Source organism: Lutra lutra, chromosome 10 (genome assembly GCF_902655055.1).
Source record: "Lutra lutra chromosome 10, mLutLut1.2, whole genome shotgun sequence".
NCBI lineage: Eukaryota > Metazoa > Chordata > Mammalia > Carnivora > Mustelidae > Lutra > Lutra lutra.
In genome coordinates this window covers 31,569,923-31,642,011 of record NC_062287.1, presented here as the reverse complement: position 1 = coordinate 31,642,011, position 72,089 = coordinate 31,569,923, and the positions used below count along the sequence as shown (strand labels likewise).

The 72,089-nt window shown below is 37.4% G+C and overlaps 1 long non-coding RNA gene across 1 annotated transcript; it reads right to left on the bottom strand.

Annotated features, from left to right (window-relative positions):
- Positions 1-48,797: 48,797 nt before the first annotated feature.
- On the bottom strand, positions 48,798-54,789 carry LOC125079279 (uncharacterized). The gene is made up of 3 exons (XR_007121082.1): positions 54,706-54,789; positions 54,377-54,604; positions 48,798-48,947 (listed from the first exon to the last, which is right to left on the bottom strand). It is a non-coding gene; the product is annotated as an uncharacterized LOC125079279 (long non-coding RNA).
- Between the last annotated feature and the right edge of the window lie 17,300 nt (positions 54,790-72,089).

The following is a 72,089-nucleotide window of genomic DNA, read 5'->3' as shown; positions in this document are numbered from 1 at the left end:
AATGTCTATACTGCCTAGAGCAATCTATACTTTTAATGCCATTCCGATCAAAATTCCACCAGTATTTTTCAAAGAGCTGGAGCAAATAATCCTAAAATTTGTATGGAATCAGAAGAGACCCCGAATTGCTAAGGAAATGTTGAAAAACAAAAACAAAACTGGGGGCATCATGTTACCCAATTTCAAGCTTTACTACAAAGCCATGATCACCAAGACAGCATGGTACTGGCATAAAAACAGACACATAGACCAGTGGAACAGAGTAGAGAGCCCAGATATGGACCCTGAACTCTATGGTCAATTAATCTTCGACAAAACAGGAAAAAATATACAGTGGAAAAAAGAGAGTCTCTTCAATAAATGGTGCTGGGAAAACTGGACAGCTATATGCAGAAGAATGAAACTCGACCATTCTCTTACACCGTACACAAAGATAAACTCAAAATGGATAAAAGATCTCAACGTGAGACAGCAATCCATCAGAATCCTAGAGGAGAACATAGGCAGTAACATCTTCGATGTCAGCCACAGCAACTTCTTTCAAGATATGTCTCCAAAGGCAAAGGAAACAAAAGCGAAGATGAACTTTTGGGACTTCATCAAGATCAAAAGCTTCTGCACAGCAAAGGAAACAGTCAACAAAACAAAGAGGCAACCCATGGAATGGGAGAAGATATTTGCAAATGACAGTACAGACAAAAGGTTGATATCTAGGATCTATAAAGACCTCCTGAAACTCAACACACACAAAACAAACAATCATATCAAAAAATGGGCAGAAGATATGAACAGACGCTTCTCCAATGAAGACACAAATGGCTATCAGATACATGAATAAATGTTCACCATCACTAGCCATCAAGGAGATTCAAATTAAAACCACATTGAGATACCACCTTACACCACTTAGAATGGCCAAAATTAGCAAGACAGGAAACAACATATGTTGGAGAGGATGTGGAGAAAGGAGAACCCTCTTACACTGTTGGTGGGAATGCAAGTTGGTGTGGCCACTTTGGAGAATAATGTGGAGATTCCTTAAGAAATTAAAAATAGAGCTTCCCTATGCCCCTGCCATTGTACTACTGGGTATTGACCCCATAGATACAGATGTAGTGAAAAGAAGGGCCATCTGTACCCCAATGTTTATAGCAGCAACGGCCAGGGTCGCCAAACTGTGGAAAGAACCAAGATGCCCTTCAACGGACGAATGGATAAGGAAGATGTGGTCCATATACACTGTGGAGTATTATGTATGACTCTATCAGAAAGGATGAATACCCAACTTTTGTAACAACATGGACAGGACTGGAAGAGATTATGCTGAGTGAAATAAGTCAAGCAGAGAGAGTCAATTATCATATGGTTTCACTTATTTGTGGAGCATAACAAATAGCATGGAGGACAAGGGGAGATGGAGAGGAGAAGGGAGTTGAGGGAAATTGGAAGGGGAGGTGAACCATGAGAGACTATGGACTCTGAAAAACAATCTGAGGGTTTTGAAGGGACATGGCATGGGAGGTTGGGGGATCCAGGTGGTGGGTATTGGAGAGGGCATGGATTGCATGGAGCACTGGGTGTGGTGCAAAAATAATGAATACTGTTATGCTGAAAAAATAAAAAAAATTTTTAAAAAATGGAAAATACAGAAAGATACTAAGAAAAAAAATAAAGCACATATAATTTATATATTATACTCTACCTTAATAGAATCTTGCCCCTTTTGGAGGCATCTGATTGAAAATTAAATGAGAATAGGCATTTAAAGTTACAGTTCGGGCGCCTGAGTGGCTCAGTTGGTTAAGTGTCTGCCTTGGGCTCAGGGCGTGATCTCAGGATCTTAGAATGGAGCCCCATCTTGGGATCCTTATTCAGCAGGGAGTCTGTTTCTCCTTTTCCCTTTGTCCCTACCCTCTGCTCCTGCTCTTTCTCTGACACTCAGGATATCTCTCTCTCAAATAAATAAATAAAATATTTAAAAAAAAATAAAGATAAACTAATGGGAAGTCAGTGGTCTGCATACATTCTCATGACTATCCTTGATTGCACAGAACTTTTTTAATGGTCACTACATAACACTTTTATTCTTTTCTTTTCTTTCTTTCTTTCTTTATTTGAGTGAAAGATTGAGTGGGGGTTAGGGGGGAGGGGCAGAGTGAGAGGAAGAAAGAGAGTCTTAAGCAGGCTCCATGCCCAGCACAGGGTACTACCTCACCACCCTGAGATCTGACCTGAGCCAAAAATCAAGAGTCAGACACTCAAACGACTAAGCCACCCAGGCACCCCTACAGAACACTGTTTAAATGGCATTGTGCCGGGGCGCCTGGGTGGCTTAGTGGGTTAAGCCACTGCCTTTGGCTCAGGTCATGATCTCCAGGTCCTGGGATCGAGCCCTGCATCGGGTTCTCTGCTCGGCAGGGAGCCTGCTTCCTCCTCTCTCTCTCTGCCTGCCTCTCTGCCTCCTTGTGGTCTCTGTCTGTCAAATAAATAAAATCTTTTAAAAAAATAAAAAATAAAAAAATAAATAAATGGCATTGTGCCATTGGCATTGTGTGTATATAAACACACATACTGTGTGATTAGAGAATTATGGAATAATCACTATTTGGTTATTTATTTTAGGTAATGTATTAATAAACTAAACAAAGAATTTCAAATGAATGTCTTGCAACATTATCTAAATGACATTTAATTTAATTTAAAAATTAATTTGATCTATTTTTACACTTTTTTAATCCTTTTTTCTTTTAAGCCCTTAAATTCATTATCCTTGGAATAGCGGTCAGATATTCCTAACTAAAGTTATCTCTAAGTATAATGCAGGTAAAATTTTCAACTCATGATACAATAAAAGGAGTATGGTTTGTATGATGCACATCCCAGTTCCCTTTTAAGTATACACAGCAAATATTCAGCATTATTTTGGGGGTCAGAAAGCATCTGCCATTAGATAGAGGCTGACACCTGTGTATAATTATCTAGCATGATTAATGAAAAAGGAGATCAATGTTTCATGCAATTTTATTTTTATGCTCTGGGCTTGATGTGCAAAGGATTTGTACTAGGTAATAAAGGAATATAGGTTCATTCTAATAAGCATGACAAATGAATTTTTTAAAATAAGTCTGACTCATTAGCTAACCTATGTGACCCTTAGTGCCCTGGAAGATTTGGGGGATAATCTTAATGTCTAATTACTAGTTGTGTGATGATATTTAAACAAATTAGCTCCTTTATGAAAGGCACTCATAGAACTATTCATGCTGAGGTATGACAAAACCCAAAATGCTTGCAAAGAAAAGAATCTTGACTTCAAAATCTAAATCATATTAACAGCAATTTTCCATGAGGCTATATTTTTAACATCTACTTTCGGCCTCTGTAGACACTTTGACAAGAATGACATTTTGGCAGACTTAACAAACCAAGGAAAGAATATGTGTTCTAGCTCTGACACGATTGCTACTGAAATAAAAACACAGACAACACCGGATGCTGCGTTCAGCTACAAATTGCATTTTTGAGATGCTGATTCAACTTGATCTCAATGTCCATATTATAACAAGCTGGCCTGGGGCCTCCAGAGAATAGTATGGACATTCAGTATCTTAAAATAGGATGAAGTTCATGTTCTCTTTTAAATAAGTTTCAACACATGACACAGTGTGAAGGAGAAAATTTAAAAAATAAATACAATGTGAAATTCTAAATCATAGAATATGAGCAAATATGAAACAAGTTCTGGAATTTTTTTAAGAATGACTAGTTGGCACTTTCTTAAAATAAGTTCTTCTTTTTTTTTTTCTTTTAAGGAAACTCATTTTTAAAATCTTTTTCAAGTGAAATCATGATGGAAGCAGGGATTCAGTGATCAATAAGATTGTCAACATGTTCCAGATAACACTTGACCAGAGCCATTGTTTTTTAGTTTCATTTTGCAGCAAACATGCCTTGGGCACTTACACTGTGCTAAGTGCTAAAGAAGAAATGTATGAACACAGGCTTCATCTTCAAGGAGTTCAAAAACCGGTCAGGGAGAAGGAAGAGCAAACAAGTATAATGCAGTACAGTCATGCATAAGTGCTATGGGAAAAGAACCAGCTAAGTGCTGTGAGAATCCAAGAATACAAAGGAATTAACAATTAATTCCCAGGCTTAGCATTGAGAATATGAATTCATTCATTCATTTATGAAACTGTGTTAAGTATCAGTGAGCCACTGATTAGGCACTGACTGTGTACAGGTGAATAAAATATAATTCCTGCCTTTAAAGGTCTCACAGCTTCATTTCCATTATATCAATGAATATTTTTGCTTGGGCTTAAAAAATATGAAGAGACAATCAAGAATACAGGTCATGGAGTTTACAATCTGTAAGGATACACTAGCAAGTAAAAGAACAGTCATGATACTATGAGATAATAATAAGAGCTAACACTTGGGGCACACATGGGTGGCTCAGTCAGTTAAGCACCTGACTCGATTTCAGGATCATCTTATTGATCCCTGAGTCAGACTCATGCTGGGCATAGAGCCTGCTTAAGATTCTCTCTTTCCCTCTCTCTTTACCACCTCCTTACACTCTCTCAAAAAAAAAAAAAATAATAATAATAATAATAACAATAACAATAATAATAATAAAACAGCTAACTAACATTTATTTTGTGCTTAAATGAATTAGCCATTTAATATTCAATAATGAGGATCTGAGATAGGCACTATTTAAAGTCTCATTTTAGAAAGCGAAAAACAAGGAGAGAGGACATGTAACCTATTCAAAATCAAATATTTAGGAAGTGGCAAGAGCAAAACTTGAACCCAGGCAATGCGGTTACAGGCCTCTGCTTTAGCCACAATGTCACAGCACTTCTTCAAGTTCTATGGTGGGGAAATACTGGGTGCTATGGTACAGAGAGATATCTAATCTAGAAGTGGGTAGGATGCTAAAGAATACCTGGAAGAGGTAACATCCACACTGAAACTTGTTAATAACAGTGACAAATGCTTTTCAAGAGACAAGAACAGGAAACTAGTACACAGACCCTACTGAATTTGAGCCAAGACTATAAAGGATAAATAGAATTTGGATAGACAGGAAAAAAGAAGAACATTCCAAACTGAGAGAATATTATAGGCAAATGCAGGAAAACTGGCTTGACTAGTTTTTTTTTTTTTTTTTTCCATTTGGTGAAGTTCTTATACTTGCTATCAAATTGCAAAATAACTGAAATTGATTGTCCAATGTAAAAAAATCCTGTGAGGTAAGATATTCCTAAAGAAAATTGAAGCCTATGTAAATGAACTGTTTGATTTTTGAACACCTTAATTAGCCCATCAGTATTCCAAAATTTACTTAGGACTATCAATTGTAACATTTTTCTACTGCAGAAGGCTCTAAACCACAAAAAGTGAACTCAAAACATTTGTTTTCCAGATGTAAACATATAACAATAACTAATGTTTATTAAGCAATCACTGTGTGTCTGGCTTATACTTTATCATTTAATTGTGTGGTTTAAATGATATATGTACTGTCATTTTCCACTTTTTATGAATGAGGAAACTAAAACTTAGAAGGATTAGATAACTTGCCAAAGTCACAGAAATGAAAGAGCTGGAATGGAGACAAGGTCAGATATTAAACCCTGCTCTTAATGATTATGTTATATGTAGCTAAGTTCCACAAATCATTTACCAAAATTTTAAGTTGACATTGATGAATAGAAACTGCCTTATTTATTCTCTTTTTTCTTTTTTTCAATAGTGTAGAGAGGAAAGAGAAGAAGGTTGATTTGAGTCCCAGCACCCCAACTTTTTGCTCTGTGACCTTAAACAGTCATACCACATCTCTGAGCCTCAGTAGCTCAACTTTAAATTGAAGGTATTTGACTACATGATGTTCTGAGGTCCCTGCAAGCCACAAAGATCTATGATTTGGGGATTTTCTTAAAAGTCATAAAAATCACTAGCTATTTCCACATTTTAAAAAATAATTTTAGAAATAGAAAGGATATGCTGAAATCTTAAAGAATTGAAATTTAGTAAGTTTTTTTTTTTGTAAAAACAGGCTAAAAGCATCTGAGAGGTTGACATAATATTTCCAATATGCTGAATTATTTGCTGCATCTATGTGAGGCTGAACATCCACCATATTTTTAACTCATAACTCTGAGGGCTAGTGACACAGTTCATTTTCTCATTTCAAAAAGATTGATTTCATCTCTGATAAAAGGTACACATGAGCTGGAAAAAATAAATGTTTATGGGAACTGGAAGCATCCATTCTCATTCTATTAAAGCATCTACTTATGTTCCACTTAAGCCTTGCTTACTAAATTCAGGGTTGCTCAGTCTTTAGTCTAGGATACCATGTGTTTATGAATAGAAACAAGCTGTCTCTTTCAATCCAAGAGCCAAATGTTCATATTCTTCATTTGTCAATTTGAATTTTAATGCTCATGATCTTAAAGCACTTGGTTGGTGTCCACTCAGGGCTATGCCTCCAACAACTCTCAGTACACAGGAGTCTACAGGCATAGGAACAGCCAAATAAGCCAGAAAAGTGGCTCCCACAAGGTGACTCTTAAGCTCAAGAATCACTTCAAGGTCTACTTGCCACCAGCCTCTTTAATCCTGCTTTCTTTTCAGGATTCTGTTTCACAAACCACAATCCCCCTTTCAGTTGGTTTCATAAACTGAAAATCAGATCAAGCCCTTTCCTGAGATGCAGCTTTTAACTGCTGCTTTGACACCAGGAATTGCAAGCAAGAGCCATCACCTGCTCAATTGTGCCCCAAGTAGGCTTTCAAGAAAGAAGTAGAAAGAAAGCAGATGCAAAATGAAGTATGACGAGAAAAAGAAATCAAGGCCATTTCTTTCAAAATATGTGGAACAAAATGTAATAACCTGACACTTAAGAGCTGCTTTTGCAAACATAAGCTTTTCAGATTAACAGAATTAGAGATTCAGAACAAGTGTTTTTAGCCCATTTTTAAATGAGAATGTTGACACTCAAAGGAGTGGCATAAGGTCCTGTTGTTTTGTGGAGGTTATTTTATTCCTGTGGCTACAGATCAAGGTCTCAGGCAAAGCTTTGAGCAATACAACCAACAGGATTTAAGATCTCCTATCCTGGGGTGCCTGGGTGGCTCAGTGGGTTAGGCCACTGCCTTCGACTCAGGTCATGATCTCAGAGTCCTGGGATCGAGCCCCACATTGGGCTCTCTGCTCAGCGGGGAGCCTGCTTCCTCCTCTCTCTCTGCCTGCCTCTCTGCCTGCTTGTGATCTCTCTGTCAAATAAATAAATAAAATCTTTAAAAAAAAAGAGAGAGATCTCCTATCCTAAATTTCATATCAAAATTGATGCAACTTCATTCTTATATTAAGGGTCATTTAATCTTGCTCACTTAATAAATATCTCTCAGCCACCTACTTCCCCATCCTTAAAGAAAATACAGCCCAAGTCTAGCTTTTGTCTACCTCATTTATACTTGGAAATTAATGAAAGCTCAATGATGATGAATAATTATGCCTCTACTAGCCCAAAAGTTGACTTTGTAAAAATTGGTATAAACACCGTTTTTTAAGACACTTTGTGATACCTGCCATTTTATCATAATAACAATCTAAATGTGATGGCCATAATGTAAATTGTGCCCCCCCCCCGTTTACACATATTGATATATTTAATCCTCAAAATAGTCCAATGATAAAAGCAATTATTATGAATGAGGAAACTAAGGTACACATAGAGCTTAAGTACAGGGACTATGTAGAAGGTGTCACTGACTCCAATTGCTTTGTATTCTATATATACAGTTATTCATTTAAAAAAAAAAACCATTTAAGTGGGTCTGCTCGGTCTTCTGTTTGTAGGGAATAGGTAATGGAAAAAACAGAACTCATCTGTAACTTATCAATATTATATTTTTGTCAACATTCATCACACTGGGAAATTATCTAAACTAAGAAAATCTATTTCAACAAGCTTATATGAGTAGACTATAAGTTAATTTCTTTTAATGATAATTTCAGGTGACACATTTCAAAATAATCAATTTTCACCAAAAATGTTTCCCTTGATATATTATATGAATTCATTCAAGCATTGTGAGAAAGTATTTTTTTAATTTTCATTATTGTTATAAGTTACAGATTGCTCCAATTAAACTTTTTATAATAGTTCTACACCAAAAAACAGATGGCCTCTTAACATAGATGACTCAATACAGAGATAAGTCTTATTTTGTTTAAAAAAATTAGAAAGATTTTGATACATTTTAGGTCTTTTTTAAAAACATATTTTTAAATTTAGAAGGCAAGAGAAGGCAATACGATTTTTGAAGTTTCTGCTCTGAACAGGGCAGTGCTCCCTTAGAACTACTGTAGTGGTACCAGTTAGTTTATAAGATTACAAAGCAATTTCTACAGATATTCCTCAAATTCTAAGCTTTCCTCTTCCCTGTACCTCTGTTTGCTTGGAAAGATTACCACTTTGGGAATCTCTTTCTTACAAAACCCAGTTTCAGAGACAGCACACATGTACCTAAGAACTGATTTTAACTTAAGGTGCTCATAGTATATCATTCATTCTAGGAAATTATAATAGGAAAGAAGAATCTCCTGTATGTATTTACTTAAAAATGTACATAAATATGTTGCAATACTACTCTAAGTATCAAATGGTCAGAAATAGTAAATTTAGAATAATTATCTGACACAATTTTTGCCTTTAAGCAGCTAAAGTATCCTTCTATTTTATAAAAATGGAGGATTTGAGGCAAGATGGTAGAGTAGGAGACTTAAATATCATTGGGTCCCAGGAGTTCAGCTAGTTATCAAACCATTCTGAACACCTACAAACTCAACAGGATAGAAGAAGAAGAGCAGCAATTCTCAGAAGAGAAAATCAACCACTTTCTAGAAGGTAGGATGTGCAGAGAAGTGACTCTGAGGCAATATATGGGAAGATAGACCATGAGGGGAGGGGATTGCTGGCTCCCACCACCAGTAGAACAGTGGAGCACAAAATCAGAACTTTTAAAAAATCTGCTCCACTGAGGGATGTCACTTCAGAGGCAAAGCAGGAGGTGAAGCCCTTGAGGGGACAGTGTGGTCCCAGGATATGTGGAGTCACAGAAAGACCGGGGGTGTCTATATATGGCAGAGCTCCCAGGTGTCTGAGTGGGGAAACCAGCTGCAAAGACAGAGCTGAGGAGGGGGCTTTCAGCTCTGGGTTACCTTAAACCATGTTCCAAGACACAGTTGGGCCACTGCTCTTTGAGCCGGGACCCCACAGGTGGCAGATCCTGGGAGACGCCCTCCTTCCTCCTCTGGGAGGAGCAACATGGGAGTCCACTGCAGGAATCTGCTGGGTTTGGAGATTCTAAATGGGTCCATGCACCAGAGATAGAAATGCCCAATCACAGGAGGAGTGAACTCAGAGTGCAGCCAGAGACTATGGAGACAGGAGTGATTGACTGCTTTTGTCTGAGGGCACAATGAGTAGTGAGGTTGTGAGATATTGGCTCCTCTGGGCTCTGGCCCAGAGATGGGAGGCCACCATCCTCATTCTCCTCCTCCAAAGCTGTATGGAAAGTGTGCAGGGAACAAAAGCTATGGAAAGTGAACCCGAGCAGATTCACATTCCAAACCAGGCCACTTACCCTGGCCCCTAGCAAGGGCAGTGCAATTCCACCTCTGGCAAAGACATTTGAGAATCAATACAATAGGTTCTTCCCCCAGAAGATCAACAAGAACATCCAGTCAAGGCCAAGCTCACTGATCAATGAGAACTGAAAAACTTCCGAGCTACAGTAATACAGCTCAGAATTCATGGTTTGTTTCTTTTTTTTTTTCCCATTAAATTTTTTTTAATTTTATTTTTTTCTTATTCTATTTTTTAAATTTTTCCTTTTTCTTACTTTAACACTTTTTAAAATATTTTATCTTATCAATACCTTTTTAAAAAATCTTTTTTTTTAAATTTTCATTGTTATAGTCATATTCTATACCTTCATTGTATTTGACCTTATTTTTTGACATATAAGTTTTTCTTTATTTAAAATTTTGGGATACAGTTTCTTCTATTAGATCAAAATACACCTTAGTTTTGGTTTGTTCTAGTCTCTAGCCCAATCACATTCTTTTCTCTTTCTTTTTTCAACCAACTTCTTATTTTATCAACTCGTTTATTAGAATATCTTTTAATTTCCATCTTTATAGTCATCTTCCATCCCTTCATCATGTTAACCCTTATTTTTGTATATATATGAGTTTTCCTTTTTTTACAATTTTGAGTGATAGTTTCTTCTAACAACAAAATCAAGTGTGTGGTGATGTTCTAATCACTAGTCTAATATATTTTTTTTTCTTTTTTTTCCTCCCTTTTTCTCCCCCCAGTTTTGAGTCTCTTTGGATTTGGTTAGCATATATTTTTCTGGGGTCACTGTTACCCTTTTAGTATTTTGTTCTATCATTCATCTATCTCTCTTTGGATAAAATGACAAAGTGGGAAAAACTCACTGTAAAAAAACAACAACAACAAAAAAAAAAAAACACGAGGCAGTATTGATGGCTAGGGACCTAATCAATATGGACATTAGTAATTTGTCAGAACTAGAGCTCAGAATGATTATCAATGCACTAGCTGGATTCAAAAAAAAAAAAAAAAAAAAAAAACAAGGAAGATACTAGAGAAGTCCTTTCTGGAGAAATAAAAGAAATAAAATCTAAAGAAGTTGAAAGCAAAAAAGCTATTAATGAGGTACAATAAAAAATAGAGGCTCTTACTTCTAGGATAAATGAGGCAGAAGATAGAATTAGTGATGTAGAAGACCAAATGATGGAGAATAAAGAAGCTGAGAAAAAGAGAGAGCAACAGCTAAGGGACCATGAGGGGAGAATTCAAGAGATTAGTGATACCATAAGATGAAACAATATTAGAATAATTGGGATGCTAGAAGAAGAAGAAAGAGAGGGGCAGAAGTTATATTGGAACAAATTATAACAGAGAATTTCCCTGATTTGGCAAAGGGAACAAGCATCAAAATCCAGGAGGCCTAGATAAACACTCTCAAAATCAATAAAAGTAGGTCCACACCCCATCATCTAATAGTAAAACTTACACGTCTCAGTGACAAAGAGAAAATCCTGGAAGCAGCTTGGGACAAAAGGTCTGTAACACACAATGGTAGAAATATTAGATTGGCAGCAACATATCCACAGAGACCTGGAAGGCCAGAAATACTGGCATGATATATTCAGAGCACTAAATGAGAAAAATACACAGCCAGGAATACAATAATCAGCTAAGCTGTCATTGAAAATAGAAAGAGAGATAAAAAGCTTCCAGGACAAAAAAAAAAAAAAAATTTCCTAACACCAAACACCAAACCAGCCCTCCTATAGGAAATACTGAAAGGGGTACTCTAAGCAGAGAGAGAGCCTAAAAGTAACAGACCAGAGAGGAACAACGACAATATACAGTAATAGTCACCTTATAGGCAATACAATGGCACTAAATTCAAATCTTTCAACAGTGACCCTGAATATAAATGGGCTAAGTGCCCCAATCAGAAGACACAGGGTGTCAGAATGGATTAAAAAAACAAAAACAAAAACAAGACCCATCAATATGCTGTCTACAAGAAACACATTATAGACTCAAAGACACCTCCAAATATAAAGTGAGGGGGTGGAAAACAATTTAACATGATAATGGACATCAAAAGAAATCTGGGGTAGCAGTGCTTCTATCTGATAAATTAGATTTTAAGCCAAAGACTATAATAAGAAATGAGGAAGGACACTATATCATACTTAAAGGGTCTGTCCAACAAAACATCTATCTATGCCCCTAACCTGGGAGCAGCCAGTTATATAAACCAGTTAAAAACAAAATCGAAGAAACACATCAACAATGATACAATAATAGTAGGGGAATTTAACACCTCTCTGACTGAAATGGGTAAATCATCTAAGCAAAAGATCAACAAGGAAATAAAGGCTTTAAATAACACATTGGACCTAATGGACATCACAGATATATTCAGAACATTCCATCCCAAAGCAACAGAATACACATTCTTCTCTAATGCACATGGAACATTCTCCAGAATAAATCACACCCTTGGTCACAAATCAGGTCTCAACCAGTACCAAAAGATTGGGATCATTCCCTGCATATTTTCAGACCACAATGCTTTGAAACTAGAACTCACCCACAAGAAGAAAGTTGGAAAGAACTCAAATACATGGAGGCTAAAGAACATACTACTAAAAAATGAATGGCTCAACCAGGACATTAAAGAAGAACTCTAAAAATTCATGGAAACAAATAATAATGAAAACATAACTGTTCAAAATCTTTGGGACACAGCAAAGGCAGTCCTGAGAGGAAAGTATATAGTGATACAAGCCTTTCTCAAGACACAAGAAAGGTGTGAAGTACACAACCTAACCCTACACTTAAAGGAGCTGGAGGAAGAACAGCAAAGAAAGTCTAAACCCAGCAGGAGAAGAGAAATGATAAAAATCAGAACAGAAATCAATAAGATAGAAACCAAAACACAGTAGAACAGATCAATGAAACTAGGACCTGGTTCTTTCAAAGAATTAATAAGAATGATAAACCCCTGGCCAGATTTATCAAAAAGAAAAGAGAAAGGGCCCAAATTAATAAAACCATGAATGAAAGAGGAGAGATCATAACCAACACCAAAGAAATACAACTATAAGAACATATTATGAGTAACTATATGCCAGCAAATTTGACAATCTAGAAGAAATGAATGCATTCCTAGAGACACGTAAACTATCAAAATTGAACCAGGAAGAAATAGAAAACCTGAACAGACCCAAAGAAATAGAAAACCTCCCAGACCCTAACCAGTAAGGAGATCGAAGTAGTCATCAAAAATCTCCCAACAAACAAGAGCCCAGGCCAGATGGCTTCCCAGGGGAATTCTACCAAACACTTAAAGAAGAATTAATACCTATTCTCCTGAAACTGTTCCAAAAAATAGAAATGGAAGGAAATGTCCAAACTCATTTTATGAGGCCAGCATTACCTTAATCCCAAAACCATACAAAGACCCCATCCAAAAGAATTACAGACCAATATCCTTGATGAACACAGATGTAAAAATTCTCACCAAAATACTAGCCAGTAAGATCCAACAGTACATTAAAATGATTATTCACCATGACCACGTGGGATTTATTCCTAGGTTGCAATGTTGGTTCAATATCCACAAATCAATCAATGTGATACAATACATTAATAAAAGAAAGAACAAGAACCATGTGATACTCTCAATAGATGGTGAAAAAGCATTTGACAAAGTACAACATCCTTTCTTGATCAGAAATCTTCACAGTTTTGAGATAGAGGGTATAAACCTCAATATCATCAAAGCCATGTATGAATAATCCACAGCAAATATCATCCTCAATGGGGAAAAACTGAGAGCTTTTCCCCTAAGGTCAGGAACATGGCAGGGATGTCTACTATCACCACTGCTATGCAACACAGTACTAGAAGTCCCAGCTTCAGCAAACAGACAACAAAAAGAAATAAAAGGCATTTGAGTCGGCAACAAAGAAGTCAAACTCTCACTCTTTGCAGATGTTATGATACCTAATGTGGAAAACCCAAAATATTCCACTCCAAAATTGCTAGAACTCCTACAGGAATTCAGGAAAGTATCAGGATATAAAATCAATGCACAGAAATCAGTTGCATTTCTATACACCAACAGCAAGTCAGAAGAAAGAGAAATTAAGGAGTCGATCCCATTTACAATTGCACCCAAAACTGTACCATAATAAACCTAACAACAGAAGCAAAGAATCTGTACTCAGAAAACTATAAAGTTCTCATTAAATAAATTGAGAAAGACAAAAAGAAATGGAAAAACATTCCATGCTCATGGATTGGAAGACAAATATTTTGAAAATTTCTGTGCTACCTAAACCAATCTACAAATTTAATGCAATCCTTATCAAAATAACATCTTTTTTTTTCAAAGAAATAGAACAAATAATCCTAAAATTTATATGGAACCAGAAAAGACCCCAAATAGCCAGAGGAATGTTGAAGAAGAAAACCAAAGTTGGCGGCATCACAATTCCAGACTTCAAGCTCTATTATAAAGCTGTTATCATCAAGACAGTATGGTACTGGCACAAAAACAGACACATAGATCAGTGGAACAGAATAGAGAGCCCAGAATCAATCAACTAATCTTTGACAAAGCAGGAAAGAATGTCCAATGGAAAAAAGACAGTCTCTTCAACAAATGGTGTTGGGAAAATCAGACAGCCACGTGGAGAAGAATGAAACTGTGCCATTTCCTTACATCGCACACAAAAAGAAACTTAATATGTATGAAAGACTTCAATGTGACACAGGAATCTCTCAAAAATCCCTGAGAATACAGGCGGCAACCTCTTCAACCTAGCTGTTCTTTATGATCATACCCATTTCAAGTTCTTTTAAAGTGCTCTCTTATTGATTTATATATCACCAAGGAGTGGCTAATAAAAGTACAAGACTAGTCTGAACTAAAATGTTCAGCACCAAGAAATACAGACCTATGTATCTCATAAGGTGTAAGCTTTTTAAAATGTTGACACTTGTATTTTCCTCCCAGCTCTGAGATTGTCTGATCAAGACAGAAAAGGGAGGAGAGGGAACAGTGTAGAACACTAGGGGAAATAAATGGTAGGCACTTATGGTACCCCTGCAAGAATTATGCTTATACTGGTAAATCACAATTTGAATAGCACTTTTTAAACTGGAAAGTGCTTTCATTTTTATTATCTTGTTTTGTGCCTCACAAGTATGTAAAGCAGGCATATTATTCTTCCCATTATAGAGATGAAAAAAAAAAAATGGGGGAGATTCGATGACATATGCTTCTAGTGGAAAAGTCAGAATTTGAGCTGCACTCATCTGAGTCCAGGTTTTTTTCCATGACACCTGCTGCTCCCCTGATCCCTTATAGCCCCTTTTATGAACAAATTGCCATTTTGGTAAATGGTAAAAACTTGGTAGCAACTTTAATTACACTTGGCACTCTAATAAATGACCCAGGCACTTAATTGGGATGCTTGCCAAGGAATAGAGTTAGTGCAGTGCATTTCCAATGGCTCTGAACAGCAGATGAATTGCACATCAATTTATTTAAATAGCGAGACTGCGAACCTATTCATGGCCATTATCAGGTGCGGATTGATGCCTGCTAGCACAGATTTCCCACTGTGAAGCCCTTTAGTCACTCCATGCGGCTTCCCCACTCCATTATGCCTGTTAAATGAATCAATCTTACCTTAATATCATTCTTAAATATTTAATGCCAAGTTACAATGCCGCCTTTTAAAATCAGTTGGTAAAATAAAAGCAAAGATTGTTCAGCAGGATGCACCCCACCTCCTCAGCTTCCACTGGTCCACATGATTACTTACTGGGGTCAGCTGTTTGCCCTGGGGGTGGGCCAATTAAAAGGATTTATTTGCTTGTGTAACAATCTAAGCAGCAGCAAAAGGAACTGTGGTTACAAAAATAAAAAAGTAATTTAAGGCTTACTTTTCTGGCTGAATCTATATTTGTTGTAATGCAGAGCTTGACCCAGAAAATCACTTCCAACACTTTCTCAATGTGTGCTCCTTTGTGGGTATTATACAGGATCCTGTATGGGAGAAAGAGAGACCTCCCTTTCTGAAAAAACTTTCAGCCCTGCTTCTGAGCGATGGTAGATATTCAAATGATTAAATTGCTGGACTTCTAGACAACCCATACACTCAAGGCAAATAATCCAAATCAGCTCTGTTGTTTCTAAGAATTGATCTGTGATTCCAGATGGGGATACGGAACTCTGTGTTATCTTTCCCTCTTTCTGCTTTAAATCTAGCATTATTGAAATGTGCTTTTCAAAGTCTTTTGCCCCTGCTCCTGAGATGGACAGAGAAATGTTCTAGTTCACAACCTTGCCTGTCTTTCAAATTTCTCATTGTTTTCCTCTCACTCTATTTCTTTTGTTTACGTATTAATGTTCATGTAGAAGGACACCTAGGTATAAAATACAATTTTGTTTTTTTCAGATATTAGATTTGCCAAAGATCTCATGTATTTGGTTGCAGTACACAGCTTCCTTTCTCAAACTTTTTTCCTACATTTTGTATTAACTAAGACATTCAGAAATAATCAAGCATCATTTGGTTAAGAAAAATATAAAAATTCAGTTCTATCTTCCAAGAACAAAAATGTTATTGAAATAAAATTCTCCAAAGATTAAAATCCAGACCCTTTACCCTAAATAGTAAATTGGATACCCTTAAAATCTACATATATTGAGACTTAATGACGCTGATGAAGTTCTAGAACCTAGGTGAGGTTCGGTGGGCTGAGGTCTGGAGCCGACGACCAAGAAAGAATTCTTGAGACATCTTTGGTGCAAAATGGTGGTTTATTAAAGCACGGGGACAGGACCCATGGGCAGGAAGAGCTGCTACCCCGGGTTGTGAGAGATGGCAGGTTTTGTACCTTGCGGTTGGGGGAAGGTGAGGGGAAGGGAGGTTTCAAGGAAGCTTTCATATGCTAAAGAGGACGTACAAGGTGCCCGGGATACCGGAGGCCTTACTCCTTGATCAATGTTGTCTTTTGGCAAGCCATTCACATTTCTGCTATCAAGCGTCTTTGTTAGTGAGATTTGGGTTTAGAAGAAATTTAGCTTCATTTAGGGCTTGAGGAACTGAGTTATTTGCCTCTGGAATTGTGCTATTGATAAGGTAACTTCTTTGTTTATAGGTCTCTAGGAACATTTGTAAACTAAGGGAGACTCTGTCTCGAAGGATTGTGATCTCTGCAAGTTAACTATTTGTTTCTTGTTTATGGCAGTCAGGGTTCCTGAGGAATGTCACACACATTACCGAGGGGAGCAGATGGAGAGGGGTGCAAGGTGCCAGCTTTTGCTTTGTCTTCAGCCAGCCTCCTGCTCCCTCATCAATGCTACATATGAGGGATGTAACAAGGGAAGAAAAGATATTATAAAATATTTGGCAAAGAGAAACAGTAAATCTGACTTTTAGTCCTGGTTCTGTTGGCAACTATCTACCATATTCTAAAGAATTCTTAAACACCTGTAAACAAGGGGTTAAACTAGGCCATTGAAATTCCAAGTGTGGTCAGCCTGGATCCTGCTAGAAATACCAAGGAGTCTTGGGCTTATCCAAACCTATTGTATTAGAATCAGCATATTAACATGATCCAAAGTGATTCACATAGCTAAATTAACTAAATCAGGAGGTCATTAGACCAATGTGACTCTAATGCTGTGGTGACCTCAAAGTTTCTAAATCAAATGCCTAAGAACAACCAATCAAAAACAGCCATCTAAGCTTTAAGCAAAAACAATCAGTGATTTTCTTCTTTGCTTCCACCTTTTCTCTATAAAAGTCCTTCAGGCTCCATCAGCAGAACTCCTAACCACTTCCAGTTGGCACTGCCTGATTAGCATTGATTTAGGCTAAAAAAAAACTTAAAATTTTTAATATGCTTTGTTTATCTTTTAACAACATGCATGGAAAGTCAGAGAAGCACTGGACTCCAAAGCTCTATTCTAAATTTAAAATTAATTTCTGGGTTTTTTTCTCATTTTTAAATCATTATCTTAAACATTGTTGATGTTTCCAAAACCAATAGCTTGTATCTTTGGAAGCTTAACCATGAATTGCCAAAATATGATTCCAATGAGCCTGTTTGGAGCTGTGTAGGGAAGTGCTTGTCTGGAGCTATTCAGATTCATGAAAGTTCCCATGAGAATACTGGTTCATTACAGCTTCCTGATTCAACAGAGCTGTCTTAGATTTGGAGACACGAAGGTAGCCCGAGGGTCACTGTCTGTGTCACCTGCTGACTTGTACAAAACAATGTCCCTATGCAGGTTCAGTCCAGAGAGTGTTCTGGGAGCCAGAATAAGGGAGTTCCCTTCTGCTGTCCTTACTGCTTTTCAGCCCCACAAGGAAACTGGGCTTCTCCTGACACTAAAGAAGACTCGGACAGAATCATTCTTCAACTGCAGAAGTTCAAGGTATCATTTCAAATACCTTCCAATAAATCAGGATGGCAGAACTCAAGGGAAAAAGAGAATGGAATCAAAAATACATACACACACATAGAGATTGCAGATTTATTATCCAGAGGTATGACCAAGGAAACAAAATAGGGAGAATGCAGTCAAATCTAAAATTCAAGATAAATTTACTTTGATTGACATGATATGAAGGTCAACCTGACTTTCCAGAAATTGACATGTAGTTGTAAAAGAAAGTTGTAATTTTTTTTAATTTATTAAAGAATGATGATTTAAAAGTGAAATCTGTTCCTTAAAAATTATTTTTTTATATTCTTTCCTACCAGCTTCAAGTTTAAGAATGCATCCAAAAAGAATGGGTTGAAAAGCCATAGCAGGATAATTTCAACTTGTTTTTGTTCCCTTTTTAGGCAGACTTTGTTCCATTGCTTATTCAGACACTGTACAAGTAGTTTTCTTCTGCTGTTTTGATAGAATCCAATGTTTCTCACTTTTCAGAATTTGCCAATGCAAAGAATGCTCTTTGTCTTTGCCATCTTTTTTATTCAAATGCTGTGGCTTTATTATGATTCTGCTTAAGTGTGGTCTCTTAAATTTCACTGAGATCCATTTTCTGTACCTTTAGATTGGAAGTATCTGAGAAGTATCTGTATCAGAGTGTGGTTCTTCTTTCTGGGTGAAAAGGAAAATAATTAATTTTTTCCCTTCATTCTCAGCTGGCACAGAGCTCTTATAAAATAGTGCTCACAGACACAGACCAGCAGCCTGCACTGAGGTGATTTCCACTGCCCAGAGATCTGTGTTTTTGTTTTACAAAGAGATGGAAGTACTTTCTGAAACACAACCTTAAATTGGTATCCAACATATGACAAACAAAAAAATTATTGTTAGTCATATTGTGAATATTTTTAGTAGCTTTTAGGAATGAGAATATCTCAAAGTTGGTGAGTTCTATTTGCAGGTTTTCTGACTGAATTCACCCTGAAAGATAATAATAATACATTTTTATAGCTATGAAAATTGAAACTCACTAATTTGGCAATTATGGAAGTTTAGGACCTTAGATGTCTCCTAATCCAATTATCTGTTTTTACAAATATGGAAATAAGTCCATAATAAGGCAATTTAGACCAAGTCCCACAGTTTTTCATCTGTTTTGTTTGGTACATTGCCTTCTCTAGTTTCTGAACAAATATTATAGCTGTTTTCTCTAACTCTGGAATTTACTTACAGATAAAGTTTTGAAAACTTTTTGTTTGTGAATTGTGGTGAGCAAGCTTGAAATGCATCGGCTTCCCCCTCAGCCCCACAGTTGTGATCCCTACTTCCTAGTAAGCATGGCCTTGTATAATTCTCTCCTTTTGAGTAAGAGCAGGACCTGTGACTTGTTTCTAACCAATGGAATGTGGCAAAATAGCAGAATATCATTTTGTAACTTCATTACATAAGACTGTAATTTCTGTTCTGCTACAAGACATTCTTTATTGATTTTCCCATGCCAGCTTTGATGAAATCAGTATAGAGAAGGGGAAAAAAATTCCTTCCACCCTCTTAGGTTTTCTAGCTGGAATCCTATAAACTACACTGCCAGAAGACAGATTAACAAAAGAAAAACATACACAAGTTTATTAACATGTGTATTGTGTATACATAGGGGAGCACTCAGTGATAAGTAACTCAAAAGTGTGGCCAGAATTTGGTCTTATACAGCATTTTGACAAAAGAATAATATATTTGTAGAGAAATGACAAGACAGAGGCAGAGAAATTTGAGCTTCTAGAAGTGTCAAAATATGGGAAGGCTGATACATGGGGGAACTAATAGAAAATCAGGGCTATTTAGTAGTATGTATTATAAAGGTTCTTATGGTGTCATCTTTGGTTTGATAAAGGTCTACAGTTCTTTCTGGTGATTTCCTTCTAACATTCCTGGTAGATAGGAGGACAACTTTATAAATTTATGGCCTTCTTTTAGGCAAATATGAGGAGGATGGAAAACTTTTCTTGCATCTCCTTCTTCACAATTGCCTTCAGCTCAGAAAACACATATGCTAAAATGGCATGGGATGGGCAGGGAATGTGTGCATACTTTGCCACCCTTCATTAGCCATTAGGTGGAAAGAACAATGTGACAAGGAACTAAGGGCAACCTCCAACCAACATCAGGAAAGGAGATGATGAGTTCCTCAGTCTGACAGTTCACAAGGAACTGAATTCTGCTAACAAACCCATGAGCTTAGAATGAGATCCTTCTCATTCGAGTCTCAGGTGAGCCCCTTGGTTAAGATTTTGACTGTAGCTTCATGAAAGACCTCAAAGCCAAGGATCCAGGTAAACCATGTGTAGGTTCCTGGCCTGCAGAATGTGTATACTGATAGTGATGTGGAGTCTTGAGTGAACTGTCAAGAAAGAATTCTTGAGACATTTTCGGTGCAAAAAGTTTCTTTTATTATAATAAGCACAGGGTCAGGACCTATGGGGAGAAAGAGTCTTTTGCTAAATGAAGCTGGTGATTATATGCTTAATGTTCAAGGAGGAGGGACATGGAGGGAGTATTAGATCATAAATGTTTTCTTTGAATTTCTACTCATAAAACAAGATTTCTCTGGTGCTTTATCATTCAGCTCAATATTAACTATCAGTGAGATGTACAGGAAGTCATGAGACCCTTTAAGAACGTAGGAATCAGCATGTATATAATCTTTATTGAAACTATGCAGCCTATAGGTCAGCCTTCTGGGCTAGAGGTGACATTTTTCTGTTCTATCCTTTACCATATAACAAATGTGTTTTAAACTAGTGAATTTGTGATAATGTGATAACAATAAGTGACCAATAATCATAGGGTGATTAGTTTTTATGTAGTTAAATAATCTTTTCAGGAAGAACAGCACCATATAGCATTTTTAAGTCAAAACATATGTTAGAATAATTAGACTTAAGATCGTGGATGCTTCACTCTTTGAAGAACTCTGTTATAATACAAGGCCCTTAAGGGCTAACCTCTATATTATACTTCTTTAATCCTCAAGTTCTTAGCAATGTTTCCTCAGAATATGTCAGCCACTAAAGGAATATCTTCTTGACAAATTAATTTATTTTCAAATGGAGTAATGTGAACTTACTACTGAATCCTCTAGGATTACTTATTGTAAGGCAGATTACAGTAAATAAAAAGAAACACATATAATATAGTAAAGAAAAATTGGAGACATTCTGAATATCCATCAATGAGTTAGAAAAGGAGCTACATTATTATACATCCATACCATGGAATACTGTATCATCATTTCAAAGAATGAGGGAGCTTTTTATCTATCAACAAGATATATTATTGAATCTGGAGAAAAAGACACAGAATATTTTATATAAATTATCTAATTTTTTAAAGCAACATTTCACATATATGTATATGCACATAAAATGAGTAAGAAGATACACACCAAACTGCTGACAGTGTTAGTAGGGTGAACAGTGGGTGGAGGGAATTACCATTTAATTGTATAAAGTTAAAAATACTCAACTTTTTAATGTACGTATATTATCATTATAATTTTTTAAAATCTGCAAAAACTAAATTTAAAAAGTCCCAAACTTTGTCCTCTTCTGGGCTGCTTTCTTTCAGTCCTTCCAGACTACAGACTTGGAAATAATTGACTGTTTTCCCCTACTTTGGATGGAATTTCTCAGAAAGAAGTGAAAAGGAACCATTCTGTGGGGCAGGAGATATAAAATGAAAAATGTTACAAGCTATTACAAGATATTCTTGGTTATAGTTGTGTACCACATTTTACTAATGGAAAATTATTTTTAGAAAATGTTCGGAAACTGAGAAATAGGCAAGTAGTTGAAATAAGTGGTTTATAATAGCTATTTTAATATGGTATGATTGATTACATATATGCTTTCTGGTTTAAACACTTAAAGCCCTTATTTAAAAGTTACATGCTATTGGCTTGACCCAGTGGAAGTCCTCTAGCAACAAAGCAAGAGCTGATTGTAAAGTGGCTGAAATCTTACCATTTTTCCAAAAAAAAAAAAAATGCATACAATTCTCTTGATTGAAGATTAACCAATTTGACTTACTATTATAATGAATGTATTTCAGTGGGTCTTATGCAGTGATCTATAAGTTATCACATTTTTCACATAAAACTTTGAATAAAAATCCTAGGGTTGGGGGCGCCTGGGTGGTTCAGTCAGTTAAGCATTTGCCTTCCATTCAGGTCATGATACCAGGGTCCTGGGATCAAGCCCCTGAATCAGACTGTCTGCTAGGCAGGGAGGCTGCTTCTCCTTCTCCCTCTGCCTGCTTCCTCTGCCTGCTTGTGCTCTCCCTCTGTCAAATAAATAAATAAAAACTTAAAACAAACAAACAAAAAAACAGTGTTGGGCTAGAAGACCTAAAAGTTTTCATCTGTGACACTCTGCTTTCTTGATTCCACAATTCTGTCTATATGGCATTTTTTTTAATAATATAGATCATGATTCCCCTTAGGTGTTCCTGCACTTTTAGCATACACAACCTTCAGCTTCTAAGTTACCATTGCTACAAGTCTCCAGTCTATAGTACAGTCAACTAACATCCTAAGACATTTAGATTTGTCATGTGACTAAATAAGAGGGAATAAAGATTGGGGATTATCATGTTAAAAAAAATTATTGAGGGGCACCTGGGTGGCTCAGTGGGTTAAAGCCTCTGCCTTCGGCTCAGGTCATGATCCCAGGGTCCTGGGATCAAGCCCTGTGTCGGGCTCTCTGATTGTCAGGGAGCCTGCTTCCTCCTCTCTCTCTCTCTGCCTGCCTCTCTGCCTACCTGTGATCTCTGTCTGTCAAATAAATAAATAAAATCTTTTAAAAAAAAAATTATTGACTCCTCTGTATGTAAATCACTTTCTTGATAACCATAGTATAAAACAGCATCTTTTAGGCAATTGTTTGTTCAAATACCATCATAAATGAACCAACTTAACCATATACACGAAGACTTCATGAAATATAAAATCTCCAAGATTTACTTTTAAAAGTAAGCACAGTGGGGTTCCTGGGTGGCTTAGTCAATTAAGCGGCCACGTTTGGCTCAGGTCATGGTCCCAGAGTCCTGGGGTTGAGTCCCACATCGGGGTCCCTGTTCAGTGGACAGCCTACTTCTCCCTGTCCCTCTGTGTGCTACTCTGTCTACTTGTGCTGTCTCTCTGTCAAATAAATAAATAAAATATTAAAATAATAAAAATAAAAGTAAACACAGTGGAGGGGTGCTTAGGTGGCTCAAGTTATGATCTCAGGGTCCTGGGATCAAGCTCTGCATCAAGCTATCTGCTGAGGGAACAAATCTGAGAATAGTATTTTCATTGGCACAAACTGGGTACAGATGAGTTGATGTTAAAAAATGAGACTTCAGGGACGCCTGGGTGGCTCAGTTGGTTAAGCAGCTGCCTTCGGCTCAGGTCATGATTCCAGCGTCCTGGGATCGAGTTCCGCATCGGGCTCCTTGCTCAGCAGGAGCCTGCTTCTCCCTCTGCCTCTGCCTGCCATTCTGTCTGCCTGTGCTTGCTCTCTCTCTCTCCCTCTCTCTCTGACAAATAAATAAAATCTTAAAAAAAAAAATGAGACTTCATACATGTATTTTAAAGTAGTTGCCACTGGAAAGGGGAGTTATTTTTAAGATATCCAGCTAGAATTTTGTAATTAAAAATAAGTATTTCCTACGATATTTATTTCTTAAACAAAGCATTTAAATATGGGAAAAAGAACAAAATCTAAGCTAACATAATTGTTGAGTTAAGTTAAAATACTAGAAAAAGCACTCTTAAATTTTAGACACAATGATTTTATTGAAAAATGTTACATCTTTGTATTTAATCATGAGTAAACCTTTCTTTTGTTTACTTTCATAAGTAAAAATTCTATAATGGCCTTCAGTAATCTCCGCCTCATTCATGCCCCTGTTTATCCTCTCCTCTTGACTATGAGTGGCAACTGTGACTTGTTTCATGAACCTCCCTTCATGATTTTGTTACATAAGATTCTAACTTCTATCTAGTTAAAGGAAAACTAGCAAAACGTGAAAATGTATATATCAGTCACATATGCCTTACATGCAGGAAATCATCAGATATTGTGGTAATATAAAGAAATCTGTGGAAATGTTTACATTATCATTATTATTCTGTTTTGCAATGTAACTTAAATTACTAAATAAAATGAAAACAAGTTAACTAAGGTTTTAAGTATTATCAGGATAACATTATGCCAATATCTACAAAAGAGCATTATTGAAATACATTCTGGTGTTAATGTAAAAAATTAAAATAGAAACAGAGTTTTAAGCTCACAGACATGATGAAATATAACCCATTTGGGGGATTTTATATAAAGAATCCTTAAAATCAGTTTTATGAGTCTATAGGAATAGAGAAAAATAATTTCTTATTAGAGAGTCTCATTTTTGTGTAATTCCCTGAGAAAACACCATCTGCCAATGCCTGTCCTTGAAGATGATATCACAGCCCCAGGAATAAATTAGCTTCATCTGGTATTTTTTTCAGTGGACTTTGGCACAAGTTGTAATAACTTTTTCAACTATAAGTTATCTTTATTTTAAAGTTAAATGTCAAACCTCTGAATTGTGAGATACTTAGGTTTAAACTGTAATGAGCAACTGATACTTCTGAATGGAACTGAAAGTGACCTGGAGATTGCCTGGTGACCTGGCATCCTAAGAATTTATGAGCCTGCTTTCTGGAGGATATTTGAGTTTTTTTAGTTCAACCTACTGTTGCTATTCTATAACCAAGCACTGAACCAGGAGAAATGAACTTTGCATATATAAACTTCTGACTTTTAGTTAATTGGGAATAAGAAGCCCTTAAGTGTTGCAATAAGAGAATTTTAGAACTGAAGACGTCTTTGAAGAATAAACTGAGAAACTTAATTGTTGCAACACATGTGATTCATTTCATCTTAGAGAAAAATATGACCAGAGAAGTTAAGTGATCTGTTCAAAGTTGCAAAGTTTAGTATGTCAGAAAGCTACAGTTCCAGTTTAAATCTGTCTGACTCTAAAAAATTCTCTACCTCTGACACCATTTTGCTTTTCATAAAAATCATCAGAAGCAAGAATATGGCTAACAGGAATCCAAGAAGAGAGTTCTTCAGAAAAGAGACTAAATAAAAAGATCATGTATCAAAATTTAACTCATCAGTGATGGAACCAGCGGGGGGAAGGTGGTTCAAAGAACATTTGCAGAACAGAATTTTATACAGTCAGTCAGTAAAGGAGTGAGGAAACAAACCTGATAAATTAGATTTTTGAAAACTGGTTGATGTCCTAGAGGGCAATAAAACCATAGTTTCTGGTTGTGTTTTTGGTTTTTGTTTTGTTTTGTTTTGTTTTGTTTTTTCCTACCTGAAAGAATGGATTACATTTCTACTGGTAAAAATCATTTGCAATCTATCAGTCTTCTAACTAGACAGAGTTCAGGCTCTAATTAATTGCAAATAGTAAACCAAAGGTATATTTCTCTAGAAACTAAAGTAATTTTTCAGTAATACTGCTAGATATTCTAGAAAAGTAATAAAATGTCATATAGTCAACCTTTTGCCTTATTTCCAAGTTTTGATAACTTTTCTTAGCAGGCTTCTTTGCCTAGAGACCAAAGACTGCTGAAGAGGGAAGAAGGACAGTATGGCATATCCATGGACCATAAAAAAAATAGCTAACTAGAAACAAAAGTAATTCTTCAGTAATACTGTTAGAAAACATTCTAGAATAGTAATGAAATGTCATATAGTCAACCTTTTGCCTTATTTCCAAGTTTGTTAACTTTTCTTAGCAGGCTTCTTTGCCTAGGGACCAAAGACTATTGAAGAGGGAAGAAGGACAGTATGGCATATCCATGGACCATAAAAAATAGCCTGGGGCCTAAACCCAGGGAAAAGTATAAGTACTTGGAGATAGTTTTAAATGATGTCAACCCAATGTCTTTTTTTGTCTTTTTTTTTTAAGATTTTATTTATTTATTTGACAGACAGAGATCACAAGTAGGCAGAGAGGCAGGCAGAGAGGGAGAGAGGGGGAAGCAGGCTCCCCTCCAAATAGAGGACCTGATGCAGGGCTCAATCCTAGGACCCTGAGATCATGACCTGAGCTGAAAGCAGAGGCTTTAACCCACTGAGCCACCCAGGCACCCCTACCCAATGTTCTCAAGCCAGAAAATGCTTGGTTCAGTATCCCTTTCCTAGCATGGCAAAAAAAGAATGAGGCAAAGGGCCTGAATCAATCAATCAAACAAGTTACTAGCTTTTATTCAGAAAGAATACATCTGATCTGATTATGCCAACCTGCACACTACACAACTAACACCCTAAGGAAAACAGTTAATTCAATAAAAGCAGTTCTACAGAAGCCAGTTTAACAATGGTCCAGGAAACTATTCTATGATGCAATGATAATATATAGAAGGATTTTAAGTTTGTACATATACATATAGCATATCCTTCACTCTTCAGAATTGTTGGTAGTTATCTGACAACTATAATGTTATACTCCTTAACCAGCACTTGAGGTAGAATTATTTTTTATGCCAATTAAATATAGAACAAAGTATACTAATAATTAACTGTGTTGGGGGTGAAGTTGACCTTATAAAAGCTAAGGAGCTAAATAAGGATATGAACATAAGAAGAGAAGACCATGCTATTGCCTCCCAGAGATGATTCATGGAAGCAACCTCATATAAGGCCATAAATCTACTCTAAAAGTAATTTTGCACACAACAGGAGACAGTCATTTGGACTTTAGCACCTGATAAAATGGAGTTCTGGGCACCCCAACACTATTTTCAGGAACAATTAGTCTTTTTACTCAATTTCCATCTTGCTTCTTGCATTAAAATCTGTTCTTGCACTTAACAATCTACTCTGAGCTTTTCTCTTTACTTCTGATTCCTTAATGAGGCTCTTAAATCTACTAGCAGATTTTACCTACATTGTTTAATGTCATAAAGCTTAAAGGAATGGAAAGCCATCATTTCCTCTTACCTCTGCCAAGACAAGGTTAGAACTTTTCAAATGGAACATAAACTGTAAAGTAAATGAAAATCCACAAAACCATACCAAAGAATGTTTATAAAGCATAGTCAATTTCTGATATGGTTTTAATTAATTTAAGCTACAAATAATATTGCTTATGGGAATTAAAGTTCCCATTCCCTTTTTTCAGGTTTATCAGGATATCCCTGCCTTAAAAAATAAAATAGATCAGCTTTTCTCCATCTTTATTGTTCTCCCTTCCCCACTCCTTTTCCTACATCCTTTCCCTTTTCCCCGGCATGGGGTATCAAGAGGCTCCAGTTCAAGTCTCTTGTCTCCATTTCATAGTTAATTGGTCCAAAGTCACTAGATTCATTACTCTTTATTAATGTCTTGGAGGAAAAGCAGAAGTAAATGCAAACTCCACAGACATGTAACTGCTATTCTAAAACCAGTATAACCAGTATAATTCTCTATATAGTACCAATGTAATTGGGCCCAGTAATGGTAATTTGATGTAGGAAAGGTGCTAGGGTTTGAACCCAATGGCCAAGAAAGAATTTTTGAGATGAATTTGGTACAAAAAGGTGATTTTATTAAAGCACAGGGACAGGATACTTGGGCAGAAAGAGCTGCACTGGGATCATGAGGATTGGCTGATTATATACTTTCAAGCCTGGAGGGAGTTAAGGAAAGCATAGGTTTCTAAGGAATTTTGGAAGCAAGGTTTCCAGGACCTTGAGGAGGCTAGTTATTGTTGAGAAAAGGTCATTTATTACTGTCTAATAAAACCTTAGTCATTAATTTCTCCAAAGAAGACAAACAAATCGCCAACAGACACATGAAAAAATGCTCAACATTACTCAGCATCAGGGAAATACAAATCAAAACCCCAGTGAAATATCACCTCACACTGATCAAAATGGCTAAAATTAACAAGTCGGGAAATGACAGATGTTGGTGAGAATGCCAAAAAAGGAGAACCCTCTTACACTGTTGGTGGAAATACAGTATAGCCACTCTGGAAAACAGTATGGAGGTTCCTCAAAAAGTTGAAAATAGAGCTAGGCTATGACCCAGTAATTACACTACAAGGTATCTACCCCAAAGATACAAATGTAGTGATCAAAGGGGTACCTGCACCCCAATGATTATAGCAGATAAATAAATGTAGATACTCCAAAGATACAAATGTAGTGATCAAAGGGGTACTTGTACCCCAGTGTTTAAAGCAATGTTATTATATTACATATAATAAAATACTACTTAGTCATCAAAAAAAAAAAAAATTAAGTCTTGCCGTTTGCAACAATGTGGATGGAGCTAGAGGGTATTATGCTAGCAAAATAAGTCAATCAGAGAAAGACAATTATCATATGATCTCACTCACATGTGGAATTTAAGAAACAAAACAGAAGATCATAAAGGAACGGAGGGAAAAATAAAACAAGACAAAATCAGAGAGGGAGAAAACCTTAAGAGATTCTTAATCTCAGGAAACAAACTGAGGGTTGCTGGAAGGGAGGGGGGGGAGGGATGGGGTAACTGAGTGATGCACATTAAGGAGGGCATGTGATATAATCAGCACTGGGTATTATATAAAACTGATAAATCACTGAACTCTACCTCAGAAATTAATAATACATTATGTGTTAACTAATTGGATTTAAATTAAAAAATGTTTAAAATGTTTAAAAAAGAAAACTTCAGTCATGAGCTCCTTCAAATGTATATCAGTGGGTAATATGCTTGGGGATGATTACTAACACGTATCTTGGGGAGTAGAGATAAAGGAAGTTTCCAAAGTAACTTTTTATGTTGAAGTAGGCTTACAGGGTCCTGGGGATTGAGGTAAGATTGCCTTTTGGCCTTAGCAAAGTATCAACATTGAGGCAGCTGTGTTCCTAGAAGAATGTCACTCTGCCTATTTCAAGGATTTGTCAATGGGCTATAAGAAGTGAGGAAATTTAATAATTTTTTTTACCTTTGTTTCCCACATCAATTGACAGTCAGAAGTCTATTTAATGACCCTTACTTAATGACCCTTACTTCCCTATGAATTAGTTGTCCTCTATGACTACTGTTATGCCCCAATAATGGGTCCGTGATTAAAGGAGAGAGACTGATATAAAGCAAAGGTCAAGCAAAGCTTTATTTCACACCAAGCATCAAGAATCTAACTGAATGTTCGGGGCTGCACCTCTTACAAGAGAGGGCAACGCTTCTCTGTTTCACAGACTAGCTTTTATTTTTTTATTTTTTTTTTAAGATTTTTTTTTTAATTTATTTATTTGACAGAGAGAGATCACAAGTAGACGGAGAAGCAGGCAGAGAGAGAGAGAGAGGGAAGCAGGCCTCCTGCTGAGCAGAGAGCCCGATATGGGACTCGATCCCAGGACCCTGAGATCATGACCTGAGCCAAAGGCAGCGGCTTAACCCACTGAGCCACCCAGGCGCCCCACAGACTAGCTTTTAAGGGCAAAGGCCATGTGGTTGGGCCTGGCCATGCACAGGTGACCAATGAGATTTTAACACACACAGGAAACTCCACAGTAATGCCAGGTGACCAATTGAATTACAATTTACCCTAGTAGACATTTGAACCAGCCTATTACACCTTGATTAGGATTGGCGCCACAAAGGCTCCCAAAGGGTGGGGCCCATACTCCTTGGTAACCAGGGAGACAGTATGCATCCCCCCACTGATTGGATGTCTCCACCTGGCCTGACCCACCCTTATATCTGGGCTTTGTTACCTGGGGCTGGTTTCTGGGACTTGTTTTTAAGTGAATCCCCTGGGGGAAGGGGAGCAGGGACAGTTTAAGGGTTAAACAACAAGGTTTTTGTTTAACCCCAATGAAAGCCTCTTGATAAAATATAAAAATATAAAATAGGTCCTTACAACTACTAGAAAACATGAACATCCATTTCTTAAAGTGTACAATATAATGGCAGAGAAGTTTGAAAAATTGAGATCACTGATCGAGACCCATTCATGTCCTAGTGAACTCTGAACATTTATTGGCAATAAATAGAGTAGCAAGCTTAAAATTTGATAGAATAGGACACAGACCAACCATAGGCACTCATATAAAACTTGAACTTGAGGGGAGAATAATGGACTAATTTAGGCTCATAGCCCATCCATGAAATGTAAAAGAATCCACATATGGTTTTTTCCCCCCTGGAAATTTTTTTGTGTATCTTAGGAGCAAATGGACTCACCCTAAAGACTTAATGCAACAAATTTCATCTGCCTATAAATATTAGTTTAATTCAAAACGGTCTCCCTGTTTCTTTAACAAAATTAAGTGAGTAATATCAGAAGTCATCTAAGAAAAGCTGATATGTTTACAAGATCTTCCTTTTGAAGTGGGAATTTTTAGCTAATTTTTAGTGAACTTTTAAATTTTAATAAAATGTACATTATTTTAAAGGAAATGGCCTCCTGCTGTATTCATACTTAATTTAGAATATTTGCAAAATACAAAAAGATTAAAAAAATATTTTTTGAGGAAACGATTCTCAATCTTGTCTTCTTGCTATATTGCCCAATGCCCTGCTTCTTCGCTGGCATTTCATCCAATAAATCTTATTCCACATTGGAGGTTTTCCCAGCTGGAGAATCCTCAGAGAGTTTCTAATCTAAAGTTACTGTTGTTTGGTTCTTCTAACACCAAAGTCCTAGATAGTACACTCTTCCCAAAACTCTTACCTTTTTATTGTTTGTTTGAAATATTTCCAGTTCTGAATAACATTTACTAAATTAATGAAATTACTAAGTCCTCAATTTGTAGTATCTTTTCCTGTGGCAGAAAGATCTAATTCTCTTTTTAATGGCATTCTACTTCTCTGGAAGTTTCTCTTTTTTGTTCATGCAGTTTCAAATGAAGTTTTTTGCTTTTGTTTTAATTTCAACTTGCCCCATGGTGAGCAACACCATTTACTAGATCTGAGTGTCTTCTTGTTTTTTCTCATCTTTCCCATAATTCTTATGTATACTGCTTAAGGTTTTCTTGGTTTCAAACACCAAAAAGAGACTCCCTAACTTAAATAGATGGAAGATTTTATTGAAAGGATTGTGGGGTATTTCACAGAATTGAAGAAATAATTAAACAATCAAAACAATAAGTCAAGGAATCAGGGCAACTGGAGGTATTGCAGCAGCTGGAGTTTATGGACCTTCTCTCAGTTATCATGTTTCAGACCAAAGAGAAAAACAAGTCAGTGTGCAATTGATATAGATATAGATATAGATATATAGATATATATTGATAAGAGGAAAAATCAAGCTAAAAACTGGAATATACAATGATCCTAGTTTTTGAAAAATAAATAAGGGATAGTATTACCTTAAATGGACAGCATATAGAATAATGATTTCCTTCATTATATTTCTTTATTCTCTAAATAATATGTATTTTTTCCATAATCTTAGAAACTTGAAAGCAAAACATCTCTCCATTGTGGAATTATGAATAAATGACCTACTGAACACATTGTTCATCATTACCATCCATAAGTGTTTGTTAACTTTTGGCTGGTGACCCAACATTCTCCTAGAAATAGAGAGCAAATACATCTGCCATCTGCTCCTCTGTGAGGCACTCGCTCTCCACAGCTTTTGTGTTGTCTGGAATTTGAATAAATTTCACTACCCCGGGAAAAGCCCAGTCTCTTTTCTCTACCCCTCTTTCCAGCTGCAGAAAGAATGCAGTCTTTCAGCATTCTATTTCCTGTCCATTGTTTGCTGCTCTTTCTATACAGTTTTCATGAGAACTCAGTTTTAAAGGACCCCATTTCCTCTCTAACAGCATTTTGTTGGATCTTCAGTGGGTGTTATTGCCTTCCATAGGACAGGAAAGGAGACTAGGAGTGCCTTAACAGGAAAACAAAATCTTATAGTGGGTAATGTTCCCCCAGAATGGCATAAAAGAGAAACAGCACTCAGTTTTGAGAGCAAGTTAAATTATGCAGGGATACAATATTATCAGTCCATTTATGAGACAAAGCATGAAATGAACAGAATATACAAGATGATTCCATTTATGAAAATATATTTATATTATTATTTTTAATTTGAGTCACCATAAATATTTTTGTTATTTTTGCTGATCAGTATTTCCTGGTTTGTTCATATTTTTTTTTCTTAAGTAAACCTGTTATTTGTGTTATTATAAACATTAAAAAGGTAAAATGATGACTGCAGATGAATTATATACTGGCAGGAAGAGACCACATACACATAAACACCCTGCTGTATTTTCCCAAGTTACCAGCCAAGAATTCAGAAAGAGTGGAAGTGAAATAATTGCATAGAACAGGAACAGATGCAGCCAACCTTGCTTCTGGCTTTTCCTTATTCCCAGGTTCCCTATAGGGTATGCAGCTGCCCTGCAATACTTGCTGGCCAGATAGACTCCTAACAGAACTGGGGAAAAAATAAAAAGTTAAATTCTTGCTGTGCCACTGTAACACTAGATATGATTCTGATCATCAGTTTGACCCTAAGGTGTGGTTAAGAAATCCAGTTCCTCCAGTAATACTGAAATTGAGTCTGACAGTTCCCTACAATTCATTATGATCATATATATATATATATATATATATATATATATATGTCTGTGTGTGTGTGTGTGTGTATATATAAAATACCCTAACATATCTAACTCATATCTTAACTAATATTATAAAACTACCATTTTTCTAGTGAGTCTAAGTGTTGTGTTAATCTTGGAGTATGTACACAACTCTACGCTAGGTAAAATAGGGGTGGGTTGATGATTTTGCCATGCACCCCTCCAAAAATCTATTCTTTCTTCATCTTTGGGGGACATTAGGGTCTGAGTAATCCCCACTACCTGCAGGGAAAGACCAAGATTCTCTTTATCTACCAAACACCTACCTCTTTTTTCCAGTGTTCTGTTCCCTTTAGTATTCTACCAATTTAGAGGCTCCAGTTGGGCTTTATAACATCAGCATAACTCTGGAAGACAGAGCAGTCTTTTCTTTACTATATATACAGCTGATCTGCTTTATGACAAATAACAATAAGTGAATGATAGTGATTTGTTGGGAGCAAGAAGTGCATATATAGTCTGCTTGTCCAATTCTAAAAAGAAAAAACAAAAGGTCTTGAAAAGAAAAGACTAATTAATGAGGGAAAGGGGATAAACATCACAGCAGTAACAGTGTACCTCAAAAGTGATGCCATCAACTTTCCACTTTCTGCTTACAGCTTCTCATTTTGGAAAAATCTAACAGTCAACAGTATGATCTGTCATATGTAAATATCCATGTTTTTGTGTAACAATATAGTGAGTAATTATTACCCTTTTGCCTATCTGTGTTTTCCATTTTTTCTTAAATAAACTCATATTCCTTCTGCAATTTTGAATATCCAGAAGGTAAAATCATACCTTCAAAAGTGAACTTGATCTCAACCCTGTTATTAACTAACACTGGTTATTGCTAAATAACTTTATTAAATATGTATCTATCTTTACAGTGCTTCACAGTGCTTAGAAACTATGGTCTACTTCAGAAAATGCATAGTACCATCAGTACCAGGAGCTGTGAGAACTGGAGCTAAAAATGAACAAACGAATGAAACCTTTGCCATCTGCCCATATAAAATATCTTGCTGTCCTGATTTTTTTTAATTCCTATGGCTTTAGTAACCTGTTCCCCTGTTATTTTTCTTTCCTAATGTAGCAAGGTCTACTCCACACCTCCTTTTCAAGTATGCAGTCCTCTTTGAAGTTTTTCAACAGTTCCTTGTAATTTTCAAGTTTCCACATGTCTATTTAGGTGATCCCATTCTTTCTCTAACTATGCAGAATCGAGGCTCTTTATTGGATTCTGAAGGCACATGGAATGGGAGTGACTGACCAGAGGCATGAAGGGGAAGTGTGCCTACTTATTCTATCCAGAAAATGTCTTAATTCAATTAGCTGAGGTTGAAACTGACAGTTAAGTAGAGATATCACCAAATTAATAGTGTACGTCCTCAAAACTATGCTTCTAAAAACATATCCACAGGTTAGAAATATGGGAAAAATCAGTACACCAATAGTAAGAATTTATCATCCAATTTTTATAAAGATACTTTCATACTTCTTTAAGCAAAGAGACATATGAATGAATTTATTATCATTTTGATTACTGACATTTTTAAAATTATTCTCAGATGAACAAGTACTGTGGATAGCTTTAGATATTTTTTATGGTGAAATATAACCTCTGAAACAGAGCATATTGCATCTGGTTAAAATTGTAATCACAAATAAATTTTCTGTAGAGCAGGTCACCACCAATAATCATCCATTAACCACGGGTTGCTGAGAAGACCTGGCTACCTTCTTGTTATGGCAGTAAGGCCTGGGAATTCCACACCATATCCCACACACTCTAGACTCCCCTTTCCTTAGCTTTCAAATTTACCAGGCTTCAAGTAACCTCTACCACCATAGTGAAACCCCAGACTTCCTTTTACTCTCTCTTTTCACCCTCTAACAAGACCAGACTCTCTTTTCCAGGTTTCCTATTTCCTCTTGAGTTTCCCTTAATATGTCCAGACAGGTCTATTCTTATTTTTAAATATCAGCATGTCCCTTTAGGTAAGACTAAGTCCTATCTGCCTCATCTAAGGCATGCACTATTTGACCCTAGGGTAAAATAAATGGAAGTGCCTGCTTTGAACTAGAAAGAGAATTGCTCCCCTATTTTTGCTTCCAGGGGAAAAAAGGGGGGCATAATATGATTAAATTTGGCTACAACAGAACATAAAGAAAAAAATAGTACTATATTAGTAGATAATTCTAACCAAATATCTCTGAAATATATTCACAGTTCATTGATTAGAGAGAAAAGCAGAACACAAACTATATTATATGATTTCATGTTTTGTAAAAAGAAATACATTTTTACAATGCTATCTAATTTTTGTGGAAAAACCAGTTTATGTAGAAATATATTAATTTCTTTTTCATGCTCATCTCTGTTTCCTAACTTACTCAAACCAGCTTCTGTTATGTTATAATTTTAATATATTAAAGGAAAGAATATCACATTTATCACAATAGCAGCATTTTAGGTTGCCATATGTGGGAAGAGGCCACATACTCCTTTATGCTTACTATATGCTCACTTTTATTTAGCCAATGACACAAACTTAACAAAACCACGCAGAGCTGAGGAAAATGCAATAATTCTTGGTTTGGCTTTTTTCTCATGGTACTTTTGGTCACTCTGATTAGTGTGTAGAAAATAGTCAAAATCCTATTATCAAAAAGGTAAGAGGTAATATGTGTTGGCAAGGATGTGGAGAACAGAGAAACTTGTATGTGACTGGTGGGAATGCAAATTAGCATAGGCATGATGGAACACAATATGGAGGTTCCCCAAAAAATAAAAATAGAACTACAGGGGAGGAGTCAAATGGCGGAGAAACAGCAGGCTGAGATGACATCAGGTAGCAGGAGATCAGCTAGATAGCTTACCTAACCATTGAGAACACCCACAAATCCAATGGGAGATTGAAGAGAAGAAGAACAGCAATTCTAGAAACAAAAAATCGACCACTTTCTGAAAGGTAGGACCTGTGGAAAAGTGAATCCAAAGTGATGGGAAGATAGACCGTGGGGGGGGGGGCTGCTCCCAGCAAGCAGCGGAACAATGGAGCACAAAATCAGGACTTTTAAAATCTGCTCCATGGAGGGACATAGCTCCAGAGGCTAAGCCGGGGGGTAAGCCCAAGCGGGGTCAGAGTAACCCCAGGTCCCGCGGGGTCTCAGAAGGACAGGGGGTGTCTGAGTGTCGCAGAGCTCGCAGGTATTAGAGCAATGAAGCCGGCTACAGCGACAAAGCCAAGGAGTGAGCTCTCAGCTCGGGGTTACCTTGAACTGGTCGCAGGCTGGGTGAGCTCGGAGCGCGACCAGAGGCCACAGAGACTGAAGCGACCGGGTGTTTTTCTCCAAGTGCGAGCGATTGAGCGCTTTCCTCCAAGCGTGACCAGAGGCCAGGGAGACAGGGGCGGTTGGGCGTTTTTCTCTGAGGGCGCAGTGAGGAGCGGGACCCCGAACTCTCAGCTCCTCCAGGCCAAAGATTGGGAGGCTGCCATCTTCATTCCCATCCTCCAGAACTCTACAGAAAGCGCTCAGGGAAAAAAAGCTCCCAAAAGCAAACCCGAGTGGATTCCTCAGCCCGGCCCCTGGTAAGGGCAGTGCAATTCTGCCTGGGGCAAAGACACTTGAGAATCACTACACGAGGCCCCTCCTCCACAAGATCAACAAGAAACCCAGCCAAGACCAACTTCAATCACCAGGGGAACAGCGAAATTCCAGAAGAGGAGAAAGCAAATCTTATCTGGACAAAATGACAAGGCGGAAAAACTCACCACAAAAAAAAAGAACAAGAGGCAGTACCAAAGGCTGGGAACCTAATCAATACACACATTGGTAATATGACAGATCTAGAGTTCAGAATGACGATTCTAAAGGTTCTAGCCGGGCTTGAAAAAGGCATAGAAGATATTAGAGAAACCCTCTCCAGAGAGATAAAAACCCTTTCTGGAGAAATAAAAGAACTAAAATCTAACCAAGTTGAAATCAAAAAAGCTATTAATGAGGTGCAATCAAAAATAGAAGCTCTTACTGCTAGGATAAATGAGGGAGAAGAAAGAATTAGTGACATAGAAGACCAAATGACAGAGAACAAAGAAGCTGAGAGAAAAAGAGACAAACAAATACTGGACCATGAGGAGAGAATTTGAGAGATAAGTGACACCATAAGATGACACAACATTAGAATAATTGGGATTCCAGAAGAAGAAGAAAGAGAGGGGGAGCAGAAGGTATATTGGAGAGAATTATTGTAGAGAATTTCCCTCATATGGCAAAGGAAACAAACATCAAAATCAGGAGATACTAAGAATGCCCCTCAAAATCAATAAAAATAGGTCCACATCTCGTCACCTGATAGTAAAATTTAAAAGTCTAAGCGACAAAGAGAAAATCCTGAAAGCAACCCGGGAAAAGAAGTCTGTAACATACAAGGGTAAAAACATTAGATTGGCAGCAGACCTATCCACAGCGACCTGGCAGGCCAGAAAGAACTGGCATGATATAATCAGAGCACTAAATGAGAAAAACATGCAGCCAAGAATACTATATCCAGCTAGGCTATCACTGAAAATAGAAGGAGAGATAAAAAGCTTCCAGGACAAACCAAAAGTGAAAGAATTTGCAAACACCAAACCAGCTCTACAGGAAATATTGAAAGGAGTCCTCTAAGCAAAGAGAGACCCTCAAAGTAGTAGATCAGAAAGAAACAGAGACAATATACAGTAACAGTCACCTTACAAGCAATACAATGTCACTAAGTTCATATCTCTCAATAGTTACCCTGAATGTTAATGGGCTAAATGCCCCAATCAAAAGACACAGGGTATCAGAATGGATAAAAAAACAAAACCCATCTATATGTTGCCTACAAGAAACTCATTTTAAACCTGAAGACACCTCCAGATTTAAAGTGAGGGGGTACCATGCTAATGGACATCAGAAGAAAGCTGGGGTGGCAATCCTTATATCAGATCGATTAGATTTTAAGCCAAAGACTATAATAAGAGATGAGGAAGGACACTATATCATACTCAAAGGGTCTGTCCGACAAGAAGACCTAACAATTTTAAATATCTATGCCCCTAACATGGCAGCAGCCAACTATATAAACCAATTAATAACAAAATCAAAGAAATATATCAACAATAATACAATAATAATAGGGGACTTTAACACTCCCCTCACGGAAATGGACAGATCATCCAAGCAAAAGATCAACAAGGAAATAAAGGTCTGAAATGACACACTGGACCAGATGGACATCATAGATATATTCAAAACATTCCATCCCAAAGCAACAGAATATACATTCTTCTCTAGTGCACATGGAATATTCTCCAGAATAGACCACATCCTGGGTCATAAATCAGGCCTCAACTGGTATCAAAAGATTGGGATCATTCCCTGCATATTTTCAGACCACAATACTCTGAAGCTAGAACTCAATCACAAGAGGAAATTTGGAAAGAACCCAAATACATGGAGACTAAACAGCATCCTTCTAAAAAATGAATAAGTCAACCAGGAAATTAAAGAAGAATTGAAAATATTCATGGAAACAAATGATAATGAAAACACAACAATTCAAAATCTGTGGGACACAACAAAGGCAGTCTTGAGAGGAAAATATATAGTGGTACAAGCCTTTCTCAAGAAACAAGAAAGGTCTCAAATACACAACCTAACCCTACACCTCAAGGAGCTGGAGAAAGACCTACAAAGAAAGCCTAAACTCAACAGGAGAAGAGAAAAATAAAGATCAGAGCAAAATTCAATGAAATAGAAACTAAAAAAAAAAAAAAAACAAAAAACAATAGAACAAATCAACGAAACTAGGAGCTGGTTCTTTGAAAGAATTAATAAGATTGACAAACCCCTGGCCAGACTTATCAAAAAGAAAAGAGAAAGGACCCAAATAAATAAAATCATGAATGAAAGAGGAGAGATCACAACCAACACCAACGAAATACAAACAATTATAAGAACATACTATGAACAATTCTACACCAACAAATTAGACAATCTGGAAGAAATGGATACATTTCTAGAGACATATAAACTACCACAACTGAACCAGGAAGAAATAGAAAACCTGAATAGACCCATAACCAGTAAAGAGATTTAAACAGTCATCAAAAATCTCCAAACAAACAAAAGTCCAGGACCAGACGGCTTCCCAGGGGAGTTCTACCAAACATTTAAAGAAGAATTCCTATTCTCCTGAAACTGTTCCAAAAAATAGAAATGGAAGGAAAACTTCCAAACTCATTTTATGAGGCCAGAATCACCTTGATCCCAAAACCAGACAAGGATCCCATCAAAAAAGAGAATTACAGACTAATATCCTTGATGAACACAGATGCGAAAATTCTCACCAAAATACTGGCCAATAGGATACAACAGTACATTAAAAGGATTATTCACCACGACCAAGTGGGATTTATTCCAGGGCTTCAAGGTTGGTTCAACATCTGCAAATCAATCAATGTGATATAATACATTAATAAAAGAAAGAACAAGAACCATATGATACTCTCAATAGATGCTGAAAAAGCATTTGACCAAGTGCAGCATCGCTTCCTGATTAAAACTCTTCAAAGTGTAGGGATAGAGGGCACATACCTCAATATTATCAAAGCCATCTATGAAAAACCCACTGCAAATATCATTTTCAATGGAGAAAAACTGAAAGCTTTTCCGTTAAGGTCAGGAACATGGCAAGGATGTCCATGTTGTACTATGTTGAGCACCACTGCTGTTCAACATAGTACTAGAAGTCCTAGCCTCAGCAATCAGACAACAAAAAGAAATTAAAGGCATCCAAATCAGCAAAGAAGAAGTCAAACTATCACTCTTCGCAGATGATATGATACTATATGTGGAAAACGCAAAACTCCACTCCAAAAATGCTAGAACTTGTACAGGCATTCAGTAAAGTGTCAGGATATAAAGTCAATGCACAGAAATCAGTTGCATTTCTTTACACTAACAACAAGACAGAAGAAAGAGAAATTAAGGAGTCAGTCCCATTTACAATTGCACCCAAAACCATAAGATACCTAGGAATAAACCTAATTAAAGAGGTAAAGAATCTATACTCAAAAAACTGTAAAGTACTCATGAAAGAAATTGAGGAAGACACAAAGAAATGGAAAAATGTTCCATGCTCCTGGATTGGAAGAACAAATATTGTGAAAATGTCTATTCTACCTAAAGCAATCTACACATTTAATACAATCCCTATCAAGATCCCATCCATTTTTTTTTCAAAGAAATAGAACAAACAATCCTAAAATTTATATGGAACCAGAAAAGACCTCGAATAGCCAAAGGAATACTGAAAAAGAAAGCCAAAGTTGGTGGCATCACAATTCCAGACTTCAAGCTCTATTACAAAGCTGTCATCATGAAGACAGTATGGTACTGGCACAAAAACAGACACATAGATCAATGGAACAGAATAGAAAGCCCAGAAATAGACCCTCAACTCTATAGTCAACTAATCTTCAACAAAGCAGGAAGGAATGTCCAATGGAAAAAAGACAGCCTCTTCAACAAATGGTGTTGGGAAAATTGGACAGCCACATGCAGAAAAATGAAAATAGACTCAAAATGGATGAAGGACCTCAATGTAAGAAAGGAATCCATCAAAATCCTTGAGGAGAACACAGGCAGCAACCTCTTTGACCTCAACCACAGCAACTTCTTCCTAGGAACATCGCCAAAGACAACAGAAGCAAGGGCAAAAATGAACTATTGGGATTTCAAGATCAAAAGCTTTTGCACAGCAAAAGAAACAGTTAACAAAACCAAAAGACAACAGACAGAATGGGAGAAGATATTTGCAAACGACATATCAGATAAAGGGCTAGTGTCCAAAATCTATAAAGAGTTTAGCAAACTCAACACCCAAAGAACAAATAATCCAATCGTGAAATGGGCAGAGGTCATGAACAGACATTTCTGCAAAGAAGACATCCAGATGGCCAACAGACACATGTAAAAATGCTCCACATCACTCGGCATCAGGGAAATACAAATCAAAACCACAATGTGATACCACCTCACACCAGTCAGAATGACTAAAATTAACAAGTCAAGAAATGACAGATGCTGGCAAGGATGCGGAGAGAGGGGAACCCTCCTACACTGTTGGTGGGAATGCAAGCTGGTGCAACCACTCTGGAAAACAGTGTGGAGGTTCCTCAAAAAACTGAAAAGAGAGCTACCCAAGATACAAACATAGTGATCCGAAGGGGAACGTGCACCCAAATGTTTATAGCAGCAATGTCCACAATAGCCAAACTATGGAAAGAATCTAGATGTCCATCAACAGATGAATGGATAAAGAAGAGGTGGTATATATACACAATGGAATACTATGCAAAAGAAATGAAATCTTGCCATTTGCAACGACATGGATGGAACTAGAGGGTATTATGCTTAGCGAAATAAGTCAATTGGAGAAAGACAACTATCATATGATCTCCCTGATATGAGGAAGTGGAGATGCAATGTGGGGGGGTTGGGGAGTAGGAAAAGAAAAAATGAAAGAAGATGGGATTGGGAGGGAGACAAACCATAAAAGACTCAATCTCAAAAAACAGACTGAGGGTTGCTGGGGGGAGGGGGGATGGGCGAGGGTGGTGGGGATATGGACATTGGGGGAGGATATGTGCTATGATGAGTGCTGTGAAATGTGTAAACCTGGTGATTCACAGAGCTGTACCCCTGGGGAAAAAAATACATTATATATTTATTATAAATAAATAAATAACAAAAAAAATAGAACTACAATATGATTCAAAGGATCATATACATGTGTACATAGCCAGAGGAAAAAATATTCAGTATCTTGAATGAAAAAAATCAGTATATCTGTACTTCTATGCTCACTTCATTATTCACAGTAGCAAAATATGGAAACAATCTAAAAGTCTGTCAGTGTATGGAAAGATAAAGAAAAGATTATACACACACACACACACACACACACACTTTGGATTATTATCAGCCCCTCAAAAGAAGGAAATCTTGTAATTTATGACAACATGGATGAAATTGGTGGGCATTATCCTAAATGAAATAAGACAGACAGAAAGACAAATATTATATAGTATCTCTGGTATGTGGAATCTAAAAAAGAAGAAGAAGAGGCAGAAATAAAATTCATAGAAACAAAAAATAGAATGGTGATTGCCAAAGGCTGTGGGTAGAGGTGGAGAGGATAGGGAAAACTTGATGAAAGAATATAAAACTTCATTTATAAGACAAATAAATTCTGAGTATCCAATGTATAACATAGTTCATAATATTTTGTTGTATACTTGAAATATGCTCAGAGAGCAGATCTTAAACATTTTTAAACCAAAAAAAGGCGGTAACTATGTGAACTGATAGACGTTAACTAACTTGACTGATGTAATCATTTCACAATGTATACATACATCACATATCATTACATTGTTCATTTTCAAAATATACACTTTGATTTGCCAACTATACCTCAGTAAAGCTGGGAGTTGTAGATAAAACAACCAAATTTTTGGTATACCATTGTCCATTCACACAGATATTTAAATCATCATTTACACTCAGAACTAATAACCCCATGTTCTATTAGTAGACCTTATTTTTAGAGCAGTCTTGGATTTACAGAAAAATTGAAAACAAAGTTCTCAAATCTTTGCATTATTGTTTAAAGAAATATTCAAAAACATCAGATTCTCCCAGAGAATTGAAAAATTTATGTTTACATAAAAATGTATGCACAAAGATCCATAACACCATGATTTGTTATAGCCAAAAAGTGGAAGCTACCCAAATGTCCATCAATTAATGAACTGAGAAACAAAATGTAGTGTATCCATATAATGGCATATTATTCAGTCATAAAAAGGAATAAAATCCTGATATGTTCTACAACAAGGATGAGTCTTGAAAACATTATGCTAAGTGAAAGCAGCCAGACACAGAAGACCCTGAATTTTATGATTCCATTTATATGGAATGCCCAGGAAAGGTAAATCCATGGAGGCAGAAATGAAATCAGATGGGAAGAGAACGGAATGGAGAGCACCAGCTCTTGGGTATTTCTGGATCGATGAAAATGTTCTGAAATTAGACAGTGATGATGACTGCATGACCCATGAACCCACTGAAAACCATGGAAATGCACACTAAAAATAAATCAGATTTTTGGCTTATTGAAGCAAAATCTGATCAATGAGGTCACATCCTCACAGGGTTTAAAGGGAGAAAACAAAGTCCCTGGTCAGAGGTAACTGAGGAATATCTCTGCCTCCCACACTGCAGTGCTTGTTGCAGTCTAGGTTTCCCCCAGGCATCCTGGCTCTGATTTCATTAACTTACACCAGCATGGTTCTGATTTTGAGCTTAGTGTTAGGACCACAGTCACAAATTTGTTGAAATCCCAATAATGTCTTTGAATGAATATCACTGATAGGAGGAGCTGTCTCTTTCCCTCTCCTAGTATCTCTCTCTACATGAGGATAGTGCAAACTTCAGGCCTCCCTCTCTGCCTGTACTAGGAGGCAAGGGGAAGATGGGAAGGGGGAAAGGGGAGATGGTAGGGCAGGGAACAGATGATGTCTGTGACACATTCTCCATGATGCTTCATGCTCTTGCTGAAACCCAGCTCTCCCTTGAGGTTCTGCTATCCTTTTATGCACTTTTAGCTGGATTTTTAAACTTAACTTCCCTCTTCAGGTGAATACATTTCTTTTCTATGTCACATACAGAAGTGACACTGTTTGCTGGATCCCAGAGGCATAATAAATGGTAATGATTTGTCAGGAATAGGAAGGGAACTACCAATTTTAGTTTAAAAAAATATGTAGTAGATTAATCTTGGTTAGAGAGGAGCATAAGAAATAGGCATTACATTAATAGATCACTTAAAATCATGCCACAAAAAAGATGTTCACAGTTTGTCACAAAGGAAAAAAACAAGACACTAACAATATGTACAGTGTGATCCCATTTCTGTACAAATAGATACCTATCTTGCTATCTCTAATTAGTGCCATAGTGAATAATCTTCTTTTTAAAGAAGATTTATCTGCTTTCTACTCTTTTCTAAGCTGCACATATATGTCTTATGTAATTCTTAAAATTCAAAAGCAAAATGGCACCAACATTATTTTGCAGACATTTATGATGTTACAAATAAATGACTCTAATCTCATCATCATAGACAATAATTTATTAACCTCAGAGGGGGTATATAATCCTTCCTATTACTTGAAGATAGTAGGGAGATAGATACCAGAGACAGAGAGGGAAGGATATGCTAAAAGTCACGCAAAGTGGCCTCTGCCCTCCAGGAGCTCATGCTCTGAGAAACAGATGCTATTCTTCAGAGACAGGGCTAATGTCTTATCAGACTCTGTTGTTTGCCATTTGATTAAATCATTCTTTTGATTAAGCAAAAAATATTGAATGGCCACTTCTGAGGACATTGTCTCTGTTTTCAAGAAGCCCAAAGGACTATTTGCTTTTTCTCCTACTTTTCATGATAAAGCAAGACTTGTTTTATTTTTCTGGGTCTTCATGTGCCAGTCTCATCTTGCTTATTTATTTACATAATGCCATTAGATTCTGATAAACTGTCAGATCTGGACATGTTTTTTAGAAGTAAGTGATCTTGGTAGAGGATGAGGACCCAAAGGAAAAGAAACCTTATAGATGCATATCTTAAATACTCTCAGCTCATACTCCACACTCAGTTCCATCTGTAGGGACAAGTGAGAGTATAATTGCATTAATAAGTTAACATTTCTTATTCATATCTTCTGCCTGCTCACATGAGATCCCTGAAGTTACCCTGGCTACTTCTGCAAGCCCTCAAAGACAGGGCTAGTCTCATATTTGTTCAGGAATAAGTCAGCTTATGTTCTCCCTGTCTAGCTTTCTCCAGTACCCATAAGATACTTGAGGTACCTCAGTACTGCATGTATCCTGCTGTGCTCTGAGAAACCTCAGGCTGCTAAAAGTATGTTGTTTGGGTCAATTTTATGTAAATTTAATTTTTAAAATTACCCTGAGGAAGATTTAATTTTAGAGGAAATTCATAGTGTCTCTTCTATAAACCAAAAAGTTTTTTGTATTAAATTTACTAATTTCCTCAAGCTGAATTGTATAGAGGTTTTCTTATCTTCAGCAATGAAATAGCAGAAGGCTAAATACAGAGAGCTATGTAAAACTGTACATGATAATAGTGTGGAAGTGCACATGGCATAGGGGATGAAGAATAAATAAGTGATTTGAGTGATGGTCTTTGGATGTGTCCCTTTAGAATATAATCCATATCTCTCAAGAAGCAGCTTTAGTGTGTACATTTAGTGTTTATGAATGTTATGTACTTGCAGGAGAAAGCAGTGAAATCCAAAAATGCAAGGGTCCATTATGCCTTTCTCTCCATTCTATTCTTTCATAACATAAAAACATAATCCCAAAATGGCATTTTTCCACACAGATTTATCTCACAGACATCCAGTAACTTACACATATACACTCAATCCCCAATATAAATTGTTTTCTCACTGTGGTATTTCATTTCTTGTTCCTCTAGAAAACAGTACAGATTTTTCTCTGGAAAATAAAATGCACTTCCAACCTGAATGTATAAATCTTCAAGAGCATACAATCTCTTGGACATAAAAATAAAATTCAAGGAAATTAAAGGACTTTCTAGGCTGTATTGTTCATAGAATAATATACCACACAAGTTTTTCAATATTCTAGACACTAAAAAGCAACTCTAAAACTGATGTGAATTTGGATGTAAACTAGTTACATATGCATGTGCCTATCAATTATCAAAAATAACCAGAAGTTATATTTCGATCATACCACATATGAAAGTGTTGGTGCAAGACCTTCATACTATGAATACAAAACATTCAAGACTGGTCAAGAATCAGTTTTACATACCTTAGCTATCTACTTACCTCCATCCTATAAAAGGAATTGTGAGCATTTGGCCAAGAAGTAGAGATGACAAAACATTTTGTGAGAACCTTCACTATCCAGGGGAAGGGTGTTGTACTCCTTTTCCTGCAGCCCAGTGAAGATGAAGAATGACTTCTGGAACTAAATGTCTCCTAGAGTTTGGTAGACATGGTGTATTGATAGCCTACTCATGACAGAGTGAGATGCTGATTGGATTTACCTATAGCAGTGCAGTCTCTGGAAGCCTTTTAGGAATAAATAAACTCCCATTTACAATGGGTCAAAGTTGAAGATTTCCTAAGGACCATGTGAGAGAGTGAGAGAACACAGTTATAATTTCTTTATGATTGCATCTGACAAACTCTGCTATTTTAGCATGCTAGCTGGTAGATATATATACATATATATATATATATCCCTCCAATTACAGGTCTTTTCTGAGACCCCCTTCCTTTGGAATCTATCACAAATAATTAAGACTTCAATTTTCCTCTAATCCCTGGTTGACAAGCTCTCTGAGACTGAATTCAATATGCCATTGGATTGAAAGCCATTACCTCCACTCCCTCTCTCCCCCCACTCTTGCTACTTTTAACCAATCCATCAGAAGAATGGGCATTCCCCAACACTTCCAAAATCACATTTTTCTCTAAATATTTCTACAATTCAAACGGAATCCAATTCTTTCTCATCTCCTTACACTGCAATGGTTGGCCATCTCCTGCTCTAGAATTGGCCTAGAGAAGAGCTATGGCACAATGCATTTGCTCTGTTTAGTGAATCTCTCTCGAAGTTTCTAAGCAAGAACAATTTCTATTAGATACTTTTCAAGCCTGTTGCTCAGAGATGAAAGGTGTTTCCTCAACCATTTGAGTTTTCCAGACTTTAAGACATCTTTTCAATGAAACACTTTTCTTTTTCTAATATTTTTTCCCTCCTATAATAAGAAATGAGTCCCCTATGGTGTTCATTTTCTATGAATGTTCCTTTGCCTTTTTCTCAGTTTTAGGTGGTTTTTGTTTTTCATGTCTACTCGACTCATTAAGTAATCCCATTCTTTTTCTACCAAATATGAATTAACCATTTGCTGGATAGAAGTGTCCTCTTCTCTTCCCCATTGTTAGTTAAGACTTATTTGCTGCAAACTTACATTCCTCTTCATATTTTTGGAGAAAGTAATTATTATATCAGTAAGTTACAGAGTACTCCACTATACTGAAAAAGAATTGAACAAGCAAGACTTGAGTGTCTCTGGGATCTTAGCAGCAGTTAGTTTTATGCCTATTCAAGTTCTCCTCAGCATCCACTAGGTGGGAGAAAATATACACAAAAAATTTCATCACAAAGGTATCTGTACTTGAAGGAGGGAAAAGGGGACAGACAAAATATGCAATAGTAACCTCTCCTGGTTAAAAAATTATTGCAAATGCACACATGAAATATAGTGTGGTCATTTCAAATGGTATTTATAAAAACTCTGTAAAAACGTGGAAATGTTTATGGTAAATAAAGTGAATTACAAAATGTATTGTAATTGTGGACATTCATTTTAAAAACGTGTAAGTTAGAAAACGATGCAAAATAAAGCTATCATTTGTGTTAAAATGGAGGAAGTTCACTTATTCATATTATTTGATTTAAATTTTGGTGCCTGTACCAGTCATTTGGGAGCCTGGTTAAAATGCAGATTCTAATTCAAAAGATCTGAGTAGGGCTTGGGATTCTTTTTTCAAACAAGCTCCCAAGTGTTTTGGAGGCTGCTGACCTGCAAATTACACTTCTGAGTAGCAAAGATTTACTGCAACATAACCCAGGCTGCTTATAGCACAACTCAGAGTCACTATCTGCAGGTAGGACTCTGAACCTCAGAGTGGCCAAAAGGTCAACTTACCTTATTGAAATGATTAACAATATTGTATTATTTATTGTACTTAGTGTCCCCGTTTTAAAGCTGAGAAATAAAACAAAACCAAATATAAAGATATCTAACAAAAAGATATAGTTCTTAACGCCCTTTAAACATCTTCATACTGTCTTTGGATGAATGAGAATGCTGCACTTCATTGTCCCAGGCTGGTCTGGGTCTTTAACAGAACTTAGGTTGGGGCACCCGGGTGGCACAGTCGGTTAAGCAACCAACTTTTGGTTTCAACTCAGGTCATGATCTCAAGATCCCGAGATCCAGCCCCTTTTCATCTGGCTCCATGCTGAGCATGGAGTCCTGGAGTCTGGATGAGACTTTCCCTCCCCTGCAGCCCCTCCCCCCAAAATAAATTAATAAATCTTTAAAAAACAATATAGCACTTGGATTGAAGAAGATAATCCTGGTTCTTCTGGGATTAGGAGTCCTCATCCAAAGATGGTGCCAACAGGGCACTTGATTTCTACTCTTAGTTCATTTAGAAGCAACATTACTTTGGGCAAGCCTTTTCAGCCTTCAGGCATTCAGACCCTTCATTTCTAGAGTATGGCTGATAAGCCAGTAGTAAAAATAGCTGGACCACAACTTCTAAGGTTGACTGTATTAACTGGGCAAGCTGCAGATGTTTGCACGTTGTCCTCTGAGCCTTGGGGCTTTATTGAAGACAGCGATAGCACAGTACATGGCAAGAGTTACAAGGCAAGGTTACATGGCAGGACTAACACAAGAGGACAAAAAGAAATCCCACAGCTTGCCTAACAAATAGCTAAATGATATTTAACTCTGAGCAGCTGCCTGATTTAAGACAAATTTCAGTTACTGTCACCAGCATTCCAAAAAGCAAAGCTAAACCTCTGTTTTCTCTTCAAGCAAATAGTTGAGTTTAGCAAACAAAATCTTCATTAGAGGCCATCATGGAATATCAGTTATTGCAAGTGTTTAAATTTTTATAGATATGCTTGAATTTTATTACATAAAAATTCCACATCTGTGAGCCAAACTAGGTCTTTTATATGCTAAGTCCTGTGATCAAAGCATAAAAACTGATTCTAATTAACATTTCCTCTTGAAATTAATAGTAACTACTATTATTTATTAAGTAATCTCTTCTGTGCTAGATGCTTTATATGCATTGTCTTGATTTACTCTCAAAGCAACCACAGTGAGATATTACTATCTCCATTTTATAAATGAAAAAAACAGTCTCAGGGAGGTTAATTAACTTACCAGAGGTAATACAGGTGGCTGAGCTGGATTTTGAACTATGCTCTGAATGACTTCTTGTCTTTTAAACTCAAACTCACTTAAAAAAAAACCAGAAACGTGAATTTACAAGTCGTTCATCACTCAGAAATCACTCAATATTCACCCTTTAACCATCACACATGCACATTAAATATATAAACTCAATTTATTACCACCCATGAATTTATCACATACTTGGTGAGAAGAGTCATAGTGTAAGTGACATGCTATGTTCTTTTAGAGTATTTATCTAAGAAAGAATAGTCTTGAATACAACTGAAGGTACACACACACACACACACACACATTTTAGATTATCAGTTTTATACTTCCCTTTGGATACATATAATTAAGATTTCAGTATACATCCAAATCCAAACAAATAGGTTTGCTTTCATATATATGTAGTAGAAATTAAATATCTATGAGTTCACCTATCTCCTATGTGTGCTTCATTTCAGGATCAATTGCCTATGTATAGATCTTTTTTTGTTGTTTTTTAATAATAAGGTCACAGACAGATAAATACATTTATGACTGTATTTCATAGGTACCATAGTGACATCTTGTGGGAAAAGCATGTTGAATTGTGTCTGTATGTTTCTAAGTATTTCAAAACTACTTTCTCTATTTACAAACTGGAAACTGTCATCGGACACAGTTTGAGGGTTGACCACTGAAATGTAATTTGGTCCTATTTAATTTTAAGATAGTAGAGTTGGTATCAATTTCCAGTATATTGAAAAATAATAAATACTTCTGAATCATAAGTAGTCTAAATTGATAGAATTGTGATACATGATCCTGATAGCAATATTGCCAAGAACCTTAAATCAGTAGACTTTTAAAATAGTTATTGTCGTTTCTGTTTCTAGAATATGAATGAAACAATTTCTTCTGGGAATGATTTTGAAATAATTTAATTTGAAAACAGATAAATAATATTAGTTTTCCTCCATGATAGAAATTCATATTTTCCCAGGATATCTTTTAAAAGACTCAATCAAGATTATTAGCAGAAGATTGCTTACTGAGTACAAAATAAATAAATAAATATTTATCGAGTGTTCAGTATGTGCAAAGCATTACGAAAACTTTTCTCTCAAAAGACTACTGGTTTGATAAGCTAGAGCGTATTTGTTCATGAAGCTGAAGGTTGATTTTATTCACATGAAGATGAGTTTTCTTATTCTGCTTCTTGGGAAGTAGTATGACATCAGGAAAAACAATGACCTTCTTTTCTTCCTTTCCTTTTCTTTTTTTTTTCTCTTTTTTTTTTTTTTTTTTTACACTCAGCTTGAACTCACAACCCTGAGACCAGGACCTGAACTGAGATCAAAAGTCAGAAGCTTAACGGACTGAGCCACACGGGCGTCCTAGACAATGGCCTTTTAAATCAAACAAAAACTAAGTTTTCTTTTTCTTTTCGATTTCCATCTTTCTATTTTCTTTTCTATTTCTTAAGCCAGATCTTAAGTACACATATATTTGTTTAATTATTCCGTATACTTTATTCATTTAGTATAACTATATTTGTAGGTCTATATTCTTTTACAATTATTTTTTATACTATGAGACATTTTAAAAGGATGTAACATTTAAAAGGAAATACAAAGAAAATATTCTTTTTTCATTATATTTGATCTATATAATAATCAAAACAGATACGATTACTGATTGTGAAAACCACTACTGGATAAAGCCTTATCCCCCACTCCCCGCCCCTTATTTTAGTATTTACTTACTATTTTTCACCACTAGAGGGCATCTGAGGACTGAGCTAAAAATGAAGCAAAGCTGTGTGTAAAAATGAGCCTCTATTAAATAAATAAAAAAACATATATTAAAAAAAAGTGAGCCTCTATTAAAATAAGACTAAATCTTCCATCAAAAAAGCTAATTGCATTTTGTGGTATAGATATTTAAAAATACTTGATGACAGCTTTATAATAAAGTTAGTAAATATGCATAAACTTCCTATTAAAATGTTAAACACTTTCTTTTCTTTTCAATACAATGCAATAGTTAATTCTGTAATTAGAATTAAATTTGCAAATGCCAAGTATAATAATGGCAATTATGCATCAGATTGTATTTTCAACTGCATCTGCCTACACTTTAAAAGTTGGTATGCAATTACAAACAAAACTTTTGAATATCTGGAAAAGAACGCAAAATAGCTAGCAAATCTAGTCTTAAGTATTATAAATCCCCACCATGTAATCATGTTTAGCAGTTGTTACCCAACAACAATGTTTAAGTACCGGCTATGTGTCAGGCATTATCTCTGTATTCACTGTTGAGGAAAGTCTTTTAGCCACTCTAAGCTTCTATTTCTCCTCAATAAACCTGTAGCAATAATAATAATACAGGCTAACAGAAAGAATTGCTGAGAGGACCAAAGATAATGCCTTAATGTATGTGATACAACATTTGGCACATATTATATGTGAACTATCATTACTATTATTACTCTCATGTTTTGATCAATAGACCTGGAATAGATCCCATGAACTCAAGTTGGAGACAATGAAGATGCACAGAGAGTGTATGCTTTCATTGTGTCATAGTAGATAAGATCTGATGATGGAGAATAGGAGGGTCCTTTGTGTCATAGTAGATAAGATCTGATGATGGAGAATAGGAGGGTCCTTTGAGATAAGAGAACTAATGTTTACCCCAAGAACTTGGCTCCAATCCCTTGGCCATGCTAACCAATATATTTTTTCGCTTTTTCTCATTGCTGGATTTCTCTGTGTGTGTCTCTCTTTTTTTCTTTCTTGCTATCAGGGTCTTTGTTACAGAATATCAGGGTAGGGTGAAATAAACAGTTTTCTCTGTTGAACATGTCATTCAAGAATGAAACATGTTCATTTTACGTCTGGTTTGGGTATTTAAAACATGACTCTCTAAGGTAATAGTCTCAATTTCTTAAAATATCTATTTAGTTAGAGGGTTGGAAAGGAAGAGATTCACAAATCATACTGTGTTTTTATTTTCTTAATCTTCTTTTTTATTACATTTGCTCAGAACTGGAAAGGCAACCACAAAACCAAAACCAGATGGAAAAAGTAAGCTAAAGGAAAAGTAAATCCTGATTACTAACAATAATTCAGATCATATTTTATCAATCTGTGATTCAGTAATAATGAACACATATTTGATGAGTATAATATCTCAGACCAAGCTTCTCTCTTCTCATGTCATAGATATTTGTATCATGACAGAGGTTGAAATAATCCAACAAATTGAGGTGGAGAGTTTACAGCTATTTTCCTCCCAGCTTTAAGATTGTCTGCTTTGGTAGATCAGTATAATGTTCCCCCTAACTATGTATAGAGTCACAAAACAGATTTCTTCCTCAAAAGCTCCTAGAGGGAAAAGACCTATAGGAAGGTCTGACCCTCTTTTTTCTTAAACTGACATATCAAGGCTGTATTTGGGAAGCATCAAACAAAACAAACAAACAAAAAAATCTGGAGTGATTTTTGGCCTTCAGATGGTGTGGAGATCAAAGTCGACCTTGTTTTAAATGGGACCCAAGTAAAAAGTGATGGAAGACATTAAAATTATAATATCTTTCTTCTGTCCCCATGGTAAACATCATCCTAGCCCCCATTTTTTCAGATTAAAGACAAAGGGTCCCTGACACTCCTCTTTTGATTAAATAGATTTGTATTTAGCTGACATATTCCAAGTTGATCAAACAACTTCTTTGGTAAAATAAACTGTGCACAAAGAGATTATGAGTTGAGCACAAAAGAGAAGGAAAGCTGGGTCAGGAAGAAAGAAGGGGAGAGTGTTATTTGATGATTTCTTCTATTGTTTATTTTTTTCTCTGTAAATACAATTGTAGCTAAAACTATGTCTCTGTCTTAACGTATAAACTAGATTTTCACAGGCAGTTTTATTTTAGTCATCTACTTCAGGAATTCATTTCTGGCAAGAGTTGAGCACACCAGCTCCAGCTGAGATGTGCTGCAGAAAAAGCAGGCCAGAGCTTTCTATGACAATGACTGACTGAACTGAAACTCAGGGTGGAAATGTCCCACAAATGCAGCACATTTTTGGTTCCTTCTGGGGATACAGGAGAGGGTCAAGGAATGACTGACACTCTGGATAGGAACAATGCAGGCAGTGATTGTTCTGGTCTACTGCTCTGGGAGGCTTGCCTAGCTATACAAAACCATGGAGGGGGCCAAGCTTCAATGGAAAACATTGAGGGCAATAGTCCTCACACTGGCACCTCCATGCTTTACTCTGTATGTATTCTTTTACTCATATCACTCTTTAGAAATTTCTTTGGTTTCTGAGATTATCCAAACTTTTCCTACAATCAGCAGTGTCCAACTTCAGAAATTGAAGAATCGTTTCTTTAGCCAAAGAATCCTTTTTTGAAGTCTTTCTAGTCATATGTATACTATCTAAGAGAAAACAACTGGTAAACTTCAATCTATAATTACCCAGCCGCTGCTCCAGCAGCCTTCACCTCACCTCGGTGCTCTCCTGACAAGCTACTGCCCAAGACTCCTGCTTTCTTCCTTATACATCCTTAATTAAAATGGCATGTCTTTCTTGCAGTGTAACTTATCAAACGTGACTGAATGCTTTCTTTAATGGCAGGTGAAGATTGTAAAAACAGCCCCAGTTGATAAATGACATTTCGTACTTAATGTTCATTTACTAGAGTAGAGGAAATAAATTTGAGAGCCTAAGGATGGGATTCAGGGGAGTGAATAGAGCCAGAAGTCATGAATTTCCAAAAATTATGTCTGTGTGGGTATGTATGTGCATGAGTGTATACAAGCATTTTCCCAAAAGGAAAGCATCTATCTTTCATAGTGTGTAGGGAAAGATTACCATGAAATACCAGATATGTTCTCTGCCCTCTGGAATGTAAGAAAAAGAACCAGAACAGTGATAAGTAGAAAACTGGGCAGAGTCAAGAGGATGGAATTAAGTATTTGGTAGAGCTATTATGTAAATACATAATATCACACTAATACTTAAACCTATTTTTTTTCCTTTTTTTCTCCCCATTATTTTCTCAGTGTTGTCTCAACAGTTAGACAAAAAAATAGGAAAAGCATCTGACAAAAACAAAATTCCATTTTTATATAAAAATATTTTAAAGGTATATAATTAAAAACAGATATTATCCTTATGTTTTATTATATTTATACCTGGCAGCTTTAAAAATTGTTTCATATTGCCATTATGGCTTAACCTATTTCTGAAAAAGATATTTCAAATAGCACTCCCCAGCAAATGAGCACTTCCTCTTCCTCTAAACACCTTAGATACTTGTGGCAAAATGAATGGTATATATAGCAACAAACCTGTAAAAAATTTAAAATCATATAATGTCTCATTATATTTAGGACAGAAACAAATATTTGATTAAAATATTTGATATTTGATCAAAAATTTTTGATATTTGATTAAAACCTAAATTCCCTCAGGAATAAAAGACGAATCCAGACCTACCTTTGTTCTGAGGATGTTTTTCAACTTTCATTTCAAGTGGCAAAGTTGGTTGGTAGCATGATTTTTTGTTTTGAGCCAAAACTGTGATTTTAGTTGGACGAGCCTGGAGGCAAAAAGCTGGACTCAAGAGTTTCACCGGGTTTGCATGTGGCAATATTCCCAGTGCTGTATGGAGCTCTGGCCTGACCCGCTGACTGTGATTCACAAGACTTCTGTCCAGAACACGTCCTTAAAGGTAAACCTGAGATGACACAAAACTACTTCCCAATCAAGCAAATGCAAGTCATATTTTTTTGCCTGGCCTCCTTGACAAAATGTTTGCTTCCTACCTGTAGGTGTCAGAGAAGGAATCCTGGAGAACTTGAAGCATGAGTAACCCACTGAAGAGTGTTGCCTCTAAAGCTGAATTCTCTTCATCTTCCCCATTTCCAGCTGCACATCACAGGGGGCTAAACATTTCCTCATAGTATTTTGTTGAGAATTTCGAGTCCATGGCCAGCCGCCTTTCACTAACTGCAGCTCAGATTTCAATCCCCGGGGACATCAAGCCCTGTTGACTTCATGGATTCCTCCCATTACTGCAACTGTAGAACCCCTATAATTCTACCTAAAATACAACTTCTGGAATCATCTCTTCTCTCCTCTCATTACTCTGTGCTTCCTCACTCCTGAATTTTCTTTCCATTGTCCTTCAGTGCCCCAAGCCTTTCTCTGGTATCTCCAGAATCATTCCATTGTAAATAAAATCTCCAAAACCCTCTTCAACACTACACAAAATGTTGTCTTCTCCCCTGTCATTCTCTAACAACTCTGACACTTAGTTCATTACTAGTCCCACTACCATCTTGGAGATCTCAAGAACTTCACTTCCATCCCTTGTTATGTATGTCCTATGATCTGTTTCTTCAAACATTCTTATAGTGCTCTCACCCTCCAAACCACCTCACTTCTGCACTAAGGTTACTCTGTAAACTTCCAGTCTTAGATCAACCCAACTATCTGTCTTCTGCACTCTAATACCTGCTACATATGTCTGGAAAAAAATCACTCAACTGTTCAGGTTAGAGTCATTATAAAACCAAAGTTCAACCAGTTTCACCAAACTTCAAACTTAACTGCTATTATTAAGCTCCCTTCTCCTAGATTAACTGGACCTCCTATTAGACTAAGAAAAATCAAAATGGTGTGGTTTGTATGCCTTCATCTATTTGTAGCCACATTGCCATATGTTAGTATCAGAACCTCACACTCATCTCTGCCACTACAAGCTCCAAGAAAAGGGTATCCCTTATATTTGAGGCTAACACATTTGACTGTACTCTGATCTTCTCTCCTCCTACCTCCTCAGAAACTGCTCCCTTACTTATCTCCCCTCTCTTCCTGTAACTATAAACACTCTCTATTATGTCAATTCATGAATATATTTTCTCTTTCAGTTCTGTGAGGAAAGCTCTGTAATTTTTATCAGTTCTATATTGTTCTCACTCTAGTTGCAATCTTTTTTCAGTCCTTCAAAATAGAGCTTCTTGAAAGAATAAATGTATACTTATTTTAACATCTCCACATCCTAACTTCCCTCCACTCCTTAACCTGTTGCAAACTACATTCCACCCTGGGAACATCACTGGCACTGTGCTCATTGAGATCATCAATCATCTCCTCCTTGCTAAGTAGAGAGGAGTTGTCATAGTGATCCAATCTCTCCATGCTTTATGACACTGCTAACCACATCCTTTTACTCCCTTGACTCCAGTGATGTTACTCTGCCTTTATTTGATACCCTCTCTCTGGTCAATCTTTTTCAACTTCCTTCAGGGGCTACACTTTTTCTACTCACCCCTTAAATGTTGGTGTTCCCATATCGGAACCTTCTAAACTTTTTCACCTCATAAACTATGTGGATAATAACACAACCATAAAACATACTGGGATAAAGTGGAAATTGTTTGGAAATATATAAATGATATTAATGAAAAAGTAATTGCCTTATCTTCATATTGTGTAATTTATAAGAAAAATAAAATAAAAACAGCTACAAAAAGTGTTAAATACTAAATTTGTTTAAAATTCCAAAATAGTTCATTTTTTAAATTTTGAAATGGATACTCACAGTTTCTTGACAAGACTTTATAGTAAAAAATAAAATGATAAAAATATTTTTAGAAATAGTTTCTTAAATTTGACAATGATTCAAACATTTACAGCAGTTAATAGTTATATTTCTAGAATCTAATAGCTCTTCTTTTTCTTTCATTGGGAAATGTAATGTTGACATTTCTTGTAAAAAAATATGAATTTCTGGAGACAAGATGGTGGGCAACTAGGAGGAGGTGGCTTTCAACCTGTACCCTAAAGTGAGCTGACTACCTACCAAAGAACTCTGATCACCCATGAAATCAGCCTGAGATTAGAATTATACACTTCTGGATCTCTACAGGGGCAGAAGATGCCGGTGAGCAGGTAAAGCAGAGTGGGAACATTGGACTGATATCAGAAGATAAACAAAAGGGGGAGTGAGCCACCAGAAGTGACCCATTGGAAAGTAATACCCCAATACGAGAGTGCCCTGCAACTGGGGACCAGCATTAACTTGGAGTCTGGTTAAAAGCACTCAAAAAGACCAAAGGATTGTAGTGGGAAGTTGTGGGAATCGGGGCGGTTGGGGACAGGGGCTTAAGTCCCCAGACCCAGGACAGCCACCCCTAGTGCTAAGCCAGAGAGAATACAGCAAAGAAACCAGGTCTTGGTCCCTGAGCTGTGAGCAGGCCTGAGAGTGCCTGGGTGCCAGCCCCGTGAGGGGCTGGGAGCCTCACCAGCCAGCAGAACCACAACCTTGTGCATGCTCAATGCGTGTGCTGCACCGTGCTATCACGTCCCACACCTCCCCCTGAGAGAGGTGCCTGTAGGCTCCAGCCAGCAGAACCACAGCCTTGTGCACTCTCCATGCACGTATGCCACGCAACCAGAGTCTGAGTCGTGCCCCACACCCTCCCATGAGAGAGGTGCATTCAGGCTCCAGCCCAGCACTCTTGGACCCAGAAAGTCTGAGCATTCCCAGCCTGGGCCAGTGGGAAATCTCAGTGTGCTATCGCTGCTTGGGACCTCTCTGGTAGTCTGGAGCTGCCCAGACAGCCACTGCTGTCATGGTTTTGGGTACAAGCAGGAGTTCCCTCATCCCCAGGGACCATGACTGGGAACGTGCTCTGCCAGTGGCCAATGGGGGAATTTATGTGCTCTGGAGCACCCAGAGGGGAACAAACTGAGGCTTCTCTCTGAGAGGGAGGTCTGGGTACAGTTTGCTTTGCTCTAAACCTACAAAAACTATCAAAAGCTGTAAAGGCGAGAGACAACAAATGAACATAAAAACATCCAGAGAACAAAGGCCTGAAAAACCGGTTTCCTCAGAGCCCACCCCCTTGATAGGGGTGGGAAGTCTTAACTTAGGGAACACTGACTGAAAACCCACACGGCAGGCCCCTCCCCCAGAAAGCCAACGGTGGCGAGACTGGCAGGGGAGACAAGAGAACAATCACCACTACTTCATAGATACAACTTTTATTTTTAACTTCTTCCCACTATGCTGGTTCATTTTTTTTTATAGATAATTTTTTAACCTATTTACCATCACAGTGAGATGTCCAGTACATCAAATTCCATAATAACCTTTTAACCTGAACTTTTTGATACATATACTTGTGTTTTTCTTTTCCTTTTCTTTTTTAAATTTTTTTATATTTTATTTTAGTTTAGTTTAGCTTATTCTTTTTTTATTTTTATTTTCTAATATTCATATAGAATTAAACGTCAAGGTAATCCCGTTCCCCAGTGAATGCTACCCCTATAGGTAAATCAATTTTTAATCCCCCTTTATCTTAGGAAAGTTGAGTCCTTTAACAAAGATATCAAGATGCATCCAGGAAGAAGCAAAATAAGCATCCTCACCCACAATGAGAATTTATAACCACTCTCCCATCTTTTTCTTGCACCAGTGTTTCTGTGTATTTGTGTTTGTCCTGGTAGTATATACATCTTATACTTGGTTTTCTTTTTGATGAGGTTCTTTTTTTGTATTGCTTTTATATATATGTATTCTTTTTTCTCTTGTCATCTACTTTTATCAGTATTTTTGTTTGTCTGTTTTTGTTTGTATAAGTCATAAATCTTACCTTGGGGCCCATTTGGGCTGGGCCTTCTCTTTTACTTTATCTTTCTTTTTTTTCCTCTCTCTCTCTCTCTTTTCTCTTTTCTCTCTTTCTTTTTTCTCTCGTTTGGGTGGGGACTCTTGATTGCTCAGAAGCATTCCAGGGTGCACCTTGACTGCACCATGGTAAATACATTCAGCTACATCCATTCAGCCATCTCTCACCGAAATGACTAGGAGAAGGAATTCCCAACAGAAGAAAAATACAGAGTATGGGCCTTCTGCAACAGAGCTAATGGCTATCGACATAGACAATATGTTGGAAAGGGAATTCAGGCTAACAATTCCACAGGCAATAGATAAGTTGGAGAAAGCCATGGATGATAAAATGGAATTGATTAGGGAAGAACTAAAAGCCACCAGGGATGATGTTCACAATGATCTCAATGAGTTCCAATCTAATCTAAATCTCTCAAAGCTAGGGTAACTGAGACAGAAGATAGAATTAGTGATCTGAAGGACAAACAGATAGAGAAAAAGGATCAGGAGGAAGCCTGGAACAAACAGCTTAGAAGCCACAAAAACAGAATTAGGGAAATAAATGATGCCGTGAAACATTCCAACGTCAGAATTATTGGAATCCCTGAGGGGGAGGAGAAAGAAAGAAGACTAGAAGATATAGTGGAACAAATTCTCCATGAAAATTTTCCCAATCTCACGAATGGAACCGGCATTCATGTACTAGATGCAGAACAGTCCCCGCCCTCCAAGATTATAGAATCTAGAAAGTCCTCAAGACACCTGATAGTAAGAATGAGGAATCATAATTGTAGACAGGATCTCTTGAAAGAAGCTAGGACAAAGAAGCCCCTTATGTACAGAGGAAAGCCCATCAGAATAACGTCAGACCTGTCCACAGAAACATGGCAAGTCAGAAAGGGCTGGCAAGATGTATTCAGGGCACTAAATGAGAAGAACATGCAGCCAAGAATACTTTATCCAGCAAGACTGACATTCAAAATGGATGGAGAGATAAAGAGTTTCCAAGACCAGCAAGGTTTAAAAGACTATGCAACCACCAAGCCAACACGGCAGGAAATATTAAGGGGGGGTTCTATAAAAGAGGAAAAATCCTAAGAATATCATTGAACAGAAATATATGGAGACAATCTACAGAAAGAAAGACTTCAAAGGTAACACGATGACAATAAAAAAGTATCTATCAATAATCACTATCAATGTGAATGACCTAAATGCACCCATAAAATGACACAGGGTTGCAGATTGGATAAAACGACAGGACCCATCCATATGTTGTCTACAAGAGACCCATTTCGAACCTAAGGATACACCCAGACTGAAAGTGAAGGGATGGGGAAGCATCTTTCAAGCCAATGGGCCTCAAAAGAAGGTCGGGGTAGCGATTCTTATATCAGGTAAATTAGATTTTAAACTAAAGACTGTAGTCAGAGATACAGAAGAACACTACATCATTCTTAAAGGGACTATCCACCAAGATGATCTAACAATTGTAAAGATCTATGCCCCCAATATGGGAGCAGCCAATTACATAAGAAACCTGTTAATCAAGATAAAGAGTCATATTGATATGAATACATTAAGAGTAGGAGATCTTAACACGCCTCTCTCAGTAATAGACAGATCATCCAAGCAGAAAATCAATAAAGAAACAAGAGCATTGAATGACACATTGGACCAGATGGACCTCATCGATATATACAGAACATTCCACCCTAAAACAACAGAATACTAATTCTTCTCAAGTACACATGGAACCTTCTCCAGAATATATCACATACTGGGTCACAAATCAGGGCTCAACCAATACCAAAAGATTAGAATATTCCCTGCATATTCTCAGATCACAGTGCTTTGAAACTGGAGCTCAATCACAAGGAAAAGTTTGGAAGGAACTCAAACACGTGGAAGCTAAAGACCACCTTGCTTAAGAATGCTTGGATCAACCAGAAGATAAAAGAAGAACAGAAACAATTCATGGAAACCAATGAGAATGAAGACACTTCAGTCCAAAACCTATGGGATACAGCAAAGGCGGTCCTAAGGGGGAAATACATAGCCATCCAAGCCTCCCTCAAAAAAATTGAAAAATCCAGAATACACCAGCTGTCTCTACACCTTAAAGAACTGGAGAATCAACAACAAATTAAGCCAACTCCACACACGAGAAGGGAAATAATCAAGATTAGAGCAGAGATCAATGATATAGAAACTAGAGATACAGTAGAACACATCAATGAAACTAGAAGCTGGTGTTTTTTTAAAGAATTAATAAGATCGATAAGCCATTGGCCACACTAATCCAAAAGAAAAGAGAGAAGTCTCAAATTAATAAAATTATGAATGAAAAGGGAGAGATCACAACTAACACCAAGGAAATAGAAACAATCATCAGAAATTATTATCAACAGTTATATGCCAATAAGTTAAGCAACCTAGACAAAATGGATGCATTCCTGGAAAACTATAAATTCCCAAAATTGAACCAGGAAGAAATTGACAACCTGAATAGACCTAAATCTAGTAATGAGATTGAAGCAGTGATCAAAAACCTCCCAAAAAACAAGAGCCCAGGACCTGATGGATTCCCTGGGGAATTCTATCAAACTTTCAAAGAAGAAACACCTATTCTCCTGAAGCTGCTTCGAAAAATATAAACAGAAGGAAAACTTCCAGACTCTTTCTATGAAGCCAGCATTACCCTGATCCCCAAACCAGGCAAAGACCCCACCAAAAAGGAGAATTTCAGACCAATATCACTGATGAATAGGGATACTAGTATTCTCAACAAGATCCTAGCAAATAGGATCCAACAGCACTTTAAAAAGATTATCCACCATGACCAGGTGGGATTCATCCCTGGGTTACAAGGTAGGTTCAACATTTGCAAATCAATCAATGTGATAGAACCAATCAATAAGAGAAGAGAGAGGAATCGCATGGTCCTCTCAATTGATGCAGAAAAATCATTTGAAAAAATCCAGCATCCGTTCCTGATTAAAACACTTCAAAGTATAGGGATAGAGGGAACATTCCTGAACTTCATAAAATCTATCTATGAAAAACCCACAGCAAATATCATCCTCAATGGGAAAAAGCTCACAGCCCTCCTGTTGAGATCAGGAACATGACGGGATGCCCACTATCACCACTCTTGTTGAACATAGTATTAGAAGTCCTAGCAACAGCAACAAGACAACAAAGAGAAATAAAAGGTATCCTAATTGGCAATGAAGAAGTCAAACCCTCTCTCTCCACAGATGACATGTTTCTTTATATGGAAAACCCAAAAGACTTCACCCCCAAACTACTAGAACTCATACAGCAATTCAGTAATGTGGCAGGATACAAAGTCAATGTACAGAATTCAATTGCTTTCTTATACACTAACAATGAAAATACAGAAAGGGAAATTAGAGAATCGATTCCATTTACTATAGCACCAAGAACCATAAGATACCTGGGAATAAACCTAACCAAAGAGGTGAAGGATCTGTACTCGAGGAACTACAGAACACTCATGAAAGAAATTGAAGAAGACACAAAAAGATGGAAGACCATTCCATGCTCTTGGATCGGAAGAATAAACATTGTTAAAATGTCTATACTGCCTAGAGCAATCTATACTTTTAATGCCATTCTGATCAAAATTCCACCAGTATTTTTCAAAGAGCTGGAGCAAATAATCCTAAAATTTGTATGGAATCAGAAGAGACCCCGAATTGCTAAGGAAATGTTGAAAAACAAAAACAAAACCGGGGGCATCACGTTACCTGATTTTAAGCTTTACTACAAAGCTTGTGATCACCAAGACAGCATGGTACTGGCATAAAAACAGACACATAGACCAGTGGGACAGAGTAGAGAGCCCAGATATGGACTCTCAACTCTATGGTCAAATAATCTTCGACAAAGCAGGAAAAAATATACAGTGGAAAAAAGACAGTCTGTTCAATAAATGGTGCTGGGAAAATTGGACAGCTATATGTAGAAGAATGAAACTCGACCATTCTCTTACACAGTACACAAAGATAAATTTGAAATGGATAAAAGACCTCAACATGAGACAAGAATCCATCAGAATCCTAGAGGAGATCATAGGCAGTAACCTCTTCGATATTAGCCACAGCAACTTCTTTCAAGATCTGTCTCCCAAGGCAAAGGAAACAAAAGGGAAAGTGAACTTTTGGGACTTCATCAAAATCAAAAGCTTCTGCACAGCAAAGGGAACAGTCAACAAAACAAAGAGACAACCCACAGAAGGGGAGAAGATATTTGCAAATGACAGTACAGACAAAAGGGTGATATCCAGGATCTATAAAGAACTTCTCAAACTCAACACACACAAAACAGATAATCAAGTCAAAAAATGGGCAGAAGACATGAACAGACACTTCTCCAATGAAGACATACAAATGGCTATCAGACACATGAAAAAATGTTCATCATCACTAGCCAGCAGGGAGATTCAAATTAAAACCACATTGAGATACCACCTTACACCACTTAGAATGGCCAAAATTAGCAAGACAGGAAACAATGTGTGTTGGAGAGGTTGTGGAGAAAGGGGTACCCTCTTACACTGTTGGTGGGAATGCAAGTTGGTGCGGCCACTTTGGAGAACAGTGTGGAGATTCCTTAAGAAATTAAAAATAGGGGTGCCTGGGTGGCTCAGTGGGTTAAGTCGCTGCCTTCTGCTCAGGTCATAATCTCAGGGTCCTGGGATCGAGTCCTGCATCGGTCTCTCTGCTCAGTGGGGGGCCTGCTTCCCTCTCTCTCTCTCTCTCTCTGCCTGCCTCTCCATCTACTTGTGAGCTCTCTCTGTCAAATAAATAAATAAAATCTTTAAAAAAAAAAAAGAAAGAAATTAAAAATAGAGCTTCCCTATGACCCTGCAATTGCACTACTGGGTATTGACCCCAAATATACAGATGTAGTGAAAAGAAGGGCCATCTGTACCCCAATGTTTATAGCAGCAATGACCACGTTCGCCAAACTGTGGAAAGAACCAAGATGCCCTTAACAGACGAATGGATAAGGAAGATGTGGTCCACATACACTATGGAGTATTATGCCTCCATCAGAAAGGATGAATACCCAACTTTTGTAACAACATGGATGGGACTGGAAAAGATTATGCTGAGTGAAATAAGTCAAGCAGAGAGAGTCAATTATCATATGGTTTCACTTATTTGTGGAGCATAACAAATAACATGGAGGACAAAGTGAAATGGAGAGGAGAAGGGAATTGAGGGAATTTGGAAGGGGAGATGAACCATGAGAGACCATGGACTCTGAAAAACAATCTGAGGGTTTTGAAGGGACGGGGGATGGGAGGTTGGGGGAGCCAGATTGTGGGTATTATGGAGGGCACATATTGCATGGAGCACAGGGTGTGGTGCATAAACAATGAATTCTGTTATGCTGAAAAGAAATTTTAAAAATATATGATTTTCTAATCTCATTGAACTTTTTCATATCAAGAATTTCAAAATGGTGACATTCTCATCTGAAGTATTTGCAGTATCAAGGGTAGTCTGAATACTGCACTGACCACAAACTGACAAACCTGTGTATTACATGTGAAGGCAGAGTTGTAGGATCACCACCTGAAGAACAACTACCCTCTCTGGCCTTCTAACTTCCCTCCCAGCTTCCATCTCACTCCACTGGACAACCGCAGGGCTTCTTGGATACCTGGACCATCAATTCCCCCAGAACTCCACAGTTGGCCATTTCCATTTTGAAAAAAAAAAAAAGGAGGGGGAGGACAGAAGTAGGTTTTGAGTTGGTAGATTATATCTTTAACTGTATTCTGAGATTTGCAGCAATGAAAGTGACAGTAGACCTGCATCATGTTAGCCAACTTCAAGGACTGCAACATAAACTATTAGAAACACTGTGCCCAAGCATTCCACTGAATGGCTACCACATCTGGAGGCAATCTTCCCAGGGACTTTGGACACTGCTATTCCCTGTCAGCTTCCTAAATTTGAGCAGATTGCCATCTCATGGAAAGCAACACCGTGTTATACCAGGCAAGAAACACTGGATTCTGTGTTTAGTCTCTTTCTGTCATATATGTTCTTCCAAAAAGAGGATATTTGCTTCAATGACCACAAAAGTCTCCCATACTTCTCTGTCCTTTATCATCTGTATCTACTCAGTAATCAAGTCTTATAAATTTGCTCTCAAGTTCATACTCCCTGATCTTTAGGATCTTAAAATGCCTTTACTGAATTGTGGAAATAGCCTCCAAACTGACCTCATTGTTTCTAGATGCCCCTCCATACCAAAAAGGTATTTCTAAAATGCAAACTTGATCATATAACTCCCCAGTTTGGAATCTTTAATGATCCTCCATTGCCTATGCTATAAAGTCCAAGTTCCTTAGCATGAAATACAAAACCCATTTTGAGTTTTCCCTTAGAGCATCTCTCCTCCTCATTTTCATCACCCTTTTCTCATACTCTACAATAAAACGTGGTTTCTTGAACAAGCCCTTCTAACTTATCACCATACCCAGGCCCATGGTGATACCTCTGGCAGGAATACCAATCTTTTTCGCCCCCTCCATTTCCTTACTGGAATGACTCCTAGCTGTCTTTTCAGATGCAAATCAGCTGCCCCTTCCCCTGGGAAACATTCCCTGATCATTTAAATCTCAGTTGCCTCTGCTAGAAGCACCTTTTTTACTGGGTCTTATCATTGAAGTTATTACATCATCTGCTTCCTTGAATGTTCTAAGGAAAATTATAAAAATATACAGACCCACCCCATGGTTTTTAGCACCAAGACCCCACAGTGTAGTGTTTGGCACAGACATCTGGGTGTTATAGAGAATAATGGGAAATTCTTGAACACAAGCATGAGGACAGCTTTATTTAAGACCTGTATACTCAGGACAACACTAAGGAAAACTGGAGCTGCTTCTGCACAACCAGAAGGTGAATCAGTTTCATGCCCTGATTTTCTTCACCCAGATTATCCACTCACCCCCTGCCTTGGGCCAGCCCCTAAATTAGGTCCCTCTCCACACTCCAAGTCAGTCTCCTTACAGCTTCCACACAAAACTTACTTTCCTGTGGGTGAGGTCATTGTCAGATAATCCAAGGAGTTTATGCTTCCTAAGAGCTTCTGGGTCAGTTGAAGACATGTAGTCATCATAATCTTGACACCTCTCTTATCCAAGGGATTCTAATTATGGCCATTCCCTACTTCTGCTTGGCTAAACATCACCGGAAAGCACTTCTACCACATAGATCTGACCAATCTCACCTTGCCATTTAAGCTCAGAACATAACTTGATATATTCATTCAATATCCACTTGAACTGTGTCTCTCTTTTTGGCTTCAGTACTTTTAATTTGCTAACTGGAGTAGTTCTCTGTAAATGCTAGGGGATGAGTGAGTCCTTTGGCTAGACAAAGTTGGGGCTAGGCTTTGTATCTTTGAGCTAGAGAAGATAGGAATAAAAAGATTTGGATGCAGAAATTACATCTTTTCATAGCACTGAGGATTTGTAGTGACTCTATGACTATCACACCAGCAAAGAGCTTAACCATAAGCCTAGAGAGGTGACAACAAAGAAGGCGCTGACATTTCCCAGGTAAATATTGCATAATCTTCCTGGATAATAACCACTGTACTTACTGTAAACTTCAATCACAGATTAAAGAAAAACCTACATTTAGAGTTGTCCAACAAGGGACAGGACCATTTCCTGCTATGTGTTGATATGGAAGGTGGGTAATCACCCACCTTCTGATTTCTCAGAAGGATGGAAAAGGGAACTCTTGTACTGAGGAAAAGCTTTTTTTTTTTTTAAATTGTATAACCCTATAATTATATTATCCAGTAACAATAGGCTATATTTTTGGCTAATCTTATAACTACTGCATACTCACAGGGCTTTAAATAGGAAACAAAATGTAAATTGTCCAAAATTTTGGCTTGATTTAATACTGACATCACATGACTTCAAAATTCAGGGCAAAGGAGAAGGAATGTAGTGTAAGGAGGCTTTATAACAATTTCATTAAAGAGATCAAAAGACTCTCTAGAGCATTAATCAATTGTTTCAAGACAATGATTTGATGACTTAAGAATAAGTAAATCAGAAGCATATGGATTAAATTTTCCTTGAAGCACACTTGAGTTCCAAAGTAGGGAAAAAGACATTTGGCAAAATCCAATCTGCTTTGCCAAACCAAAAGTGTTTGAAAAATAATTTGAGAGGTTTTGCCAACCCCCAAATGCCACTGTGTTCTTCCATCCCACCAAGTTCTGCAAAAGTGCAAAGCTAATACATCTACTCAGCATTCCAAATTTGATGGGAAACCAGACTGCTTTGTTTAGAGCCCCCAAAGAGATTCCTTAACATTTTTAGAAAAAAATCATTTGCTTGAATATTTTTTCCTTCCCATCTCTGCTCTGATCTCTAAAATCTCCGTGTCAGATTAAAAAAAAAAAAATTGTTCGCTGGGTGTGCTGTGAAATTATTTTGAGTCTTGAGCAGAAAAATTACTGTTAAATAAACTTTCCCAAAATGCAGTTATGTCTTCCTATTGGAATATTGTCTGTGTGTGTGTACTTCCTTCTATATGCTTTCATAGTGCTGACAACCTGAACAATGAGTTTTTATTTAAATCATCTCTGAACTAAAATTAAATTTGCAATCAGATTTCCCAATAGGCAATCCTCAGGGGCCTGAATCAGGTCACAATTGAAACAGTAAACAAAACCTTTGTGAAATCAACAGCATGTTTTGGAACGTGGGTGGCACAGGCAATCTTTTTACCCTGCAAAATGACTCCTTATTTTTGAACAGTAACCTCAGCTATGTTGAATTTCCTCCATGTAAGGGGTACTTTTTTCTGGAAGATTGCCAGTAAATATTTGTCTAATATACTCTGTATTTGCAAAATGGCATTCCTCCACCTAGCAGTTAGGAATCAGAGCAGCACATCTCAGAGGCACACAGGGCTTTCAGTTCCCAGGGAAACTATTCATGGGCTTTTAATTCTGCATTTGATTTTCTTTTTTGTTTTCATGCATTTTATTTTTAATTGTTGATTAAGTTCTTGGGTACTTTATATTATGAGTACCTTATATTATCTTGTCTCAAGTATTTACATTTGTTGGATTTTAGATGAGAAATCCTAGGGACATTTTGATTACTCAATAATGCTAGTTTTTTAATCACTTTGGTTGAAATAATGTATTTCCTACAGAATGTAAGATTATTTAGAACATATTTTACTCAAGAAAAGAGCATATTTCTACTTTCTTTAAACTCAGATTTTAAACTAGTGTTCTTCATCTTGGACTTAAAATCTGAAGTTCTCCAGGAATGACTTGCTTGTTAGGGATGAGAATAGTTCTTGAATTAAGAATAGATCCATGTGGGGGTGCCGGGATGGCTCAGTTGGTTAATCCTCTGACTTTGGCTCAGGCTATGATCTCCAGATCCTGGGATAGAGCCACCCCGCACCGGGCTCCATGCTCATCAGGGAGTATGCTTCTCCCTTTCCCCTGCTTCCTTCCCCACCATGCTCCCATTCCCTCTCCCTCTTTCTCAAATAAGTAAATAAAATCTTTAAAAAAAAAATAGAGCCATGTATGTTGTCCAATCTTGTGTTGTAAGAACTAGCTGTTAACCCAAGGGGATTTGTTTCTGTTCCACAGATATTGTTATAGAGTAGAAATAAGGGATCAGCAACTAAGGCTCTGGGATTCCATCTTGCAGGGATCATTTGATACAGAATTCCAGTCCAAAATAGTGAAGTAGAAAGACCCTGAATTCACCTTCTCCATTGACATACTATATTTATACCTAGTTATACAGCAATTCCTCCTGATGAAGAACAGATGTATGACTGAACAGCTTTTGCACAAGAGAGAGAGAGACCACATAGAGAAATGCAAGAAAAACAGAGACATAGTAAGAGGAAGGGAAAACCTACCCCTACCTTATGAACTGTGGTAGGGAGGGGTAGTACTGAGGGACCAGGAACAGATTCATGCACCTTGGGGCACAGGAAAAAACAAAAAACAAAAAACTGTGGTTTAAAAGAACAACTAAAATATTACAAAAATAGTCCTATAACAGGGCCAAACAATGGGGAGATGCGAAAATTCTCTGGGTCAGAGGGGTTGGAGAGTGCCACAGATAATGTTTCCCCTCCACCTTGATAGCCCAGGCCAAAGCAGGGTTCAGGCACCCTAGTCACCCTAGTAGGCCTACCATCTCAGTAAGCTCCAGGTCCTTAGCCCACACCAGTGCAAGCCTTCCCTCCAATTCTTCCCACCAAGGCATGGCACATACCAGTATGTGTGACACACTGGTCAATGCTTACTACATCTAGGTGTCTTGCCAAGGTGACATAGGTGCAAATCATGCCAGAACACTCCAGGCCCACACCACTTTGGCTTTAGCTGCCCACCATGATGCTTCACTGCACAGGGTGTCCCAGAATCTCCAGGCCCTCACCACACCTCCAGCCACACTGCTAGGGTACCCCCTATGTAGACAGCCATGGGACCCCCAGCCTGTCACTCTGGACTCCAGCTGCCTGGGGCTCCAGTTGCTCTACTAGGGCACCTTTTACATGAAGCACCCTGGGACCCCCAGCTTGCCCCCACTTTAGCTTTGGCTGTCCTGCCAGGGTGTCCCCTGCATTGAGAGCCCCAAGACCCCCAGGCTGGTACCCACTTCCTCTCCAGCTGTCCTCCCAAGGCACAAGGCCTTGCAGGGAGAGCCCTGGGACTTCCCTGGCCCACACCTACTTAAGCTCCAACCGTCTCACTACGACAATGAGTACATACCTATCATAATTAGGGATCTTTTGGTTGTAAGGAAGACGAAACCATTCAAATTCAGATATAAAAGGAGTTCAGATATAAAAGGAGCAATCAGAAGAATATAGTGGAATCTCCCAAATCCAAATGTTGAAAATATATGGTTCCTCCTAAAAACTAAGGTCTTGACCTAGGTACTCCCCTGCCACCACCACCACCAAGCAGGCAAATAATTATTTTCATTCTCTCTGCTATTGCTTGCCTCCATGAATTTTTCATATTGACTATACAACTGAATATAGTCAGGGGTCCTGAAACTAGATTATTGTTCCAGGATTTACTGCCATCAGAAAATGATCATGGAGTAGGGCAGAAAAGGAGATGCTAGACCTAGTGGCCTACAGAGTCCATAAACTAGGGTGTATGTTATCATCTCCCATTCTGTATAGTATTCCTGCTGTACCAGATCCACATAATTTGCAACATACTACCCCAAGGGTAAGTAGAGTCATATTCCGTTATTTCACCAAATTTTGTTAAAACGACCCTAAGATTTTGTCTCTGGGTTCGTAGATATATTAACTACATATTGCTGTATAACAAATTACTCTAAAATTTAGTGGTAACAAAAATTGTAAACATTTGTTACTTCATAGTTTTTTTGGGTCAGGAATTTGAGAGTTGCTTAGCTGCATGATTCTGCCTCTGGACCTCTCACGATGTTGCAGTCAAGATGTTGATCAGAGCTGCAGTCATCTGAGGGCTTGACCAGAACTAGAGAATCTACTTCCAAGGTGGCTTATTCATGTGGCTGTTGGCAGGATGCCTCAGTTCAGTTCTTTGCTGACTACTGGCAGCTAGGCTTAGTTCCCTGTCATATGGACCTTTCTATAAGGCTGTTTGAGTATCCTCATGACTCAAAAACTAGTGATCTAAGAGACAGAATGAGGAGAAGACCACAATGCCTACTACAGTATAATCCCAGAAGTCACAAAGCATCACTTCCACTATGTTTTATTCACAACAAGCAAATTACTAAGTACAGCCCACACCCAAGATAAGAGAAATTAAGTTTACCTTTTGCATGAAGTAGTGTTGGAAAATTTATTGGTGTATTTTTTTTTAATTTTTTTATTTTTTTCAGCATAACAGTATTCATTATTTTTGCACCACACCCAGTGCTCCATGCAATCCGTGCCCTCTACAATACCCACCACCTGGTGCCCCCAACCTCCCACCCCCCACCCCTTCAAAATTCTCAGATCGTTTTTCAGTGTCCATAGTCTCTCATGGTTCACCTCCCCTTCCAATTTCCCTCAACTCCCTTCTCCTCTCCATCTCCCCTTGTCCTCCATGCTATTTGTTATGCTCCACAAATAAGTGAAACCATATGATAATTGACTCTCTCTGCTTGACTTATTTCACTCAGCATAATCTCTTCCAGTCCCGTCCATGTTGCTACAAAATTTGGGTATTCATCCTTTCTTTTTTTCTTTTTTTCTTTTTCTTTTTTACAGCTTTATAAACATATATTTTTATCCCCAGGGGTACAGGTCTGCGAATCGCCAGGTTTACACACTTCACAACACTCACCATAGCACATACCCTCCCCAATATCCATAACCCCACCCCCTCTCCCAACCCCCTCCCCCCATCAACCCTCAGTTTGTTTTGTGAGATTAAGAGTCACTTATGGTTTGTCTCCCTCCCAATCCCATCTTGTTTCATTTACTCTTCTCCTACCCCCTCAACCCCCCATGTTGCATCTCCTCTCCCTCATATCAGGGAGATCATATGATAGTTGTCTTTCTCCGATCGACTTATTTCGCTAAGCATGATACCCTCTAGTTCCATCCACGTCGTCACAAATGGCAAGATTTCATTTCTTTTGATGGCTGCATAGTATTCCATTGTGTATATATACCACCTCTTCTTTATCCATTCGTCTGTAGATGGACATCTAGGTTCTTTCCATAGTTTGGCTATTGTAGACATTGCTGCTATAAACATTCGGGTGCACGTGCCCCTTCAGATCACTACGTTTGTATCCTTAGGGTAAATACCCAGCAGTGCAATTGCAGGGTCATAGGGTATTTCTATTTTCAACATTTTGAGGAACCTCCATGCTGTTTTCCAGAGTGGTTGCACCAGCCTGCATTCCCACCAACAGTGTAGGAGGGTTCCCCTTTCTCCGCATCCTCGCCAGCATCTGTCATTTCCTGACTTGTTATTTTAGCCATTCTGACTGGTGTGAGGTGATATCTCATGGTGGTTTTGATTTGTATTTCCCTGATGCCGAGTGAGATGGAGCACTTTTTCATGTGTCTGTTGGCCATCTGGATGTCTTCTTTGCAGAAATGTCTGTTCATGTCCTCTGCCCATTTCTTGATTGGATAATTTGTTCTTTGGGTGTTGAGTTTGCTAAGTTCTTTATAGATTTTGGACACTAGCCCTTTATCTGATATGTCATTTGCAAATATCTTCTCCCATTCTGTCAGTTGTCGTTTGGTTTTGTTCACTGTTTCCTTTCTGTGCAAAAGCTTTTGATCTTGATAAAATCCCAAAAGTTCATTTTTGCCCTTGCTTCCCTTGCCTTTGGTGAGGTTCCTAGGAAGATGTTGCTGCGGCTGAGGTCGAAGAGGTTGCTGCCTGTGTTCTCCTCGAGGATTTTGATGGATTCCTTTCTCACATTGAGATCCTTCATCCATTTTGAGTCTATTTTCATGTGTGGTG